A 72,089-nucleotide genomic window follows, 5' to 3' on the forward strand; every position below is an offset into this window, starting at 1 on the left:
CGGTTAAGTTGTGTGGCAAATTTTTTATGAAATAGTGGAATATATATAATTACAACCGGTACTATAATTTGATTTTAAAATATATTTACAGGAGTTTATAAATCCTAACTAATGTAACTAATTAAAAAAATGCGTGTACCATTTCTTTAGCAAGTTGCGCTCCAAGATGTAGTGATTGGTTTTAGCGCACTTAATAATATCCTATTGGTAGAAATAATCCAATAAAAAGTCATCAATGGCGATGTCATCCATGGGTTTATCTATTTGAATGAAAATAGACCTTCGTATTATCTACCAATTCAGATAAAAGAAAGCTTAATCGAAACATTTAATTTTATACGTTTCACCTTTGACTCCTCTTATCTGTAAGACGTTCAAACCATATAAATAAACCGTCGCGTATGATCATAATTCATGTATCAATTTTATCTAATTAGGAGGTCTATCTGAGAAAAAAAAATAAAAAAAATTGTTCGTTGGGTAAATTATCCAATAAATAAAGTAGACATTCTTTCATATAAAAACAACATAACCTTTACCTCATTCGTTTTCGTAATATACTTGGTTTTCGAAAATGAACATTGCATCGGTTAATCTATTTTTTTTATCCGATTATCCGTTACGAGGTAGGCTACGTAGTTTGGTAGAATTCACAGGTGACTCGTAAACTTAGTTCCCGGACAGACGGTTTTTCAAACGGAAGCGTGGCAGGCACCTCTAAACTGCGAAGTGACGTATATGAAGACATAAAAAAGTGTCGTTTGGACCGTCTGAAGACGGAAGTACAAAATACAAAGTGGTCAAATGCCTTTAATGCGCGGAGTATAAGCAAAAGCAGAATTATATATTTCTTATGAGAAAAGTATACATCGCTCTATATTGTGTCCATAGAGTAATTAAAGTGCTTCGTACACGCGAGCAGTTTCAGTGATACAGGGTGTCCACTAAAAAACGATCCAGGGCGAATAACTAAAAATTGGTTTTAGCTAGGATTTTGAATTTTTCAAACCGCATAGCACGCGTAGGGGGCATTGGACGATGAAAATTTCAAGGTCATTCAAAATCTATCTCGAGAACCATTGGGTTTAGAGATTTTGTTCCAATTAGAAAAGTGTGCGCTACCACATTCTACGTCTAATACGCTTTGATCCGATGTAAATCAAGCTAAAAATAACAAAGATTCCAACCAACCTGTTTTCGGCGTTCAATTTTTAAGCTCCCAATTGATGAAAGTAAGTCAGTTCAAATTTATTGAGACTTTCACTACTCTACTTTGTCCCGGCCCTAAATGGGTTAGAGTGTGCAATAACTGGTGGCTTTACCGGGGAGTCGGGGTCCGGCTCTTGTAACCCATAAGGCCGGTGGCGCACTGGGAGATGTTAGCTCTGATCAAATGGTCCTATCTCCACCTCCGACTTCGGTCAGGTTTGGGCTGGATACTGAACTTCGGTTCAGGCTAACGGAGAGGGTCCAGGCAAACTGGCCACCTCGGCGGATTGGGTAGCCTTCTGTGGGGCGGCGGGCCTCCATATGCGGGCACGGCGGTCCTGTTTCCCGGCCTTTTGGGGCCCACCGGGATCTCCGGTGCCAGCTGTGCCGGGTTACTTGGGCTGCTGTGTGCTCGTCGTTCCCCTTTAGGAGCTCTCTCCAAAGGGTTAGGCTACTTACCTACGTAGGTAGGGTGTCGGCTGAAGTTGCTATAGCATCCATTCTAAATCCCACTGCTGTGTGCGAAGTGGGGATTGGTCCACCCATTGCTGCACCTTCTGCTGGGTTGAGTGGCTTGCGTCTAAGGTGCGACCATCAGTAGTAGGATTCTGCTACCCATGCTGGATTTGTCACCTGTCCGGGCTAGGGGGACGCTGGCGTAGGGCACTATGATGATAGGCCTCCGGTGGTATGGTCTTTGTTACTAGGTACACCGGGCTATAAATTCTGACACACTCTACTTTGTCCCATCTTGCTAAGTGGGTTCTGAAACTTTTGTTACCCTAGCAAAAGTAGTCTTGAGTTTATTAACGAACCCGCGTGGAATCTTTGTTATTTTTAGCTTGATGATCACCCAGTTTTCTTTCTTCGTTTTCTCAGCTTCTTATTTGTCTATTTACATCGGGTCAAAGCTTATTAGACGTAGAATGTGGTAGCACACACTTTTCTAATTGCAACAAAATCTCTAAACCCAGTGGTTCTGAAGTGAGATTTTGAATGACCTTGAAGACATGGTTCAAGGACATTGAAATTTTCATCGTCCAATGGCCCCCTGGGCGTGGTATATGACATGAAAAATTCAAAATCCTAGTTAAAACCAATTTTGAATTATTCGCCCTGGATCGTTTTACAGTGGACACCACGTAGAACAATGGTCGATGCCCCGTAAGATGCTTGTTAAATAAAACTCCTTTCAAACAATTCCTTCAAGATTTCAATTTGGTTCAAAACGTCACAAAGAAAAACGTTGTTCACGGTTTTACCTTCGATATTACTTAAATCCACAGCCAGAACTTGTTCAATTTCACAGCGGGGGCACCACCCTAGCTACTTTTCTTCGGGCATATATTGGACAAAGTTGTTGTTCACTCGGGATTCGAAGGTTTTTACCGTAAATAATAGATTTTTTACCATATTGCCCTAGACATCTTGTTTTTGCCCTGCTTTCGTAAAAACGTTGGAACGCGCCTGCTAATTACCCACTAGTGGAGGTTTGTACGGTTCTAGCCCGCGCCTAAAGTAACCCACGGGCGTAGCACTGTATGCCAACATACGCTTGTTAGGGCTAGAAAAGTCAAAGAATGTACTGCATCAATAGCCTTTCATAAATTTTTGGAATCAGAGCCCAATAAATTGGATATTGCCAAATTTACTGTGTTCGGTGGTTTCGCTTTGTGTGGTAGATATTTTATTAAAATTAGGTCCGATAACGGAAAAAAGGGTTAGGTTAGGATTCAGCGAACCTATATTTTCCGTTATATCAGTTAATATTAATTAAGTATGGTTTTCGGGGTAATTTACGTGGTTTTATATTTTCGCCTAAAAGTCGAAATAACGTTCCTTAATTTATGTCCGATTTTCTTGAAAGGTATATTTTTGAAGAGCTGTGGTTTCTATATAACCTAGTTTTGCAATTACGTTGCTTAATTATAAATCTAATTTTTTGGAGCAGCCTATACAAACTCCCGCAACTTTCAACATTGTTAATCCGTGTGTTTACAGAGGTTTATACGCGAGTTTGCTTTTCGCATTTTTCAAAGCTGTTCTCACACTCGACCCGAGCGACTCGACCAGTTGCGTACCTAGACCCTTTGACGCTCGGGGTGCATCACGAATTTGCCACCCTCCCAATTTTCAAAAGTGTTATCGTTTAATCGTTAAAAACAGTAAAAACTACAATACAAGGCACTATAGGCACACCCTAACGAATAATTGTGTTCTAAAGGCTAATAACCTTGCTTTATTATCTACAAATTATTTGAAATGTTCATATGTCCCGCGTTACATCAAAAGTACAAAAACACTAAGAATACGCATTCATTCTTGCCAAATGAACAAAAATCTAGTCTCACTACGAAAGGATAAACTTTAACCATTACTAAAAACAGGCAATTTTCTTTACTTGAATGAAAAATGTCTCCCTATAGAAAATGCCGCCCGGGGCGGACAGCCCTCTCCGCCATCCCCTAGTTACGCCACTGCACTCGACGGAAAATTAACAACGTAAAGTTGAGCGTTAACGGTATATCGAATGTGAAACAAAATTCCGCACGGCGTTTATCGTAGACACTCCGTCGAGTGTGAAACCAGCTTAATTCGAATGCCTCGGTTTCAACGTATGACCAGAATTAAAAAATAAGTGTATCAGTTTTCGGAGCAGTACACGTTGCTTTCAACGTATGATCCAACGTAACAAATATAAGTGTGACACTTATCGGAGCAGTACGCACGTCGTTCTCATCGTGTGACGAAAAGTAAGAAAGAAGTGTGACACTGAATTTCATCGGGTTTTCGACAGGATTGTGTGTATTCTGACTGTCGTACGTCTTGTTTCAAAACGAAGGGCTTTGTAAATATCAGCCTGCATAAGCAAGGGGTCAGCCTTATTCGGCCCGCGGGCTTTGACGGATTTCGGCAGGCCAACCCCACTCATCTCTAAAAAATCGGAAGAAAAGTACTTCGGCACTATTATGTTGAAATACGCTTACGTGATATATTTAAATATATAGCAAAGAACAAAAACCGTAAGTGATGGTACCATGGACACATTAGGACAACACTAACTTTCAGGACAAATAGTGGTTTTCCTTAGAGATTTAGACTGGCGTTGTTTAATTTATTTTAGTTGCTATTTCTTCCATTGTCGGATTTTTTTGCTTTTCGTTGAACAAAGAATTGACATGAACTTGGTTCCCGATTCTATATCATTAGTCCTAAACAATTTCGTCTATATTTCCTCAAATAATAAAACTAGCTTTCTAGAGCATTGTGGGAGTGCCTAATAAGGCTCCCTACACCGACAAAAAAATGAAAACAGAGCCACGCAAGTCCGTCCGTGTAAAGGTTTGATATACGTTTACGTTAAATTTAACATATGGCAACATTTTTATAAGGGGGTATGAGTCTACCAGGGGTCAAGGGATACACAACATTGGAAAAGTGGGGGTTGAGTCCAAAGAATGGCTAGATCAGGCGTAAAACATCTCATGCTCGTATTGGGTTCCCTCTGGCTACAGGCCTGGTGCCTACAACTTCCGTAGCCCCTTTATTTAGGCGGCACTCGCGATAGCCGTTGCCCAACCCACAACGTACTGTGATTTATTCTTGAAGTGACGACATGGATATTGGTCAAGCTGATTATTATTTATTAATTTATTTAATAATAATAATAAATATAAATATAAATTATTTATAATAAAATATTTTTTTAAAACTAATATATATTTGTTAATGTAATATATAATTTAATCTTTATTATTACATTTTATATGGATTGGGTTAATTCCATCTTTGCAGTTGACCTGCGCAAATGTATTATAATTTTTCAAATGTTTTGTTTTTTGTTAGGCAGTTAGTGTGTTGTTACGCACTTTAAAAATTATGTCCGTGGACCATGGGCAACTTTATTTTTTTGTGTACATTACATTTTTGTTTCCAGAAATTTTTACCTCTCCGAGGGGACAAAGTCCCCTAGGAGGGGTTATACAACGACCGTGTCTGTCTGTGGGTGGGTCTGTGGGTGGGTCTGTGGGTGGGTCTGTGGGTTCGTCTGTGGGTGGGTCTGTCTGTCTGTCAGGACTGCGAACGCGTTCGCATTTTCGGTGCAAAGTGTAATCACTGCGTACGCAGTTTCTCAAAGGGTTGGCAAAACCACCGTGTGACGGTGAGCGTTAACGAATGCATTTGCGGTTTGGTTTGGATGGTGTTTTTTCGCTCACCGTCGTGACGGTTTGGTGTATTACGTTTTTGTAATGTTTATGCGTAGGTTGTGAGTGTTGAATTTGTTGTGTTTGTGTTCTGATGGTTGTGCATGTTGAGTCTGTTGTGTTATATGGGCGTTTTCTCTCCAACTTCTTCTTAATGACTTTGGGACGGACCGAGTGCTGAGTGTAATGCTACCTCTCAACGTCCAATGGCAGGGTTTCCACCAGTTGTACACGGTATTCGTCTTAGTATCAATTTGCGATAGCATCGGGCGGGATTTGAACCCGAGACCTCCTGATTGACAGGCGGACGTTCTACCACAGAACCACCGACACTTGATACGCCTTATTGAAAATTAGACCTTCAGCTTTATCGGAAGCGTATTTAATAGAGTACGAAATTTTGGTTTAATTGAAATAGAATTGAAATTGAAATTATTGCATCGAAGAAATTCTAATTTAGCGATTTCTCATTTGATTAAAAACAAATGCGTCACCCAGGTTTCGAACCCGGGCCGTTCAGTTAGGCAGTCGAGCGCTCTACCACAGAACCAACGATAACTTCAATCTACACTGCAAATAAGACACTCATTGTAAGCATTATAGTTAACAAAGTCCTGAATTTTTTTACGAATGAAATTGTGAAGGCCTAATGTGGTTTTTTTACGAAAAAATTATAAAGACTTAATCTTGTTTAATATAATAAGTTACTTTATTTCAATTTGGTACTTTTGTTTAGTGTTTTTTTAATGAATGGAGTTTAAGATTGTTTCTTCTATTATTTGACGTTTTATTTTTGCGGTTGTATATTTGTTTTATCTTTTATTCTTTTAAAATTATTTACTTCTTCCGCAAAATGGTTCATTTTTTGGAGGAACCTTTTTACTTATTTTTTGTGTATTAATGTTTTGAGAACCTTTACGTTTGGGAAAGGATAATTTTTGACGGAACCTTCAAAGTGTATACGTCGCATTTTCAAAAAATTTAATGGTCAAATCTTGTTTTAGCGCAGTCAGCAGATAAGATAAAGGGTAGAACCCGTTAGTTTTTTGTAATTTATTTAGTTTTTTTCAGTCGTATATTCTTATCTATTAGGTTTAGCGTATTGGTTTTCAAGCTTAATAATTCATTTATTAACAACATATCGAGTTGGTCTGGTTTTCAACTCGGTCGTAATTTATTTTAAACGTTTTCTCGGCTGATTAAGATGTTTAATGCAGTTCATCAATTGGGTTCGTTTGTGTTTATTTATAAAGAACCCTAACTATTCCCTCTACGGTCATTTATTGATATACGTTTAGTCAAGTGGCTTTCTGTGCTTTGTGAATGGTAAGTTTTTCGCTTCTTGTTAATAAGTTTTTTGTTGGTGTGGATATTTGGATATCTACGATTCCTAATGCAGTCATTGATATCCTGGGTGTGCGAGTCATTATATGATATGGGAAATTGGACGGTTTTGGTCTTTTTCATGCGGTATGTGTCACAACGTCAACAGGTTCCGACAGTCTACGAGTCGTCCACTACCAGATATCTACGGTATCTTGATCGGGCGATAGTTGAAATAAAATGAGCGTTAACTATGCGGCAAGTATTTCGTAAGCGACAAAAATACAAATACCCTCTGTAAATATTTCTTTCATTAAAATTGGCTTCGTATTATTTTTAACTGCTAAACTTGTACCGTAAATAGGGTTAAAGTCAATTGTGCATTGTTTTAGTACGTCTAACTCACTGTTGTAACTACTTAATTTATAATATTCTGAATAAATTAATCTCGGTTGTTTCGTCTCAATTATTTTAATTCAAATTAAAATTTTATACCGGGCGGGATTGAACCGGGATTACGTTATTAGTAAATAACTCTGAATTGGGGAGATATAACTTTGAGGGTCAGCTCGAGAAATTATTACCACTAGGGACAATGCTTCCGAGGAGAGGTATATTTTGGCTTGCCAACTTGTTAATCAGATATTTTGCATTGTTAAAGCTTGGTTCCGGTGAGCGCTAACGGATTAATTTGCGGTTGGGTTTGGTTCGGATGGTTTTTTATGACGGTTGTGAGTGTTAAGTCTGTTGTGTTTGTGTTGGTGTTTGTTGTGTTTGTACGGGCTTTTTTTCTTCAACTTCTTCTTATTGACTTTTGGGACGGACCGAGTGCTGAGTGTTATGGCAACCTCTCAACGTCCAATGTCAGGGTTTCCACTAATTGTTCACGGTATTCGTATTAGTATTAATTTGCGGTAATCGAACCCGGGTCTTCACAGCTCGCGTAGGAATATCACTCTTAGCGGAAGAGTATATTAATGGTTTTTAAAGTCTACATTTTTTACGTATGAAACTTTAAAGGTCAAATCTTGTTTTAGCGCAGTCAGAGATAAGAGGGTTAAAGGGTAGAACCTGTGGGTTATCGACTTTGTTAGTTTTTTGTTATTTATTTACGGGTTTTATTATCGTCTTAAACATAGTTGTAATATACGAGCTGTCGTTTAGTCAAGTAGCTCTATGTGCTTTGTTGATGGTAAGATTTTTGTTTCTTGTTAATACATTTGTTGTGGATATTTGGATATCTACGATTCCTAATGCAGTCATTGATTTCCTGGGTGTGCGAGTCATTATATGATATTGGAAATTGGACGGCATTGGTCTTTTTCATGCGGTATGTGTCACAACGTCAACTGGAAGTCTACGAGTCGTACACTACCAGATGTCAAAAATAGCTTTTCTCCGGTATCTTCATCAAGGGCGAGTGTTGAAATAAAATGAGCGTTAAAGATGCTGTAACTCTTTCGTAAGCGAGAAAAATACAAATACCCTCTGAGGATATTTCTTTCATTAAAATTTGCTTCGTATTATATTCAACCATAAGCCTATCAACCCTTAGTTTGAATTGAAAGGCAGTGTTGGTTCAAGCTAACGACTGTCGAAAGTACAGCGCTAAATCTACCCGGTGGCGGAAAAGAGAAACGTAATTCGTTCCGTAATGCCAGCTGCTTTAGTAAGAGAGAGGTGCGTAGAGAGAGAAAGGGGGAAGGAAGAAACTTCAATTTATCTCTACCAGGTGCCGATACTATCGCCTGATTTCTTCTTTTTCGCCCGTCCAGTGGTGGTACAAAGGGCACTATGTGCGTTTCAAACTTAGGGCTGATAGGCTTATGATTCAACTGATAAACTAGGGTTAAATTCAATTGTGCATTGTTTTAGTACGTCTAACGCACTGTTGTAACTACTTTATTTATAATATTCTGAATAAATTATAATCGTTGTTTCATCTCAATTATTTTAATTATAATTAAAATTTTATACCGGGTTGGATGGAACCGGGATTACGGTTTTAGTAAATAACTCTGAATTGCGGAGATCTATCTTTAAGGGTCATCTCGAAAAATTAATACCACTAGGAACAATTCTTCCGAGGAGAGGTATATTTTGGCTTGCCAACTTGTTCTGTTCACACTATACAATTATCAGGCTTACAAATAGTTGGATACAATTAAGTGGCCAAATTAATTGTACAGTGTGAACTAGGCTTAATAATTAAAAAGTGTGGAATATTTAAAGTATAACAGTAATGTTTCTATTAGCGCCTAGATATTTCAAATTATAGAATAGACAAATCGTTGTGTAAACAATTATTCGAACGGCCACTAATAAAAAAAATAATAGACAAATCGATGAAAAACCAAATATTTTCAATGAACGTTCGCCTCCCGGTAAACGATATTCGAGGAAAAAACCACGCCATTGCTCAACGTGATCAAGATTCGCCCTCTACTAGTTTTCAAAATTGAACATCCAATTCCGTCAATCGGGAAGATATTTTTCGACGCCCCGCTAAACGCTTTCAACTGAACAAGTAGGCCCAGCTGGAATATTAGTTTAACATAAGACCCAAAAGTGTGTCAGAACGGTATAGTAGTTAATGAGAGTTTGTCGCAAAGTAAACAAGTTGCCGAAAGGCAAAATACAAGTCCAGCGCTAGTTATTTGTGGAATGTCAGTGCAATTTTTAGGCGGGAAAATGTTTGATGCAGTGTTGCCAATGTGCGGGAAATTTTCCTTTTTGCGGGAATTTTCGTCGTTAAATTATCGGGGAGGGGAAAAGGGAATTTTTCTCTAAATACTCATATTTTGCGGGAATTTTGAGGGGAATAGAGACGAGATAGAAAACGTGAAGGCACCATGCGATAGTCTCGTCATGCGCAGTAGATTCCGGTTTTTGTATCCCCTCAAGGTCAAATCTGAAAGTCCCTGCTCCGGCATTGCGGCTCTCAAAGCACAATTATATAGCTTAAGCCTCCTTTTTATCGTCTTTTATTTAATAAGTTTAGTCACATATATGTAATTTTTTTAAATATTTTTATAATTTCATTAAAAAAGTTAAATATTTGGTCGCTCCCGAAATATTGTGCCGGTTTTCCGAGGAGTTTTCACGAATGTAAGGGGGTTGTGGTTATTGAGGGAATTTTTGACCCAAAAAGGGAAATTTTTACGTTCTGAGAGGTAAATCTTACTTTCAAAACTTGGCAACACTGGACTAATCTAGGTTGAGGGATGAAAAAATTCTGATTTTCACTACCAAATAGCTACCTTTCATTTCTAGTATCAAAATTATACAATATATCCTTTACGAGTGAAGTATTCATCTCTTTAAACTGCTAATGGTATTTACTCAAGTGAAACACGTACCCAAGCAGGCTCACGCGTTGATTTTTCAAAAGAATTTTCCAATGAAAAATTAGTGGGCGGTAAAATACACCATAACTATTACATCGATAAAATATTATTTATAAATTACGTAAATATTGCTACGCAATGTTATGATTTATATTGCCTTGGTCAAACAGACTATCATTAATAAAATTATAATTTGTAGAATAGTGTCATACCTATGTTTATTATGTTACTTATGATGATTCAACAATTATCAAACCCTACTCTTAAATGAAATCATGAACTCATAAGAATAGTTTTGATAGTATTCACAACATAAATTTCATATTTTAAACCTGAAAAACATTTTGCATATCACCTAGATTTCCATGTTAAATATACAACCTTAGATAGATGTAGATGTACGTGAAAACTGTAAAAACTTGGAAATTTTTTTGGCTTTAGACAATGAAAATTGAAATTCAATAAATAAAACATTAAATAACATTTCTGTAAAATACACATGCTGTATAATGCATTATATTTACACGGTTATACAATGTAAAATGTACAAATACATATATGGCTGTTCAATGAGTAGGTACACTGCTGCCAAATGTTACGGCTGCAAATGATGTTACATATACTGCTGCAAATATGTTACGTAAACTGCTACAAAATATGTTGCGTATGCTGAAAAACAATTTTAGTTACATACGTATGCTGTTGTATAATGTATCTCAATTTTCTAAAATTAAGATTCCCATTAGATACCGTACATACATACGCTGTTGTACAATGTATCTCAATACTAAATTTCAGATTTCCATTAGGTACCGTAAAAATATACAGTTACATTTTACTACAGCATACGTTTGTATCTCAATACTAAATTTTAGATTTCCATTAGATACTGTACAAACTTAGTTACATACGTACGCTATTGTACCATGTATCTTAATACAAAATTTCAGATTCCTATTTGATACGTGTACAAACGTACAGTTACATACATATGCTGTTGTACAATGTATCACAATACTATATTTTAGATTTAGATTAGATGCATTGCATATACATACCTGGTAGGTCCAAACGGTCCAGTTCATTTAATACAAACTCATTAAGCACCACCATAGGCCTATGATTAGGTAAGCTTATGGCACCACCTACTACAATTAGATATTCTAATATTTTAAATTAGTTTTGAGGATTTGCAGATCTTACATAAATCCTGTAAAAAAATATTAATTTTATTAAAATTCTAACACTTCAAACCATCCAGTTCATTCAATAGTCATTAAGGACTACCTACTACAAATTATATATTCTAATTTATATCAGATATTCTAATATTTACCAAATTAGTTTTGAGGTTTAATGATCTAATATCCCTGTAAAAATAAATTATTAATTATAATTATTTATTATTAATATTATTGAAATTAACGTACCACAGAAAAAGGGACGGAACTGGAACTGCTGCCAATGTTACATATACTGCTGCAAAATATGTTACGTAAACTGCTACAAAATATGTTGCGTATGCTGAAAAACAATTTTAGTTACATACGTATGCTGTTGTATAATGTATCTCAATTTACTAAAATTCAGATTTCCATTAGATACCGTACATACGTACGCTGTTGTACAATGTATCTCAATACTAAATTTCAGATTTCCATTATGTACCCTAAAAATGTACATTTTACAACAGAATACGTATGTATCTCAAAACTAAATTTTATATTTCCATTAGATACCGTACAAACTTAGTTACATACGTACGCTATTGTACCATGTATCTTAATACAAAATTTCAGATTCCCATTTGATACGTGTACAAACGTACAGTTACATACATATGCTGTTGTACAATGTACAACAATACTATATTTTAGATTTAGATTAGATGCATTTCATATACATACCTGGTAGGTCAAAATGGTCCAGTTCATTTAATACAAACTCATTAAGCACCACCATAAGCCTATGATTAGATAGGCTTATGGCACCTTGGACAAATTAGTTATTCTAATTTATATCAGATATTCTAATATTTACCAAATTAGTTGAGGTTTGCAGATCTAATATACCTGTAAAAAGAATTATTAATTATAATTATTTATTATAAATATTATTGAAATTAACGTACCACAGAACAAGGACAGAACTCGAATGTAGTTTTCGAGACGAAAGGAATGTGCTTACTTCTTTCATAACCTCGTAGACATTCTCATATAGCTAACGGCCGCGTTGTACCTCTGACAATGGTTTCAGGTAATCCATTTTTCACCCCAAGCCGAATGGAATGTACCGGCTTCTCTTAATAACTTGGGAGAGATTCAAGGCTAGCTAAAGCCACTTTGTAGCTTTGACAATGGTTTCAGGTAATACGTTTTTTCTCCGTTTTTACTATCAAAGCATAAGTCCGGCACCGCCAATAGATGGCGCGCGCCGGACTAAAAAGGGAAACGAAGGGGGGTCGATAAATACGTCATCAAAATCGAGGTACTCCAGCGCCGCCGACTGAGGCGTTTTAGAACGTATGTCTACGGGTAAGTTATTCGAAGAGAAAATCGCGCCAGTCTATAGACTAAATATAATGTTGCTACTACTATTCCAACTAGTAGTTTATGTAGTCTATAGTGTGACTAGGTATCACTACAAATTTTAATAGGTGCGAAGGTACAGCTGACCCACTTTTGGGTCTTATGCTACTTTTGCATCAACGAAAAGTATCAACGGTTAAATAGTTAAGCTACCTTCGATGTATTACGAAGTGGAATCATAATCCAATATAATTAATTTACAACGTCGAAAAATTATCTAATTCAAACATCCCGCCAATTATTATCCTATTCTAGCTTATCGAAGGAAATTGTCTAATTCAAACTTCCCGCCACCTGCCAATTATAAGACTATTCTAGCATATCGAAAGAAATTGTCTAATTCAAACTTCCCGCTGAAGAAATTGTCTTATTCAAACACCCCGCCAATTATAATCCTATTCTAGCATATCAAAATAAATTGTCTAACTAAAACTTCCCGCCACCCGCCAATTATAACCCTATTCTAGCATATCGAAAGAAAATGTCTAATTCAAACTTCCCGCTGAAGAAATTGTCTTATTCAAACACCTCGCCAATTATAATCCTATTCTAGCATATCGAAAGAAATTGTCTAATTCAAACTTCCCGCCACCCGCCAATTATAATCCTATTCTAGCATATCGAGAGATATTGTCTAATTCAAACTTCCCACTGAAGAATTTGTCTTATTCAAACACCCCGACAATTATAATCCTATTCTAGCATATCGAAAGAAATTGTCCAATTCAAACTTACCGCCAAATATAATCCTATTCTAGAATATCGAAAGAAATTGTGTAATTCAAACTTCCTGCCACCCGCCAATTATAATCCTATTCTAGCTATTCTAGCATTTCGAAAGAAATTGTCTAATTCAAACTTCCCGCCACACGCCAATTATAATCCTATTCTAGCTATTCTAGCATATCGAAAGAAATTGTCTAATTCAAACTTCCCGCCACCCGCCAATTAAAATCCAATTCTAGCATATCGAAAGAAATTGTCTTCCCGCCAAACTAATCCTATTACATTTTTAATTATTTTTCTTTTAATTTTTTTATTAATTTCAAACTTCCCACCAGATCTCCAACACAGGCTATATAACGATTCGCGAAGCGTTATTTCAAACCTCCCACCGAAATTTCAAACATCCCACCAAAGCTCAGCGTGTAGCTTGTAGCTCCATCTACCGTGTCGTCGCTTTCCACGACAAACAAACACTTAACGACATTAAGTCCATAGCAATAGTGTCACTTCAAATATATATTCGATGCGATACTGAAAACTGCCGTGCCGCTAGAGGGAATATCGCTCGAAAGAGAAAAGACTAGCCCGTCGATCGGCCGATCTCGCTCAACGCGCCGTGAACTATCAGCCAGTGAAAAAAATATTCTGCGCTCACCCTGAGCTTGCTCAGTTGAAGGTAGATAAAATAAGATCGCCTGCCGTGAACACTCGCTCACTTGAAAAATCCAGGTAAACAATTATGAGCGTTCAGGTTGGACAGCTGCTCACAATTTTTGCCCACCTCTGCATGGTGGACGAGGAACTCATGACTGGGAGATGTAATGGAAGTTCAATCTTAGATTTTCCCCGCTAGTGGCGCCTAAGAGCTAGGAGTTACAGCAGCCGACTCCTCATTTCCCGTATAAAACCAAAATAGCGTCAAATGTCTTGATTACCAATATATAAAACTCTGTCACGAAGTGAAAAAATCACTTACTCTTACGCGCCATTAGCGGCGAAAATCTTGGCGGATATCCTTATTGATAAATTATCTGTGTGGAAATGCAACCTTTCATTCATTTTCAATGTGACTAATAAAAGTCGATCTATATATGTGCGCATGTCACTGTTGCCAAGGAGGATTATGCGAAGGGGAGTTGTATTGAGGCTCCTCTTATGGCTGCGTCCGTAGTCAGAGAGCATGAGACGACCAGTGGGTGGGAGCGGGAGGAAAATGTATGTAAAATACCGGCTCGCGTTCCTGTTTTGAGCGCCCTCTAGTTCAAAAAAAAACTCAATACAACTCCCCTTCCCTTAATCATCCTTGCTGTTGCAGTTACCTAGGTGACCTACATATCAGTAAATATTAATTGTGATACGGAATAGATGCTGTTCCGATTTTATAACTAAATAATCCAACATTTTTCTGTAGCTTGTTTTCGTAGTAAATGTTAATATTGAATTAAATAACAATGGGTAAATGAATTTAAATTTGTAAGTTGCAAACCATCCTATTTCAATTATGTTACATTTTGTGGCGCTCTAGATTTGTTCAATGTGTGCATGTTTCTGTTACAGTTACCTTGGTGATATATATATCACTATATAAAGAACAGAGAACCACTGTTGTACGATAAAACTTTTAAAAAGCTATGCTATATATATCAGTAGATAATAATTGTGATTCTGAATCATAATGGTCCGTATCAAACAGTTTATATTTCTTTCGGCTTCAGTGTAATTGAGCAAAAACCAAAAATATACAAAGGCGGTGATTTACACATGTTCACCTATAGCAAATCCGGCCAATTTTTTTCGGCATATAATTCGTCATGATGAACACATACCAGCCAAAATTAGATCCAGGTTTTCCGCCATTCAGAGCTAATTTATTATGGGAACTTTTTTGGCGTCACTATTAAAGAAGTCTTTCTTACAACGTGCCATTTTTATCACCTGTAACCGACGCGGCTACTTTGTTACCATAGAATAAACTATTGTTACTTTTATCTCTTTAGTTTGTTCAATTTATATCCTAACCCAGATTTTAGCAACAACTTTCTTTAAATACCATCTCAGAAATGCTATTTAAACGCTAAAGTGCAGGGTTTATTATAAAACGTTTCGTAATAAATGAATTTTTAAATGGTTTTCAGAACATAAATTTAATATTTATTTTCGCAGCCCCTGTTATTGAATTTAATCGACACGCTGCATCCAGACTGCTTTTGTCAAGTTGGACGCTGGCCGCCGGTTTGCTACTGAACCGAATGTACCTGGCCAATATGAAGGGAGAGCTAGTGACTACAAATTATAACTACATCAATTCAATTGAAGACGTACTAGCCAGGCCTGACATCGAGGAAGTTTACGAAGACTACACCAATGATTTCCCTCTAGTAAGTTAAAGATATATTTCACAGTAGCAGCCAATACGCTTTCAAACGGGAACTAAAATAAGGTTTATTTTCGTAGGTAGAAAATAATTTGGCAATAAAAAAGGTTTTCGACAAAGCCAAGAAGTTTACCAAAAACTACAAGACTGTCGTCCACATTAAATCGGTGCTCATTGTATCTGATTTCTACTTCCGAGAGTTGCGCAAGGAAAGTCGCGGCTCTTGCAAGAATCTTTACTTGGGCCCAACGGAATATTTCACGAAATGGACCTGCTTGGCTCTTCCGCCCCATGTGCCATTATTCGTCAAAAAAAGAGCCAGTTTTCTGTGAGTATGCGCATCGCCAATAATGTGTTAGTATATTTCTTTTATAATCATTTGTCTTCTTATTATCACCGCAAAGAATTTAGGTCGTAAGACCTTTGAACCTCTTATATATTCGTAAATGAACTAAAAAACCGGGTATTTATTGCCAAAGTAGACCAATAGTCAAAGCTTTGCTTCTGCCCAAGGTACGACTTTAGGCTTTAGTCACCGTGCCACGAGGGGCTAACAACTCTCTGAAAATCTGTACACCGATTACATAAATGTGAAAATGAGTACAGCGTTTGGTAGTGCTAAATCTGTACTCACTTACGTAATCATTTTAGTGCAGTCAAAGCTACAGGCTTGTACACCGATTACGGGGAGTGATCAGCCCCTCGCCGTGCCACTTTTAATGTTTTTAAATATATAAGATGCCTGGTTATAATGCGTAAAAGGGTGATGGCAAGTCCTTTATGGCAAGATCAACTCTGAGGACAGTGTGGTGATTTAGGTCTGCTATTAGGATAGCGCCTTCTGAGCAATTGGCCAACTCTAGTAGCATTTCGATAGCTTTCACCAAGAAATAACTCTAGCACAAACCCACACTTTTAAAAATAATAACGAAGCATACGTAATATAATGAATAACTTGTGAGAATAATTTTCATAACAGACGAAGTCACTTTAAATACTAAATGCAAAATATTTTTAACAAAGCATTAAAGTTCTCCAAAACATGTTTTGTTTTTCTAGTAGGGCTAAAATGTCTTATTATTTGTTTGAATAAAAATACAATTCTTTTGCAAAATAAATAGTGTTGTGATAATATCTTGATTGAGAAATGGCTTTTTTAAATCGTCAACCGGTTTTGGTTCACGAAATAATATCTAAGTGAAAATTTTAAATCTAATTTCTAGGGTCGACATTTCACCCTACAACTTTATTATTGTAACGTTTTGTCTATCAGTGAAAAACATTTTTAAGTCAACTATAAAATCGAAAATTTTAATTTTTAACCTTAAGCTCACCGTTTAACATATACTCCAAAAAAATAATTTTTGATTTTGAGAAAACTGCCCCGTAGAATGTGATTGCCTAACGACAAAAATTACTTATTTTATCAACTCTTCTGACGGTCTCAGAGCCACTCTGAGAGAGGGGGGTGTCCCGCTGGTGATTGAGAATTTCATTCTCAATCACCAGAAGGACACAAAGAGCTTGGCTCCCGCCGTTCACCCGCGCCTATCCCGTTCCTCCCCCACCCGAGCCCCCATCTCAATCACCAGAATTTCCAATCACCAGAATTTCTAATCACCAGAATTTCTAATCACCAGATTGCCGCAGCAGTTTTATCTCTCCGAAATAATTAATGTACCCAAAATTGGACAGCCAGTTTATTATTCTTTTTAGGGGAATCTCTATGGGAGTTTAACATTACAATAAAGCTAAAAGGTCCAGTTTGGGGTACATTTGGTCCGAAATGGGGTACATAGGGCCGAAAATGGTGACTTTGGTCGTTTTTGGGGTACATTTGGTCCATTTTGGTCCATTTTTGGGTACATCCCTGCTTTCCCCCATCCCCATTCACTGGATACTTTATCTCTCGTTCACCAGCTCCTTTTCCCCATTGCTATCCCCATTCACTGGATACTTTATCTCTCTCTCTCGTTCACCCGCTCCTTTCCCCCATTGCGTTCCTCCCTTAATCACCAGAATTTATAATCACTAGATTATCTCTCCCGTTCACCAGCTGCTTTCCCCCCATCCCCATTCTCCAAAATTAGTTTTTGCTCGTGCAGATATCTGGAGATTAGATTTTTACCCGTTTGCTTATCGCTTCCGAACTCCATAATTTCTAATCTCTAGGTAATAAAAACAAGTTATTTACATTTAATTTTTTATTTTAGAACTTTGTTTACATGTTAGTAGGTACTATCAGATATTCCATTAGATGGTTATCTTGTACATTACTCAATTAAAACAAATTAAAGTAGTTAAGTTTACAGGCATTTAAATGGGGTGAAACGATCTCCTGCAACTTAATTTAATTAAAAGTTCTAACTCACGTATTTGTAGTGTTTAGCAGCAGTATCGTCTGACATACAGTCACAAACGTCTTCTTCTTCTTCAGGTACAGGTGAGATGTATTTGTCAGTGACCGTAGTTGCTTTTGGCGTCGGGGGAATGTCCCATTCTAGCGAAAGGTACTTTTTTTCCGATGGTGAATTATCCCTCGACGGACAGTTTGGAAAGCATCTGGCGTGTTCAAGTTCTGGTACGTCTCCTGATTCCCATCCTTCTAATACGCCATGGCACTTGTAACATCGTACTTCATCGCCCCGCTGAATATAGTAGAATCCAGCCTTCGCTAGTTGCTCCTTAGTGACGTGCGGATTTTTCCAGTGACGAAACGTTTCAAGTCGATACACTTCAATATCCATAGCTGATCTAGACCAAATACGTTCTATAGTTTCAAATGATACATTCTCTAAGCCTACATTTACCCATAAGTCTACTAAACCTAATTTTATCAATATGGTTAAATTTCTACGCTAAAATTCTCAATATAAACGCTTTTTTCAATATGCAAATTGTTTTAAATATGTCTAAAAATATAGTCTATTACAAAGAAAAAAATAGTTACTTACTTTATGGGTAGAAATCCTTTGTCGAGCTGTAGAAAAGACAGCGATCCGTCAGCAGGTCTTTACTCGTCAATGCGCCGTAGAGAAATGACGCATGGAAGATTAATTTATTCCTATCTTGTTGAGAATAATTCATCACGTGATCTAAACTTCAAATAACCCTCAAATTCTATTGGCTGTCTCTCTCTGACAGTTTAAACTGCCTCTAATGATTGACGGCACATATTAACCCACTTGAGTATTTGGAAAAAACCCTTTGCTACTCAAAGGAGAGTTTTGGAAATACCACGTTGACGATATCAAAATCGAGCTCTCACTAGAAAATGTTTTGACGTCACCCAGATGAGATCCTATTGAACGAGATATTTCCGAACTAATAATTATCACGTGATCAAATCTGCAACTAATGATACTCATTGACGTCACATAATTTTACCCACTTGAAAAAAAACCCATTGTAGATTCCTCTCGGGAGCTTTTGATGGAATCATATCCTAGAAAACAATACAATTAATAGAAATTTACATTAAATTAGTATACTATTAATACCATTTTGCGAACTACAGTGAAAAAAGTTACAATTTTACGGTAGAAACGTTTTCAATAACTTAATTGTCTAAAATGTATACTCTACAACAAAAACAAAATAGTAAATTACTTTCTACGCTAATCTTGGCCTAAAAAAAAAAGCAAAATACTAAAATTCATTTTTAACTCTAATTCAGATTCCTACCTGGTAAGCCTAAATTTGATATACTAAGTATAATATGCCTTAAAGTTCAAATACTGTCTAATACAATAAATATTCATGAAAAATTCTTACTTTGTATGTACAATGAACGCTCCAAAAGGCTGAAAATGTAACATGGGACAAGACAGAATTTCTACCCAAACCTTTCCGATTGTATCGTCAAATAAAACAAAGTTCAGCTATCTTATCAATGGTACGCGCGCGCTCGCTCGGAAAAATGAACGAGTCACGTGAGAATCGGTACGTCACGAGCCCCTATGCATAAATGTTAGGGCGTCTTACTACCATTAGATCTAATCGCACTAGCACATTCTCGAAAAATAAACCAGTTCTTGGGAATAAGAGACGGTTTTTTTTATCAAAGATAAGCCAATTTATAGTTTATTGTATGAAAATATTAATTAATTCGGAAATATATTCGATGCTTACTGTTTTTTTTTTATAAGAATACGCTGAAATACATTTTCCAATACGTAAAAAATTAAAGCTAGACCTAAAAACCTGTAAAGTGTGAATAGTTAAGGCTAAATTTCTAACCCTAACCCATGAAAGTACATTTTCCATAAATCATATCCTAACATGAATGCATTTGTTAAGAATACATGGTTTTTTTTTAAAAAAAATACGCTAATTAATTTCGTAAAACAAGCATAGATTTTAGTTAGCCCTTCCTCCAAAATGTCCAATAGAGCTAGTACATTCTCGATAAATATACATGTTCTTGGGGAATAAGAGACGTTTTTTATCAAAGTAAGCCAAGTTTAAAGCTTATTGTCATTGGTTCCATAACAAAAACCACATTGTAACGGGATAATGGCTGCTCACTAATCCCAATTCCATGTGAAACTCTTCCAGTTTCTTTAAGTTCCTTTTGAGTTACAAAATAGGGTTTTAGAAATAGATTTTTCCTATTTCATTAAATATAAGTATTAAAATTAGAATTGCTTCATTAAATTATGCATTTGTACTGTACTGTACACAATACCTGCATTTGAAATTGTATAACATAAAAACACAGTTTTTAAAAAAAATATATCAAGGTTTTCAATTCAGTTAAAAATAATTAAATTAGTTGTATTGTGTTTATATTTTTAACTTAATTGCATTGATGTTTTAAAAGCAAACCTCGGGCCTAAGAAACAGGCAAAGTGTAAATTGCTAAGACTAAATTTCTAACTCTAATAATGTGTAAATCAATTATACAATTATCTATTCATAAGTGTTAGAGACTTTATTACAATGAAATAAAACCATGTAGAAATGTATATGTTATAAATTTAAGAAAACTCAAACATTCTGTTTTAAATCAACAATTTTATTATTCTTTCTTATCATTTTTTTATACAACCATTTGTTTTTATATAGATAACCTGAGGACGGCTATAATATGAACATATACCTAAAAAAAATCGGGAATTAAACAAAAACAACCTTAAGTTTACTATTTTTATATATTCACACGTCCTCAATTATGCAAATTTTATATAAACATTTCTACTATACATATTTCATAATTAATATTTACATAAATAATTATTTTTTATATAAAATCGTACAATTCTATCAGAACTTAAACCGGAAGATTCAGGCATATAATTTCCAAAAACACAAACTACATTTGGAGTACTAATATTTATACTCACACAATTATATTTCGTACTAACAATTTCACCATCTTTTAAACTATCAAATACTGCCAAGTGTTCGTCGCATATTTTTGTACTTCTCAAGGTGTTAAAGAAAAAGTGGTTCACACCAGAGCAAACTTTTTTCAATTGAAAAAGCATTTCACTCCCCGAAACTGTCACTTGCTGACAATGTACAAAATTGGGCTTACGGGATTTCAAGTAATTTAACATCCACGATTTTCCTTCATTTCCATCTTTTCCTATTACAAATATTATTTTTCTGTCTGAGAGAATTAAATGTTCCAATAAACTTTTTTGCCATGGTCTAAGTTCTATATCTTTGTTTATTCGTTTAGGGGTTTTCATTTGTTCCACCCAAGCACTTGTCAAATTTCCAAAGAGATGCGATGGTAGTCCAGATCGAGCAACGGCTTCTGCGCGGACTCGTTGTTTATCAATTTCCGCTTCTACTTTGCCTAAGTTTACTTTGTGTGGGCTTATACTGCAACGTCTAATATGTCGACTCAGTTGTGATTTAAACGATTTATTGCACGTTGTACACGATGTACGTTTACATTTATGGGTTCTTAATCTATAGCTACGTATTCGTTTCTCGCAACTTGGACACTGAATATATTTGTTTCGACCCATTTTGAATATATTCAAAGGAGACAAACACGTACGTTTTACTCGAACCGAGTTTATTCATAAACTGTTATCGATTTTTGTGGGATCTCCGTATATAAAGTATAAAGTATAAAATGTGGGTTCTGAGGGTAGAAATAATATCAGCCCTATTTTGATTTTCTTCCAAATTAAGTGTTTCAGATAACGTTTACTTATTCAACACCTTCATTCCATTTTTTTTTACATTAATTTGATATAACCTTGTATCTTCCAACAATTCAGTTTTATGCTATGTACAATTCCCTTATTCATTACATCATTCCAAATTTAGCCTAATTCATACACTGGCGTTGATCTTCTGAAATGGATATTCCAATAAAAACCTTTTCTTATATCATCGCTTCTAATTAATCTGAATGTTGTCAATATAAAAAACATCATATGCTTTATTTAAATATAAAGAATAAACACTGGTTAGGTTAAGGTTAGAGTGAAATGGAATAATTAAGTAAATAAGCATAAATTTTAGATCGCCTTTCCTCCAAAATATCTAATAGCTCTAGTACATTCTCGATAAATATACAAGTTCTTGTGAATAAGAGACGTTTTTTATCAAATAATCATAGACTAAAAACTTTGCTCAACGAAAAACTAAATAACGATAAATAATGTACAATTAATTTATTAAATAACGAGAAAATGTCTTATGGTAATAAAAAAAATAAAACAAGCGATTAATTAAAAGTAAATTATTATCAATTTGATGATTGTTTAAGGATATCGATTATGATCAATGTTTGTACTACAGTGTTCATATCCGAAATGAAGTTAAATGAAATAATTTCGTAAACAAGCATAAATGTTAGATCGCCCTTCCTCCAAAATGTCCAATAGAGCTAGTACATTCTCGATAAATATACATGTTCTTGGAGGAATAAGAGACGTTTTTTTTCAAAGTAAGCCAAGTTTAAAGCTTATTGTCATTGGTTCCATAACAAAAACCACATTATAACGTAATAATGGTTACCTCTATCTGTAAACTTATCAAGATAAGAAATGGCATATAACTAGATAATTATGTATTAATTTTTTAATTAGTTAAGAATCATTAATTTTAGTTGGTCTATATTTATTATGCAATAATAAAATATATTTATTTATTTTTCAAATTATTAAGGATATATTTAATCATAGACTAATGTTGACTTATAACCCTAACTTAATAATTTAAGCAATTCTTTCTCTCTCTCTCTCTCTCTTAAAGAAATCTTATTGTAATAAGCTTAAAAATTTAGGAATAAACTTATATTATAGGATGAAGAAAAGTCAATAGACATTTATTTGTAAATTATTCGCAATTTTATTTATTTATTTATTTATTTATTTATAAAACGAACTACAGTTTGGTCTCTGGGAGGCTTAGGGTAATGACAGCATCCCATGAAATCGAACTCCACGCACTCCTCCTGTCGTCGGCTGCTCTTTAACCCTCTTCTTCCACAGTACGTACAACGAAGATGGGGCGGGAAATCCGTTATCAGATGCCCGGGGATGTGTTTGGAATAGACATTACCATGACGAAAAATTACACTCCTTTGATAATGCTAGCACTCTCTGCCCCAGCAAAGGAAGAGTCCTCCGCCTCTTACAGTCAATTCTTCTGTACATTCGTCACAATGAAAGCAAATCATAGATTCAGTTGTCGTACCGACGTACTCTTCTCCGGATGCCAATTTTATGGAAATATGGTCCATTTACTATACAAATAGAAAAAATAAAATATAGAAAAAAGGCAAATTTTACATATATGGAAATATTGTCCATTTACTATACAAATAGAAAAAAGGCAAATTTTACATAAATTAATTCAAATTTAAATTCATGGTATTAATTTTTAATTCTACCATAAATTATACTGCCAAGAAAAAAGAGAGAGAGAAAAGTATATTTACCAAGTTTTGTTTCTACGTTTCTAGAGAGACTAGAAGAATGAATAAATTTGGAGAGCAGTATCGGTTTTTATACTAATTCATAAACACATTTCATAACTTGAGAAATATACTTTTCTTTCTCTCTCTTTTTTCTTGGCAGTATAATTTATGGTAGAATTAAAAATTAATACCATGAATTTAAATTTGAATTAATTTATGTAAAATTTGCCTTTTTTCTATTTGTATAGTAAATGGACAATATTTCCATATATGTAAAATTTGCCTTTTTTCTATATTTTATTTTTTCTATTTGTATAGTAAATGGACCATATTTCCATAAAATTGGCATCCGGAGAAGAGTACGTCGGTACGACAACTGAATCTATGATTTGCTTTCATTGTGACGAATGTACAGAAGAATTGACTGTAAGAGGCGGAGGACTCTTCCTTTGCTGGGGCAGAGAGTGCTAGCATTATCAAAGGAGTGTAATTTTTCGTCATGGTAATGTCTATTCCAAACACATCCCCGGGCATCTGATAACGGATTTCCCGCCCCATCTTCGTTGTACGTACTGTGGAAGAAGAGGGTTAAAGAGCAGCCGACGACAGGAGGAGTGCGTGGAGTTCGATTTCATGGGATGCTGTCATTACCCTAAGCCTCCCAGAGACCAAACTGTAGTTCGTTTTATAAATAAATAAATAAATAAATAAATAAAATTGCGAATAATTTACAAATAAATGTCTATTGACTTTTCTTCATCCTATAATATAAGTTTATTCCTAAATTTTTAAGCTTATTACAATAAGATTTCTTTAAGAGAGAGAGAGAGAGAGAAAGAATTGCTTAAATTATTAAGTTAGGGTTATAAGTCAACATTAGTCTATGATTAAATATATCCTTAATAATTTGAAAAATAAATAAATATATTTTATTATTGCATAATAAATATAGACCAACTAAAATTAATGATTCTTAACTAATTAAAAAATTAATACATAATTATCTAGTTATATGCCATTTCTTATCTTGATAAGTTTACAGATAGAGGTAACCATTATTACGTTATAATGTGGTTTTTGTTATGGAACCAATGACAATAAGCTTTAAACTTGGCTTACTTTGAAAAAAAACGTCTCTTATTCCTCCAAGAACATGTATATTTATCGAGAATGTACTAGCTCTATTGGACATTTTGGAGGAAGGGCGATCTAACATTTATGCTTGTTTACGAAATTATTTCATTTAACTTCATTTCGGATATGAACACTGTAGTACAAACATTGATCATAATCGATATCCTTAAACAATCATCAAATTGATAATAATTTACTTTTAATTAATCGCTTGTTTTATTTTTTTTATTACCATAAGACATTTTCTCGTTATTTAATAAATTAATTGTACATTATTTATCGTTATTTAGTTTTTCGTTGAGCAAAGTTTTTAGTCTATGATTATTTGATAAAAAACGTCTCTTATTCACAAGAACTTGTATATTTATCGAGAATGTACTAGAGCTATTAGATATTTTGGAGGAAAGGCGATCTAAAATTTATGCTTATTTACTTAATTATTCCATTTCACTCTAACCTTAACCTAACCAGTGTTTATTCTTTATATTTAAATAAAGCATATGATGTTTTTTATATTGACAACATTCAGATTAATTAGAAGCGATGATATAAGAAAAGGTTTTTATTGGAATATCCATTTCAGAAGATCAACGCCAGTGTATGAATTAGGCTAAATTTGGAATGATGTAATGAATAAGGGAATTGTACATAGCATAAAACTGAATTGTTGGAAGATACAAGGTTATATCAAATTAATGTAAAAAAAAATGGAATGAAGGTGTTGAATAAGTAAACGTTATCTGAAACACTTAATTTGGAAGAAAATCAAAATAGGGCTGATATTATTTCTACCCTCAGAACCCACATTTTATACTTTATACTTTATATACGGAGATCCCACAAAAATCGATAACAGTTTATGAATAAACTCGGTTCGAGTAAAACGTACGTGTTTGTCTCCTTTGAATATATTCAAAATGGGTCGAAACAAATATATTCAGTGTCCAAGTTGCGAGAAACGAATACGTAGCTATAGATTAAGAACCCATAAATGTAAACGTACATCGTGTACAACGTGCAATAAATCGTTTAAATCACAACTGAGTCGACATATTAGACGTTGCAGTATAAGCCCACACAAAGTAAACTTAGGCAAAGTAGAAGCGGAAATTGATAAACAACGAGTCCGCGCAGAAGCCGTTGCTCGATCTGGACTACCATCGCATCTCTTTGGAAATTTGACAAGTGCTTGGGTGGAACAAATGAAAACCCCTAAACGAATAAACAAAGATATAGAACTTAGACCATGGCAAAAAAGTTTATTGGAACATTTAATTCTCTCAGACAGAAAAATAATATTTGTAATAGGAAAAGATGGAAATGAAGGAAAATCGTGGATGTTAAATTACTTGAAATCCCGTAAGCCCAATTTTGTACATTGTCAGCAAGTGACAGTTTCGGGGAGTGAAATGCTTTTTCAATTGAAAAAAGTTTGCTCTGGTGTGAACCACTTTTTCTTTAACACCTTGAGAAGTACAAAAATATGCGACGAACACTTGGCAGTATTTGATAGTTTAAAAGATGGTGAAATTGTTAGTACGAAATATAATTGTGTGAGTATAAATATTAGTACTCCAAATGTAGTTTGTGTTTTTGGAAATTATATGCCTGAATCTTCCGGTTTAAGTTCTGATAGAATTGTACGATTTTATATAAAAAATAATTATTTATGTAAATATTAATTATGAAATATGTATAGTAGAAATGTTTATATAAAATTTGCATAATTGAGGACGTGTGAATATATAAAAATAGTAAACTTAAGGTTGTTTTTGTTTAATTCCCGATTTTTTTTAGGTATATGTTCATATTATAGCCGTCCTCAGGTTATCTATATAAAAACAAATGGTTGTATAAAAAAATGATAAGAAAGAATAATAAAATTGTTGATTTAAAACAGAATGTTTGAGTTTTCTTAAATTTATAACATATACATTTCTACATGGTTTTATTTCATTGTAATAAAGTCTCTAACACTTATGAATAGATAATTGTATAATTGATTTACACATTATTAGAGTTAGAAATTTAGTCTTAGCAATTTACACTTTGCCTGTTTCTTAGGCCCGAGGTTTGCTTTTAAAACATCAATGCAATTAAGTTAAAAATATAAACACAATACAACTAATTTAATTATTTTTAACTGAATTGAAAACCTTGATATATTTTTTTTAAAAACTGTGTTTTTATGTTATACAATTTCAAATGCAGGTATTGTGTACAGTACAGTACAAATGCATAATTTAATGAAGCAATTCTAATTTTAATACTTATATTTAATGAAATAGGAAAAATCTATTTCTAAAACCCTATTTTGTAACTCAAAAGGAACTTAAAGAAACTGGAAGAGTTTCACATGGAATTGGGATTAGTGAGCAGCCATTATCCCGTTACAATGTGGTTTTTGTTATGGAACCAATGACAATAAGCTTTAAACTTGGCTTACTTTGATAAAAAACGTCTCTTATTCCCCAAGAACATGTATATTTATCGAGAATGTACTAGCTCTATTGGACATTTTGGAGGAAGGGCTAACTAAAATCTATGCTTGTTTTACGAAATTAATTAGCGTATTTTTTTTAAAAAAAAACCATGTATTCTTAACAAATGCATTCATGTTAGGATATGATTTATGGAAAATGTACTTTCATGGGTTAGGGTTAGAAATTTAGCCTTAACTATTCACACTTTACAGGTTTTTAGGTCTAGCTTTAATTTTTTACGTATTGGAAAATGTATTTCAGCGTATTCTTATAAAAAAAAAACAGTAAGCATCGAATATATTTCCGAATTAATTAATATTTTCATACAATAAACTATAAATTGGCTTATCTTTGATAAAAAAAACCGTCTCTTATTCCCAAGAACTGGTTTATTTTTCGAGAATGTGCTAGTGCGATTAGATCTAATGGTAGTAAGACGCCCTAACATTTATGCATAGGGGCTCGTGACGTACCGATTCTCACGTGACTCGTTCATTTTTCCGAGCGAGCGCGCGCGTACCATTGATAAGATAGCTGAACTTTGTTTTATTTGACGATACAATCGGAAAGGTTTGGGTAGAAATTCTGTCTTGTCCCATGTTACATTTTCAGCCTTTTGGAGCGTTCATTGTACATACAAAGTAAGAATTTTTCATGAATATTTATTGTATTAGACAGTATTTGAACTTTAAGGCATATTATACTTAGTATATCAAATTTAGGCTTACCAGGTAGGAATCTGAATTAGAGTTAAAAATGAATTTTAGTATTTTGCTTTTTTTTTAGGCCAAGATTAGCGTAGAAAGTAATTTACTATTTTGTTTTTGTTGTAGAGTATACATTTTAGACAATTAAGTTATTGAAAACGTTTCTACCGTAAAATTGTAACTTTTTTCACTGTAGTTCGCAAAATGGTATTAATAGTATACTAATTTAATGTAAATTTCTATTAATTGTATTGTTTTCTAGGATATGATTCCATCAAAAGCTCCCGAGAGGAATCTACAATGGGTTTTTTTTCAAGTGGGTAAAATTATGTGACGTCAATGAGTATCATTAGTTGCAGATTTGATCACGTGATAATTATTAGTTCGGAAATATCTCGTTCAATAGGATCTCATCTGGGTGACGTCAAAACATTTTCTAGTGAGAGCTCGATTTTGATATCGTCAACGTGGTATTTCCAAAACTCTCCTTTGAGTAGCAAAGGGTTTTTTCCAAATACTCAAGTGGGTTAATATGTGCCGTCAATCATTAGAGGCAGTTTAAACTGTCAGAGAGAGACAGCCAATAGAATTTGAGGGTTATTTGAAGTTTAGATCACGTGATGAATTATTCTCAACAAGATAGGAATAAATTAATCTTCCATGCGTCATTTCTCTACGGCGCATTGACGAGTAAAGACCTGCTGACGGATCGCTGTCTTTTCTACAGCTCGACAAAGGATTTCTACCCATAAAGTAAGTAACTATTTTTTTCTTTGTAATAGACTATATTTTTAGACATATTTAAAACAATTTGCATATTGAAAAAAGCGTTTATATTGAGAATTTTAGCGTAGAAATTTAACCATATTGATAAAATTAGGTTTAGTAGACTTATGGGTAAATGTAGGCTTAGAGAATGTATCATTTGAAACTATAGAACGTATTTGGTCTAGATCAGCTATGGATATTGAAGTGTATCGACTTGAAACGTTTCGTCACTGGAAAAATCCGCACGTCACTAAGGAGCAACTAGCGAAGGCTGGATTCTACTATATTCAGCGGGGCGATGAAGTACGATGTTACAAGTGCCATGGCGTATTAGAAGGATGGGAATCAGGAGACGTACCAGAACTTGAACACGCCAGATGCTTTCCAAACTGTCCGTCGAGGGATAATTCACCATCGGAAAAAAAGTACCTTTCGCTAGAATGGGACATTCCCCCGACGCCAAAAGCAACTACGGTCACTGACAAATACATCTCACCTGTACCTGAAGAAGAAGAAGACGTTTGTGACTGTATGTCAGACGATACTGCTGCTAAACACTACAAATACGTGAGTTAGAACTTTTAATTAAATTAAGTTGCAGGAGATCGTTTCACCCCATTTAAATGCCTGTAAACTTAACTACTTTAATTTGTTTTAATTGAGTAATGTACAAGATAACCATCTAATGGAATATCTGATAGTACCTACTAACATGTAAACAAAGTTCTAAAATAAAAAATTAAATGTAAATAACTTGTTTTTATTACCTAGAGATTAGAAATTATGGAGTTCGGAAGCGATAAGCAAACGGGTAAAAATCTAATCTCCAGATATCTGCACGAGCAAAAACTAATTTTGGAGAATGGGGATGGGGGGAAAGCAGCTGGTGAACGGGAGAGATAATCTAGTGATTATAAATTCTGGTGATTAAGGGAGGAACGCAATGGGGGAAAGGAGCGGGTGAACGAGAGAGAGAGATAAAGTATCCAGTGAATGGGGATAGCAATGGGGAAAAGGAGCTGGTGAACGAGAGATAAAGTATCCAGTGAATGGGGATGGGGGAAAGCAGGGATGTACCCAAAAATGGACCAAAATGGACCAAATGTACCCCAAAAACGACCAAAGTCACCATTTTCGGCCCTATGTACCCCATTTCGGACCAAATGTACCCCAAACTGGACCTTTTAGCTTTATTGTAATGTTAAACTCCCATAGAGATTCCCCTAAAAAGAATAATAAACTGGCTGTCCAATTTTGGGTACATTAATTATTTCGGAGAGATAAAACTGCTGCGGCAATCTGGTGATTAGAAATTCTGGTGATTAGAAATTCTGGTGATTGGAAATTCTGGTGATTGAGATGGGGGCTCGGGTGGGGGAGGAACGGGATAGGCGCGGGTGAACGGCGGGAGCCAAGCTACAGCTTTGTGTCTATTTGGTGATTGAGAATGAAATTCTCAATCACCAGATAGACACCCTTCTCTCTACTCTGTAATGGGCAAGTAAATAGCAAATACCGATGTGGCCTCGTCTGATATCTGGGCACACAGAGAAACAGGCGTGTCAGAACTGCTATTCTCGCACACGTTATTTAATTGCCGTTACACAGTTATGACAATGGCGTTGAAGGTTTAAGCTAGATTTATTTTCATGGGTGTTTTACCGTGTTTATGAAATATTTCACGGATAAGCATACAAACCTAACTTTCTGTACTAGATCTAAAATTTACTCGAAACTGTGTCTTGCGCTCGGTGTCTTGTAAAGTGAAAATAGAGACAGAAGAAAGATCCCTTTGCTGTTCGTTCTCGTAGGCGATTTTGAAAAAAATAAGTTCAAGTTGTATTTCAGTGTACGCCGATATGTTGAAACTCGACAGGAACAACCAGTCGTCATCTTCAGAGAGTTCAATACCAGAGTGGACCCACTCGATTCTGGTGCCCGCCCAAAACCGACAAGCGTCCGTTTCCTGATGCCAGTTATTCCGCTCTATCTCTTTGGAATTGCCATCTCTACGTTTCTTGTCTGCCTAGAATTCCTTTATCACATTTCTGGACATAATTCGGGCACAAAACGAATTCGTATGTCCAGTCACCGAATAAATGAATAATTTAATTACGTATTATCAAAGGCAGATCGTCTCCTTGAGTTTGAGACAACATTGATTGATTAAATTTTAAATTGGCAGATAGTCGAAAAAGGTCCTGTCAAATAGGGTGTTTTTATAAATTCGGAACGGTGTAACACGAATTGAAAATACGCGAGTTTGAACAGGTTCATTTTAATGTTGACCAATAATTAGCGCTCTTTTTTGTTTTTTACATAATTCAGAATTTTAATTAATCGAATTATTTTTAAAGTCAGATAGTGGAATTATTTATTTTTTAGTAGAAATGGACTATAATTATTAAATCACTGAATCAGCGATACTTATAATTTTACCTTTTCAATGTTTAGGTATAAATAAATAGCAAGCTTCGATAAGAATCTTAAATCTGCTTTAATCAAATCTTTTAATCACAATATATAAGTCAATATACATGTATATAAAACTGAAATGATTCTGTGGCCCATAAGTTGTTTCACATCCCAAATTAAAAAGTTATGTAAGCCCTAATAAAATTAATAAAAATTTGTGTGAAAAATATTTTCATTTACGACTTAAGTGATAATTTTTACAAAGAAAAAAGTTAACATTAAGAATTTCAAAAACAGCTTAATTATGCTCATTATATTATATTTTTAAATACATTAATAAAAGTATTTCAGAAATTTTTATTTGGGTCTTTAATAGTGTGTCAGAAATAAGTAAAATATTTAATATTATCAACCCATATCTATGGCGTAATGAAAAAAATTATTTCCTCGGAAAATACCTGGTTGTATGGTAGTTCAGAAATATATTTTATCTTCGCTTCCGTGCTAGTAGTGATCATTTATAATCGATTTAAGAAATATATGGCCATTTGAGGTCATTTTTATCGGTTAGCATTTCTTTTTTTGCAACACTCTTGAATTAATGTTCTGTAACCGTGAATTGAAGAAACTAATAACGATTTCCATTGTAGAAATTTTGCTCCAGTGAAACAATAACCCGATTTATATGTTGAAAATAAATTGAACTTTTCTCACAACTGGTTCAAACTTCAATATTATGCACCGTTTGTTTCACATTTTCTTCAACAAGAACTATCTATTTTTACTTTTACGGTTTCTGGGTAAAAGCAAACTATATTTCTTACCTCTTACGGAATTAATTTGAGTTAACAAATCGTTATCCAGGTAATATCTGTTTGCTACTACATTTTACATCTATTAACCCGCCTCTTGGAAATCACTGACTGACTGTCAATGTCGAAGAAGCATTCTTGACTGTATAGTTGAGTTTGAAGAATTTCGGCGTGCACATAAGCATGACGTCAATTTTAAACCTTAGAACAACAATGAACTGCTTTACGCTTTGCCAAAAATCAACAATTGCACCAGTTATTCTATTTAAATTTAAAAAGAAGACCGGTCATTAAAAATGATAATCTATTTAAAAACTGGAAACATTTGTTCATTAGTATCGTAAATTATGTGTTTTTTTAATTAAGTATACAGAATAAAAATGGATTTTTTTAATTTTCTGGCACTGTGGTAAATAAACTTACATTTAATCCCTTGGGAATAAGGTTTAAGGGAATTTTTTACGTGATACTAACTATATTTCTAAATTATTAACCTTTGTATTGCTTAATATTGTATCCATTTGTGAAATTAATTAATTATTACTATAAAGAAGGGTAATAACGGACAGAAAAATTTTGACAGTTAAGAAATGGGTTTTAAAAATAAGGTTTTAGATCGATGAGGATTGGTTTATCAATGAGGGTTCACTACTGCACATGTTTTTGTTTTTGAAATACTGAATATCATAGCTTAAAATAAATGCATTTTCATACAGTTTTCACTATCTTTGAATAAGCATAGTATCGGCTTGTAGTGATTTTAAGTCTGGTCATTTTTTATTCCAAGGACCTAGTTGAAATTTGAGGCCTCCTTAATGTTAATGGTATCAGGGCGTGCCAACCACGGGGGAAGCGGGGTGACTAACCCCCAATACTTTTTCTCATTGAAAACTTTCGGCACAGTTGTATTTCACTAACAAAGGAGACTACCCGAGGTGGTTATCTCCGATTTGGTTCAAACTCGGGTGGTAAGTAGACCTTCATGTAACTTGAAAATCCCTAAAAGGGTGAACAAGAATGGGCTTTCGTTTTGCCATGGCAACCAAAAATGTTTTTGACAACTTAAAAACTGATTTCCTCTATGGAAATTAACATGGTAAAATCGAAGATTTTACAATATTAATTCATTAACCTAAATTTACCCAATTTAACAAATTGACATATAAATGCCAGAACTAACCCAATTTACGTTTATTTACCTCAATTTACCCAATTTACGTACAAATACTAGTATTTATCCAATTTAAGAATATTTACCCCAAATTGACCCATTTTACGTATATTAACTCGTGTTTACCCAATTTAACAATATTTACCCTAATTGACCCATTTTAACTCGTATTTAACCAATTTACGTGTATTTACCCCAATTTACCCAATTTACCTATATTTACCCAATTTAAGAATATTTACCCTAATTGACCCATTTTAACTCGTATTTAACCAATTTACGTGTATTTACCCCAATTTACCCAATTTACCTATATTTACCCAATTTAAGAATTTTAACCCAAATTTACTCAATTTACTTGTCGTTACTCGTTATAACCCAAAATCACCGAAATTTCGAAACTTTACCCAATTTAGGTATATTTACTCGTAATTACCCAATATATGTGTATTTACTCATATTTATCCAAATTGACGTATATTGGTTCAAATGTACCAGATTGAGTCATGATGTGAATTATGTCTCTAGTTGATGAAATTTTTAATATTTTTATTTTTTTATACATAATTATAGAGGTTAAGACCACCATAGGAAACGTCAGTGGCGTAGCCAGAAATTCGGTAAGGGGGGGGGGTCGAAGTATGCGAATGTTAAGAGAGGGATCGAGAAGGGGGTTGGAATTTAGTGCAGTCAAAGGTAGGCCCAAGGGGGGGGGGTTGGACACGGAACCCCCCCTTGTCTACGCCACTGGGAAACGACTTAACAGAGTAAGGAGTGTGGGGTTATTGAAGCATTACTAAATGTGACAGGTGGAAAGGGTTCACCTAAGTGTCAGTTTCGAGCATTTGTGACACAATTTAGGGTAGGGTCTGTCCATTTTTCACGAGATGTAATTTGCGAACAGCCTTAAAGGGAACTTTTAGAAATGTAGATTGCACACTTTAAAAGTACATCTACTGTCATACCACTGACCCCTGCACATTTTATGTGGCCTACTTAACCATACAATGTTTTTATATGTATTTTTTTCTTTAATTTAGGCGTTGTAGTGAGAATGCCTTTGGCGTTCTTGGAGCTAGGTGGAGAGTTTTTCAAAAACCAGTTCCTCTGATACAAAAAAATGTTGACAGATAATAAGAGCTGCAGTGGTTTTACACAATTACTTATTGACAAAGGAAAAAACCAATCGAAAAAGTGTATTTCCCTCCAGGTTTTGCTGATTTCACTGACAGCTTGAAGAACAAAATGCATTTCATCCCATACATACATCAATGGCATGAAATTTTACCGAAGAAGCTAAAGTGATAAGGAACGAATTCGATGATTATTTTTGGAGTGAAGAAGGGGATGTTCCGTGGCAGTGGGAATTGCAGTGGGTGTTGAGCGTGTGTCCCCAAACCAGAAACAATGTGACCTTTTTTCCTGAAGTTTAAAGGAAAAGTCCAGGATGGGTAAAACTTGGGTCTATTTGAAAAATCATGTTTAAATATACTAAAAAATATCATTCGTAAAAATGTATCTTTCTTTAATGACGAGAAATGCATTTTTAAACGTACGAAATCTACCCTCCAATCGATCTGGTATTTTCTTTCGTGGTGACTTTTTTTGACTTTTATCACGCGCCTCTTGATTTAAAGTCAAAAAACGTCACTTGCTTGGCGGGTAGATTTCGCTCGTTTAAAAATTAATTTCTCGTCATTAAAGAAAGATAACATTTTACGACTGACATTTTTAAGTAGATTTAAACATGATCTTTCAAATAGACCCAACTTTGACCCATCCTGGACTTTTCCTTTAAAGATACGTGAGAAAATCAGCAAAGTAATAACAACTAAAATTAAATTTTAAAAAGTACTAGCGAGCAACCGCTTACTCTCCAACTGTGACTTGCCAACGTTTTCCCTTTTATTTGCTTATCGCCTCCGTAATTGTCTGTGGAGCCATCTACCTTAAACACTTATTAACCGCCCCTCCCTCTTACAACATCACTTGTATTATGTAAACTATTTTATACATGCACATTTGAATATATTGTGAGAAATGGTTTTAAAATTGTTTATTTACAATTATTCAGATTACTCTGTAGATTCATCAATATACCTATTAGCAATTGCAATGATTTCCATCTCAAATTTTCGTTTGGCCTTTTTTGGAATCTCCCTTAACAATTCTGCTAAATATTTAGAGATCTTCTCTTCTTTGTCTTCATTTTTCGATGTTTTTGCCACTGCTGAAGCAACTAATTCCAGAGCGCTTTAAGAATACATTTTATAGAGATTAGTATTATTTTAAAATCAGTTTTCAAACAAAGAGATAAAATATACAGGGTGTTACTAATAAGTTAAATTTAGGTTTTCAAGCGGTGATATTGTGAAAACCATTTGGTTCGAGGAAGAATAACGTTAGTGTTTTTCGAGGGGTCAGGTCAACCCTCAATTGATTAGATTTAGATAAGAATGATTAGATTGAAATTATAATGGTGAAATTGAGACCAAATAATTTAATCGAATACCAAATCAAATATTCGATTAATTTAAAGCAATTCGTCAAATCGAAAAACGCCAGAAAAAGTTTACGAATATTCCTTTATTCCTGATCAAGTAGTCTAATACTCGAAAAGATGGAAAAATATTGGTTATTTTCGAATAGCTTCAAAATGGTTGAATAAATGATGGTCTTTTTCTAATTCGAGTTTTAAGGCCGCCTCTATAGGCCAGACTAGCAAGGACAAAATACCTCGAATTATTTGATATTCGAAATACTTTTTGGTATTTGATCCCCACTGGTTAAAGGGGTTTTCCCCCGAGATCTTCGGCTTCCCCTTTCCATAAAAACTTGCTGAGTTTAACGGTAATAGTTAGTGTAGGGAGCTGTCGGCTAGCTCGCGTGGCATGAAGGGTTTGTGACCACCCTCCTATGCATTGTAACCCGGCCCCCAATAAATAAATCGTTAAAAATCGCAAGCTGACCTGGGCCTGTGGTGGTGCCTAGGGTGTTAGCCTAACTAATTATTATTATTACTGGCTTGGATTTTTGACCTAAAAATATTTGATCAAAAGTGCCTTGAAAAACATTTTTGATATTCGATCAACTTGACCCCCCCCCCAAATGGTATTTGCACACCTTATATGTACCGCTTTCTGTGGTGGTTTTCTGGAAGCCATAAATACTTCATTTAAACCATCTAAATTATAGCTAAAGCTTTTAAACACCCTATATTATAGCTATAGCTATTCGCAGGGCTTGTGGAGGCATAGAGACCATCTTCTTGTCTACACCACTGTTAAAAACAAACTACCCATCAATTCCTTGAATTTCTTCATCTATTGCCTCCAACTGGGCAAAATTTCTTTTTTTTTATGTTTTTGAAATATGACTTGGTGATTTGGTATTTAATTTGGGTTGCACTGATGATGATGTTGATTGAATAGAATCTTTAAAGGGATTTAATTCATTTAGTGCTGATCTTAAGTGATTTAAATCAGGGACGTCATTTCAAGATCTTTCAGGAGGGGGCAGAACTTGAATGTTAATGACTCTTTTGGCAACAGCCCCTAGGGTTCGAGAAAACATGTTTTTTAAAGGGCAAAAAGGCGTCAAAATGTTTATTTTTAATTTTTAGATGAAATAATTAATTCTTAAATACACGAAATTACTAAAGACGTTTCTAATGCAAGTTAAATCCAACTTTATTCCTGAATTGCATTAGGGTATGGAAATTCAGGAGGGGTGCCAGTCGTTCCCGTTTCCTGTGTAGGTAGGGTGCCGGATAGAGTTGCTAGAGCATTGACTCTTAATCCCACTGCTGTGTGCGAAGTGAGGGGTTGGTCGTCCCATTGTTGCACCTTCTGCTGGGTTGAGTGGCTTGCGTCTAAGGTGAGACCATCAGTAGTAGGTTTCTACTACCCGTGCTGACTTTTGTCACCTGCCCGGGCTTGCGGACGCTGGCGTAGGGCATTCTGATGATAGACCTCCGGTGGTGTGGTTTAAATCTTACCGGTACACCGGGCTTTAATTCTGACACATGATGTAGGACATCAATGGCGCGGCAACTGTCCCAAATTCAGTTCATACTTTACGACGCACGGTTGAGTTGACAGCCCCGTTAACATTGTACACCAAAAACAACGTATATATCGCGCTCAAGTCGACATTAATCATCTTTGTTGTTTAAAAGTCTATATTTGATCTTCAACAGCGAAAATCCGGCTTAAGACAGTGCTTTCCAAAAGGCGGATTAATAAAAGTGAAATGTAATAGCCATCAGAAATTACCTTGATAATAATTATATTAATAAATGTTTTATTCGTCTTTCTTTATTACCTTAGCATTTTGTTACATGTCCAAGGCCAAGTCACATATGACTTTTAGGCCATATACCACTTAGGTGTACTTCAAAAATTAAGATATAAGAAAAGATGCATGTGAAGAAAGATTCGTTAAACAGATCTATTTAACAATATTGGTTGTGGAGTGTGGTAAAATTTGCTATTTACAAGATCTATTGTTAGTTTTTAAATTGAGTTATTGTTTTTATATCTACAGTTATACACTCAAAGTAAATTTTTACAAATTTATAATAAATTGATTTAAGTTATTAAGCAGTTTTCACTTAACAAATTATTTCGTCAAGTATAAGTTTGATTATCATTATTTAAGGGGGAAATTATTACATTTGTAGATGGTTTTATATTTAAATATGTATCATACACAACAGTGCTCGTAAATTTTGGTAAACATTTAAAACTTTTAGGTGATTAAACAATGGCTTTGAAACGCCTGTAATTCTTTTTTGTTACAAGAAAATGCGTTTTTGTAAACATTATTTATAGCCAGTTCAACGTTAATGTTTGCTCTTAAGCCAATTGTTTTTCTGTTAGAATTTTGTATTTAATGCAGAAATTAATTAAACGAATATAGAAGAAATTGCTTTCAATTATTATTATTTGATTAGTTTTATCTTTTATTTTTTTACGATTTTAAGTCAACCCCAGTCATGAATGTTCGAATGATTAAATAAAGTAAAGGTTGTTTGAAATATTGAAAAGATAGTTTAACAACTTTTGGTAAAATATCATCTAGACCAGGAGAGGAATCTTCTTTTAAACTTTTCGAGTTATTTGTGATTGATAAAGCGAACTTTTATTATATTTACATTAGAATAAGTTCCATCGTTATTTATTATACTTTGATAACTTGGTGTCCGGGAATTCAAAAAAGTGTTGAGTTTTTCCGGGCTGACGGCTATATTTTATGGAATTTTTTGTTTTACCAATTAAATTATTAACAGTTTTCTTGATGGTTTTTAGATTATTTTTCTTACAGTTTAATTTATTTCTATAGTAATTATTTATAGCATTTCTAAAACAGTTAGTACAGCTGTTTTTAGTTATTTTGTATTCATTCAAATTGTTTTCGTAAGGATAGAGGCTATAATATTTAGTCCTTATTCAGTTTATTAGTTCAGGGGTAATCCAATGGCAGGAGCCATTTAAGATTACAACTTTACAATATGGGAAATACCTATTGTATACTTTTAAAAATTATCAAGATAAAGGTCAAATTAAATTTTCCAATTTAATTTCTTCTCAAAAATTATTCAAATTATTTTGGTTAAAATCTCTGCAATTTTTCATAGATTTTTCTATTATCGTATTGTTAAATTTAATAGTACTAGGGTAATTATCAGCGATACCCATTCTTCTTGAATGGTAATAATTATGTTAAAGTTCGTATAGCAATAATCTATTAAAATTTGGGTATCTTAAGTTACTCGCGTTGGGCTTTGAACGACTTGAGATAATCCTTAACTATAATCAGAATTAGATTAGGTAACTCTAAAAGAGGAGTTTTTTATTTAAAAGGTTAATGTTATAATATTATTTTCGTTTACGTGCCCTAGATTATGTAGGATATTGCTACATTCGTCAAAGAATGGACTTAAACTGGGACCAGTTCTTATGGAAATAATTCAATTTTTTATACCATAAGATTCCATATGTTCAATATTCCTGCTAGCGTTTTCGAAGATATTAAAATTAAAATTTCGTTTAATGTCAAAGCCACGTCTACTATATCGCCCCCTACCGATAAAAACGTAATTGTCAAGATAATCACCGTATTCAAGTTTCATTTAGAAGAAAAAACATCTGTTTCTTCTGAGATGTAGGCTCAGCTGTTACCAATAAATTTAAAAATAGCATATACACAACGATTTGTTAACTGAAAACAAGTCCATAAAAGGCGAGCAATATAAATTGCTTTTACCCAGAAACCGTAAAAGTAAAATTAGATAGTGCTAGTAATAGAATATGTGACATTTAATTAAAAGGTACGTCAACTGTGAAGAAACTGTGTATAAGTTTAGACCAGTTATGTGAAAATAGTTATCAAGATTTTAAATATATAAATCGGGTAACTGTTTCGCCGGATCGAAATTTATCATAATTAGTTTCATCAATTCCCGGTTACAGAACATTGATTGGAATGGCCATATGTTTCTTAAATCTATTATTAATGATCACTACTAGCACGGAAGCGAGGATAAGATGCATTTCTGCAGGGTTTAAAAGCGTAGCAAATCGTAGTCATAGCAATGCTAGTTTTGACTTCATAGCATTTCAAAGCATAGTAAACGCTTTTTTGAAATTAATTTTGCTATACTTTGCTATAGCAAGTTCAGTTCTTAAATGGTATTCGCTATGCTTTGCTATAGCGTTTTTCGTTTGGAACCTGAGCCCACTATACTATGCTATAGCAAATGACGATAAACATATCTGTTTGCAATAGCATTTGGTTTTCAAAAATTAGTTTACTATGCTGTGCAGTAGCATTATATGTATAAAACTTCGTTTACTATGCTATGCTATAGCATTTTGTATTCAAAAACTACGTTTGCTATAGTATTTTGGGTTCAAAAACCCAGTTTGCTATACTGTGCTTTAGCATTTCACGCACGAAAATCCGTTTTCCATGCTTTGCTATAACATTTTACTTCGATATAACTGATTTTATGCTAAACTATAGAATTCATTCCTTGTTTGCTAATATACTATGTACAATTTTAGACGACATTCCTATATTTATATACCATTATCAAACTACTCCAAATAAATGATCTGTAAACGCAATGAAGCCATTCTAGGGGTCTCTTCTATATAAAATTGTCAGTGGTGGATTAAGAACTACCTGGGCTCCTAAGCTTAGGCTTTATTAGGCGCCCAAAATAATTTTTCGAGTTCAGCTTCGTCTTTGGTTCACCTTTTTTTTAAGATTCGGGTCCCAAAGTCTATTCAGCCTATTGCTTATTCCGCCACTGAAATCTGATGTTTAATGTGATTCAATTTTGAAAAACAAAACTTTTATATTATAAGTAATACAGATGATATAAAAATGTATCACATTGGTAATACCGCTGAACCGATAAATATGAACGGTATATGAGTGGAAAGTCATTAAACACTCTGGTTGGTGATACGCTGTCCTTGATTTCATAGCAACTGCTGATAAAATAAATATACACGTCAATAATTAGGATATTTAAATGTTACTGGGTCGCGATACCCGCTCGTTACACTTTTCTTATTATTTGGAACTTTGGCTATTTCTCTAAGCTTTTACAACACAGAAATGTTTGAGTTGCGCAACCGATACAAAAATATAATAATTGTAATTTTTGTTAGTTTCTACTATGATTGAAGGGGTCTAATGTGTAATGGTAATATCGATATTTAGTAAAATGTTATACACATATAATACAATAATATTATTTCAAGATTAAACGCAACGAGAAAGTCCTAGAGTATTTCCACTTCGTTAATACGAGCGCTGTCCACAACCACGTTTGGAATTTAGTTTCCCGCATTTAGCTGCGGAAATTGGGCTTCAGCAACGAAGTTAGCAAAATAACTTATCGCGTTTAAATTTCACTATCAATTTGAAAGAAAACTGCAGTATTATACTCGGCGAATGCAGTAATTTTTCGCGTTACATTTCTATAACTTTACCTAATAGGTGAACGTATATTTAAATTTCACATTCCCTGAAAGTAGGAAAATTTGAAAAACAAGGAGAAAATATGAGCGAATTGACATCAAGACACGCATCCCCTCAATGTAGTAGACGAACAGTAGAATCTCTACTCGAAATCAATGTAACATTCATCTGCGTCCGGGAATTTTTTTCACTTATCAATAGATGGAGGTAGTGTTCTGTCGTTACTTTAACATCGATACTTCAAAATGTTAATACCAGAAGTCAACACCCTGGGGGGGGGGGGGGGGGGGTATGGGAGCTGCGTAAAAGCGGAGTTACACCGTGGAACTAAATACCTGTGGCGGACGAAGACAGTTTTTTTACGCATTGTAACCTTGCGTGCGACGTTGTAGTCGTTGCGTACACTTTTCGCGAGCAACGTCTTGTTTTCGAGGCGTGAAATTAACAAGTTGGCCTAAAGTTAATCTGGATAGAACGTACGTTTATACTCTAAAAAATGTAAAAACCACACTATCGCTCTTCGAACTATATTCACGCCTCGAAAACAAGCTGGCCTGTTAGCATTAATGTTTCATGCGCTTCCATAGGGACTTCCATTCTATGTGAGGGTGTTCCTCTATGTTTCTGTCGATCAAAAGATCGCGGGTTTAAATCCCGCCCCGGACCAGGTAGAATTTTTTCAAAGTGTGTTTTTGTGATAAAAACATTATCATGATTATAATTTTATATGTTTTATTATGTTTAAAAGTTTTATTTTTCCAGAAATACACATTTTCTTTTATGTATTCAAAACACGCAACGAGAGATGTCGCCACCTGCCGAAGGCATTGCTTTTAGGCTTCGTTATTTTTGCAATCCTATCTTGAAAGCTGATTTTATCTTTTATGACGAAACTCTGTTGTTCGCGATTTTTTACATGGCGGGTATTGCAAGTTTCATACTTCCCCCCAAAAGTGGTTATTATAGACTTCTGGTAATACCCTTACATAAATCCAGGATTGCGTTTGTTTTTTTGGTAATTATTAGACATTTTAGATAATCAAATAAATTTATATATTCGCTGGATTACAAAAACAAACATTTTAAGTTGATTACGTAATCTAGTATTTCTGTGTTTGTACAATACACGCGTTCTAACACAGCTAGTCAGCCGTTTAGGCTAGTTAGTTGCAGGTTTTTGAGGTTTCAATTGGAAAAATGGCATCGAAACGGGGGCCAGATAATCCAGTGTGGGCTCATTACGTCATCGATTCTAAAACTAATAAGGTACATGTAACGTGTAACTTATGCGAGTCAAAGTACGACTCGAAACGGTCCAATAACTTGAAACAACATCTTCAGAAAGCTCACAACATCTCAAACTCCAGTCTCGCCACGAACAGCCCACCAATAATTTCCTTAGTAAGTAAAAATAATTCCAAACAAAAACGATCAAAGAAGAAATTAAAAGTGGAAATGGACAAAGCTACATTGATAAGAGCATGTATTGGATTGGTCACTGAAAATCATTTCCCTATAAGTTTGATGAACGAACCAAATTTTCGAGCGCTTACAGATCCCTATTGTGACTCTTTATCGGATAATGATTCAAGTACTAAATTTCGAATTAATTCTCAAAATATTGCTTCGGCCATTAAAGAGACTGCGGCAAAAATTCGGAAAAGTATTTCAAGTGAAGTAAAACGTCGTTTAATATCCTTGAAAATAGACTCGGCGTCTCGATTATCCCGTAGTGTCTTCGGTGTTAGCGTTCAGTTCATGGATAATGGTAAAGTGTCATCGCGCATGCTATCTATGGTCGAGCTAAAGGGTGAGGGATCCAGTACTTCCGTTAAATTAGCTGATCAGATTATTGACTCTAAATATCTACGAAATTAACTTGGATCAAGTAATATCTATCACCTCGGATAATGGAGCAAACATGTTAAAGACGTCAAAATTATTATCTATGGGACTTGTGAGCGCTAACGACTTTCAGGGAGAGGAAAATAACGACGAGTACTTGCGAAATATTCAAGAATTCGTCGAGAGTTGTCCTGGAACGAATTTGAAATTAGGACTGCTTCAACCTTGTCGCTGTGCCACCCACACAGCCCAGTTGTGCGCGTGTGATGTAACTAAAGTAAAAGAAGTTAAATCATTATTATTTCAAAGTCGCAATATTGTGAAGTTTTTGCGTTCTAACTCTAGATGGGGTTCAACTTATTTGATGATGTCAGATTTATGTCAAGCCAAAATAATTTTGAGTGGCTTACACTCTATTACCACAAAATCAAGCGCTGAAGATTTCGATATCACAAATGACTTTTGGTCCTTCATCGAGAGTTACTGTTCTGTTTTTAAGCCCCTGCAAGACATAATTTTGAAATTTCAAGAAGAACAGTTAAATTATGGAGACTTCTACGCTGCGTGGTTAAAATGCAAGTTGCTAGTGAAAAGAATTGTGGATGATCGACTACAATGTACCAGTGTTAATCAAGATTTTGACTGGGTTTTTCTAATCGGTTCGTCCCTCCTCGATTCGTTTGATAAACGTGAACCAACTCTCTTGAGCAACGATGGTTTTTACGCGTGCCTATATTTGGATCCCAGATTTCAGTCTTCTCTAAAGCCAACTCAAAGACAAATCGCGAAGGAATACTTAAAACAGTTATGGAAACAAATTCGGAAAATGAACCCAGACGAAATCGAACCGCACTCAGCAACACCTAGTATTTCAGATCCACGAAACAATGAAACTACGGACGACAACATTTTAGACATTTACTTGTCTAAATTTCGATCAACGAACAAAAGGAGAAAATTTGATGTTATGTTTCAAATCGATAACTTAAAACTAGAAAGTGTAAGTAGTAAAAGCGATGTTATCAAATACTGGCAAGATCGTAAAGAAAGTCACCCGGAAATATTCACACTATTTGAAATTGTTTTTGCAATACCCCCTACGCGAGTCACTGTAGAAAGGGCTTTTTCCGCTCTCAAGCTAGTGTTGTCAGACTTAAAGGCACTATATCACCGAAAAAAATCGGTATTGACCTCACTTGTTTTCTAAAAAGTGATTCCATATTTACGTTCTGCATAGTGGCGACCTCGTATTTTTGCGGGAGTTTTCAAAATTACTTTCAAGGTTAGGCAGGGGGGGGGGAGATCGGCCGGTTTTGAAAAGGGGACAGCATGTCTTGAAGATACAGGAACCGAGATATCGAGAAGTGTTCCATCCAAAGGGGGATGAACTGCTGGAGGGTAGAAACGAAAATTCGGCTATGAAAGTTTTCGACGGTCGCGCAGACCCGAGCGAAGAAGGACCCCTAGAGAGATAATCCTTTTTTTAGTTCCTGGACCGAACAAAGAGCAACTAAAGTCTCTTCCCTCGTCTAAATTCATTTCGAGGAATTTTTAAAACTAGCTTATCACCTATAGAGTAAGAACAGAAATACATGAACTGGTAAGAATGCTTCCGCAAATGCGAGATTGATAAATACATTTCGTTTACTGTATATAAAACATAGGTGAAATCCAAGGTTCTTACAAGCGGCAAATCCTCCGTGTTGATTTTATTTTATAAAAATTTAAAAAATAGAATTGCGTTTTCAATGGAGTAAATAAGGCTTACATTGGTAAAATAATAATTAATTTTATTGAAAAATAACACTTAACACTTGTTTACAAAGCGAAAGGGGAAGCCACTGGAAGAAAGGCGTTCAATACAAATAACTTTTATAGACACTCGCTACATGACCCCGAAACTGGTCCTGGTAAGTGAATAAAATGGTACTCCAATCAAGAAATAAAAATTTAATTTAAAAAAATTAGAAAATATACCTCAAAACAACAATTATCAATAATAAAATATTTCATTGAAAAACCAATTCAAAAATATTCCCTAGGAAACCTCAATATCCTAAGAAAGCTCATCAGAAATATAAATTGAATTTCATAAAAATACAAATTAAAAATCAAAATGTTATAGAAATACGAATAAAAAATTAAGACAAATCCAAAAACAATATTACAACGTAAATGACTTATTTAATCAATCTACTAAAACTATAAAAACAAAACTACCCGTTTCAAGTGAAGTAAGCTATAACCGTACTTCCACGGATAACAACCAAAAACAATATTACACAGCCTCAAGCGCATACTCCACCAAGCTCGCGCCTTTATGAACACATCGAGGTAATCCAACACCCGTTTCAGAGGGAAATTATAATTCCGTTTCCCCCTCTTAGGGGCAACGAAATAAAGACAGGAAGTAGTGAGGGGTGCGAACCTTTCACTACGGAGGGCCTGTAAAAAGGGAATTGCCTGGGATTGGGAAATTCCAAATGTTTCCACTTGAGTTCATACCAAAGACTATATATACGCTTCGCTTACTAGACAGGCGTGTTCTATGGCTCAACTTGCATACCGATTGTGGCTCCATCTCGACGCTGGTCAGAATTTTCCCCTAGCTTGAGCTGTGTTACTAGTGGCGCCGCGGGTTCAAATATTAACCCAGCTTTTACAGTGCTACAGAGGTGTTAACAGGTTTTTCCTAGGAACACGCCTGCCTAGTAAACGAAGCGTATATATAGTCTTTGGTTTATTCGATGTTTTTCGAAAGGGTCATATCGGTAACGTGGTATTTTTGAGTAAAACCCTTGGCAGTCGCGTGACGGGTTTTCTAGAAATATTATCAGATCTGTCCCACGTTTCAGTGGCGTAGCCAGGATTTGGTTTCGGGGGGGGGGGGGGCACGTCATTGAAAAAAAATATATATTTGTACGTACGACCATACGTTTCTATGTGCTCCCCCCTGACTACGCCACTGCCACGTTTTGATATTTTTAGGCAAGTCTATAACCATGGATAAAATGGAAATTATGCCTTTGGATATGGTCAATATATTAGATGAAGAATTAATCCCGTGCAAATGTAGGAATACGTGTAGCAGAGCCGCTACTCGAGACATAAAAAACAATGTTGCCATACATACGTCCCCCTCCGAAATCCAATCCTGGCTACTACGCTGGCTTAAGTTGTTTAGTGTTAGCGTAAATTTCAAATGCAAATACCTAATCTTTGCTATCTATACTATATTCCTAAGTGTCTTCTGTCTGTCTTGCGTCTGTTTCTCTATAGACGTCCGAGCCGTTCAACCTAGGACCTCCAATTTCCTCACAGCTATTCCTATGGCGCAAACGCAGCGAGTCGCGCAATTTTCATCGATTTCCAATTAAGTTAATTAATTAAATCATGCATTTTTTCCCCTGGAACGGTGCCGTGAATCCTGCAACCTACATATCACACCTATACAACCAATATTTTTCTGCCTAAGTCAATTTAGCGGCTGCGCTGGGACGGGGGAAGGGTTTGGTTTATGACTCAGTCTTCACGGGATTTTAGTTCTAGCTGGGGCCCGGCCGAAACAGTCAATAATATTGTTAAAACAATCGTCACGCCTGTAAAATACTTTAATCATTGTACTTTACAACTTCATGCCTCAAATTAAAATCTAGATTTATGTTTGGCTAAAACGGGATTTGTTCTTGTAAACTTATATGTTTACAAATATAACGATCGGTCTCATCCATTAGTTTTTAATCAGAAATATTACCCTGAAATGAAAAAAAGTACATAGCATTTAACTTTAATATAAAAAAGCGTTATAATATTAGGTGTTTAGTAACCATATAATTCTTTTTGGCGTCAAACACCATCTCCGTCAATGAATCAATATAACAATAGGTTTTTGCTTCATACAATTTTTCCAATATTGTATGATTTCGATTTTTTGCTCCAAAACATTCTGTATTGAAGTTCGCCAGATTTCGAACGGGCTTGCGGTCTATTTGAATGTTCGTTATAATCAATGGCCGCTAGCAATATTCTTGATTCTTGATTGGTAACTATCCCACCTAAGCAAAATCATTGAAATTGTATTATTTTTGAAAAATACATATTTTGACAGAACGACGGGCCAATACTGCTACCATCTGTACGGAAAATCAATACGAAATTTAGGGCCCGGGGCAAAAGTTACTCGACGGCCCTGTAGCTCTCGGTTATGGTCACCTTTCTGACTGCAGTTTTTTTATAGTTACGCCAAGTTACGTAACACCGATATTACTCTATTATATCTTGGATTAATAATAGAAGCTAAGCGTTAGCTTCTATTATTAATCCAAGATTATATTAATAAATTAGTAAGGGCGAGAAAACCGCCTCTTCCTCTTTCCCTACGGGCCACCCGTAATATTTATAACTCTGATCACATATTAAAACGTAAATATTGTGAACAAATTAAAACTTGAATATCATGAGCAAATTAAATCTTTAATATTGTGAACAAATTAAAACTTTAATATTGTGAACAAATTAAAACTTTAATATTGTGAACAAATTAAAACTTTAATATTGTGAACAAATTAAAACTTTAATATTGTGAACAAATTAAAACTTTAATATTGTGAACGAACTATAACATTAATATTGAAAACATATTAAAGTTTAATATTGTGAACAAATTTAAACTTTAATATAGTTATAGTAGGGATTGAATTGAAATTTAAGAAATCAACGAACTGATTTGCCTCGTAAATAAAAGTTTTGGACTTACCATTTATCAAAGAAATATTTTATAAACTGCATATTTGTGAAAGATAATTAGTTTCTGTCCGTTGACCAACGCTAAAACTCTTTTTTTCGCTTTTCTCCATTTTTCGGCGGACAGTATTTATAAGCTTCTTACACTGTTCTACTCAATCAAGCAAACTTTCAAAAACTCTGTCAAAATTCATGGTATGACCCTACCCTTTCAATTTTCGCCACGACCCCCCCCCCCCCCCCTCCGTATCTCGCCCATTAATTCTCGACCTGACAAATAGGATTGAAATATACAGCCTACAGCTATCGGCACAAGTAGAGACTAGCCACCCGCCGGGGTTCGAAATAGAAAAGCCCATTTGCGGGTTCCATATTGAACATCCTTTTTTCGATGTTCTACCCGGAAAACCAAAATGGACTCTTCTATCTTCGCCACATAGCAAACATTACCCGTCAAATACGAACAAAACTTCAGGAGGTCCATTTCTACCCTGGCGCCATCTATTTCAAAAAATGGAACTTCAAGAAAGTTTTTTTTTTAAATAGGTCGTGATATAGTGCCTTTAAGAGGACGACTTAAAGCGGATTTACTAGAAGACATACTTCTAGTAAAATTAAACAGCGGTTTTATAGACGAAGCTATTGCAGTACTATTTCAAGAGAGGTCTGAAGATTCAGATGAAATATAAACAAATTAAGTGTTTAAAATATATCATTTTATTAATTTTTTTTTGATTTTGGTGAAGAAAATAAATTTCCAAATGTGATATATAACATTGTTTTTGTTATTTCTGTTATTCAACCATGGACACTGTATCTTTAACCGGACGGGAAAAGCTGTAGCTTCCACCATACAAAATCACCTGCCGCCGCCACCGTCTCTCTGTAAAGGGGGGGGGGGGGGTTCAAGTTTCGGGGCTGTCAAGGCCATATAATTCGTCACGTGGTCGAAAAAACGTTCTTTATCGTTTGAATACGACACCTGGTGAAATAAATTCAAATTATTCTGAGAATTATGGGAAATAGAATTTTCCCAAGAGTTCTTTGAAATTTTTTCAGAAAGATCGTCTGCTTAGGAATAGTTTTTTTTTAAATCGTTCCTGCATTATCTTCGTAATTTAAAGGGTTATTTAATGATAATGAAAAAGTTGAATACTTTAACCAGGTAAGCAATATATTCCTAAACTATTCTTTATAGTTTTCGTACATAAAATTATACAAAATATTAAATTTTTATAGTTAAAGTTGAAATTTAAGCCAAGGTGGTAATGTGAGGAATAGAAATCTCTTATACATATTTCAAACATGGAAAACCAAAACAAGTAAGTTGCTTTTACAGTGTAAACAGAGTCTATAGTGGATAGACTGTGGTGTAAATATAGTTACCGTTGCTATTTCTATGTAGTTTTTAATATGACAATGTTTTTATTTGTAGATTAGTGGTTACGCTGAATGAATTATTAGTGGCGTTGGAAACCTTAAATTGCATCTCAAGATTTATGAATTGTTTACATTTATTCGTTAATTCATTTAAGGTGTCTTCGTTATTTTTTTCTAGGGTTGAAGACTTCTCTTTAAGCTCCTTATTTTCAAATATCAACTGGTTAATCAGAGCATCCTTTTCATTAATAATTGATGAGTAATGGTATTTTATTATACACGAATGTTCACAGTGGCTGATGGTAAACTCATTATTCATGCTCATTTGTGGTACTGGTAACGTACTTTCCTCGTTGTTAAAAACAACATCTGCTCTTAGCGACAACGTTTCATCCGGAGGAAGAACCAGATAGTTATAACCTAACCGTACTGTGAATAAAAACAAGGTAAAAATGTTATAATTTATTATAAATAAATAAATAATTATAAGTTAATTTCCAACCTTTGAAAGGCTTTAAAACAATATGTTCAAAAGATTTCCAAGGAAAGTAACAAGGGAGAAAATCATTGTAATGTTTGACTCCAGCTGGGTTGAAATGGTATCTGCAGATTTTGCTAGTTGCTGAAGGAATCCAGTTTCAAAATTTGCTTTTGAACTTGTGCATGGTTTAGAAATCATGAGGAGCTGATTGAATCCTACTAATCCATTCCTCTTTCAAAGTCTTGTCCCTTGGAAACAAATGAAAGCTAGCTTTACTCTTGTTCCTCCCCTTTTGGGAGTTTCTGAAGAACTGTAAATAATAAACTATCATTAAAAATTGAACATTCAATAAAATAGGCGAAATTATTTATTATAAATTACCTGTTTTGTCTCTCGATCCCGTTTGAAAATCGTATTTTACACCTAAACTTATTAAGCCTTACCGATAACTTAAGTAGCAGACGATTTATACAGTCCTAGCTAAGCAGACAGAAATCGCGAAAATGTTGATACCAATAATACCTAGCGAATCCCCAGTAGATGGCGCATTTCAAACGATAAAGAAATAAGGTTTACATTCTTTCGAATGACCTTGACGGCCCTGCGAAACGAGTACGGCCGACTATTTCAGCTAATACGAAGTAGGCCGCAAACGGACAGTGAGGGGGTACCTCTTTTAGGCTGCTTTTCCCGTCCGGTTAGAGATACAGTGTCCATGGATGGATTGTCGTTAAGTGTTGTTGTTTGTGCGTTTGTGTGTTTGTTGTGGAAAAGCGTTGACACGGCAGATGGCGCTGCGAAAATAATTTGCAGTTTTGGCGAAACCGGGATTCGAACTTACAGTCAAAAACTCCAATTAATGACGCCTTTACGCTCTCGGCCACTGGAAACTTACCAAAATATGTTTGGAACTTCTACTGTATTCTCGTCTGTTTTAGCGACGCGGGGGGTGTTGGCTAGTTGAGTTGTCGAAATTATCGTCCCTTTTTACGCCTTATTTTACGTATATTTTCGGAGTTTAAGGTCAAGTGAAGCTCAAACTTCGCGTCGGGGTGTGGGTGGTGGGTGATGGGTGGTGGGCACACTCGCTTAAGATGCCTCGCTTGAAAGTGAGTACTCGAATAAACGAGCTCGAAAATTTTAAATGTTCGGGTGGTGAGCAGTGGTAGGTGGGCACACTCACTTAAGATGCCCCGCTCGAAAGTGAGTAGTCGAATAAACGAGCTCGAAAATTTTAAATGTTCGGGTGGTGAGCAGTGGGTGGTGGGCACACTCGCTTAAGATGCTCGCTCGAAAGTGAGTAGTCGAATAAACGAGCTCGAAAATTTTAAATGTTCGGGTGGTGAGCAGTGGTAGGTGGGCATACTCGCTTAAGATGCCTCGCTCGAAAGTGAGTAGTCGAATAAACGAGCTCGAAAATTTTAAATGTTCGGGTGGTGAGCAGTGGGTGGTGGGCACACTCGCTTAAGATGCTCGCTCGAAAGTGAGTAGTCGAATAAACGAGCTCGAAAATTTTAAATGTTCGGGTGGTGAGCAGTGGGTGGTGGGCATACTCGCTTAAGATGCCTCGCTCGAAAGTGAGTAGTCGAATAAACGAGCTCGAAAATTTTAAATGTTCGGGTGGTGAGCAGTGGGTGGTGGGCACACTCGCTTAAGATGCTCGCTCGAAAGTGAGTAGTCGAATAAACGAGCTCGAAAATTTTAAATGTTTGGGTGGTGAGCAGTGGTAGGTGGGCACACTCGCTTAAGATGCCTCGCTCGAAAGTGAGTACTCGAATAAACGAGCTCGAAAATTTTAAATGTTCGGGTGGTGAGCAGTGGTAGGTGGGCACACTCGCTTAAGATGCCTCGCTCGAAAGTGAGTACTCGAATAAACGAGCTCGAAAATTTTAAATGTTCGGGTGGTGAGCAGTGGTAGGTGGGCACACTCGCTTAAGATGCCTCGCTCGAAAGTGAGTACTGGAATAAACGAGCTCGAAAATTTTAAATGTTCGGGTGGTGAGCAGTGGTAGGTGGGCACACTCGCTTAAGATGCTCGCTCGAAAGTGAGTACTGGAATAAACGAGCTCGAAAATTTTAAATGTTCGGGTGGTGAGCAGTGGTAGGTGGGCACACTCGCTTAAGATGCTCGCTCGAAAGTGAGTAGTCAAATAAACGAGCTCGAAAATTTTAAATGCCCTCTTCCCCATATGTACTTATAAATGCTCTAAAAGCTCCACAATGAGATACTTATTTTCTTATTTAAATAAATCAACAGGAGACATTAAAAACTTCATCACTCGTTACACCAAACAAAAGGTTCAAGACAAACTACGAGTTCAATCTACACTGACGAACTTCTTTTTCGGTAATAAAAGCAATAGAACCATAAAGAAACAATTATAAATTGAAGTCACTATCGAGAGAAGGTATTATATTATTAAGAACACGCGTACGCTTAAAAGGTTAAAGCATTGAAGACTCTATTTCCCTTCACACACTTACGCACCGCCATTATTAACTATTGGACTCCCATACTCATCCAAAAACTAGGGGCATTCGGGCATATGTAGTTTTAATTCTATGAAGGTAAATTTTTATTACGATAATCTTTGCCGTACACCATTCGCAAAACTTAGGTATATTAACTTACAAGTTCACGTAAAGACTACCCGTTTATAGCTCTGCCACAAATAGATCGAAATTTAAAATAAAACTTTTTGTCAAATTACCTTGCAAGTTAAGTCAAAACCAATATGCATTAATCAAGAATGTATTAATGAACTAAGAATATGGGAGACCAAAAAATCCAAAGCAGTCGGACTTAAGCATAATTACATTCAAGGGTCTCTTTTTGAATTTGTGCAATAATGATAATTTTGGTGTTTGAACCATACCCAAATGTTTGATATAAATTTCCTAAAATAAACACATTTAAATCCCACTTTAAGAATTTCTTTAAATCATTTTTCCACTAATTTCAATAATTTAAAAAAATTATGTTTGTAGTGTTTTGCTTACCTATTTCACCTTGGATACATTACTTTCCGTCTATCTAACAATAGTAAATCAAATGGCCTCAGCAGCTTTTGTATTGGTTTCCCCACCCGAGTATCCTGAGGGTGGGCGGTGCCCACTCTTTAACATAGGATGGTGAATTATATATAAAACAATAGGAATACACCGATGTGGAACTAATATTACGGCCTGGACCAACTTGTTTTCCCTCCTGTGGAAAGTGGATCACATTCCCACTAGCATTGGCTGAAACTACAAATGCCTACTCCCCTATTCACTCCTGCATATATTAAGTTAAAAATACGTTTTCTTAGATGATGGAATCTCCATCACATCAAAATTTGATATTTGGTTGATAAATTTGATAACAAATTATATATGGTTAAAATTTTCAAACCTTGTGGTATTTGGTTATTTTGACCCTTGGTATTCAAAATCCGAATTATTTAAAATTTGACAAATACCCAGAAAGGGCAATTCGACCAGCCCTAGGACTGACTTTAAAATAGCGGGAACGTTTTGTTCAGAAAAATGTTTAACATCCACATACGATAAATTATTCACTGTAGTTTTCCTTTGAATAAAATGACATGAAAATACCCTATAATATCCGTTAAAATTTCCAACTATTAGTTAGTAGACCAATTACAAAAAACATTTCATTGCGCAAACAGTACGCAAGAGTAGCGAAAATAATTACTCTTTTAATGACTTCGGAAACAGTGCCTACATCCGAAGGTAATGGGGTTATTCTTTTAAAGTAATAAAGACCCATAAATATGGAGATTAAAATGCTCTTGGGTAAACAAGTAAAATTGAACTTAATATGAAAAGGCCTATTTCTTAATAGCGTGCTTCCTTCACCCAAATTTGGCTTTTCGTTTCCATTTGACAGTACTCCAACAATATTATACGGAAGAAATCCATACAAGTGCTTTACCGTACAAACGCAACTCCGTTTATTATATTTTTGAGCGAATCGAACGTGGAAAGAGGAAATCATATCTACCACAGGCACTGAATAGGCCTGTATGCAAACCGCTGTTAGATGAGGTGGGAAATTATAGCTTTGTAACGTTAACCGGAGTATAAAGTAAGACGCTCTTTAGTACAATTAAGAATTTATTTTTTTCCCGCTAAGGACGCACTGGAGTGCTTGATGACGCAGTACCAGGCTTAGCCAAAAAACAACGAAACATTTAAATGATAGATCTCGGAAGTAGAGGTCGGAAAACCGTTAAAATTTCCGTTAAAATAATCGGTTAACACTAATTAACCGCAAAAAAGGGTTATTTTCGTCGTTTGTTCTATTGATATAAAAAAGACAATGTTTTAAGTGATAATTTATTATAAAATATATTTAAAGACCAATAATTTTTAAATAAAAAATGCTTTTATCAAAGCAGTTGAAAGGTTGAAATAAGGGGGAGTAGTCGAGATCGATGAAGGTGCAGATATTGAAAATGTTTTAGGTTTTAAGAGTTTTGTTTATGGAATTTTCAAAAGCGAATTAAGTAGAGGGAAAGTAAGGTCGCCACGCCGATCCCGGGATCGGGATCGTCGGGATCCGGGATTTAAGGGGTGAAATGGAGGTAAAATCGTCAAAAAGTCAATGTATTTATGATATTTCTCGCGACGATTTGTTTTTTCTTATATCAACATATTGTGTTCAGGCAAGCTTGTTCATATAACTCTGCTTATCGCGAGTGACACTTGAACGTATATCTTATCAACTTTTATCGTACGGAATAAATTACTAATTTTTAACAGAATTTCCTAAATTATTCTAATTTTTGCCATAAGCCAACTTAATTTTAAAACTAGTGTCTATTTACGAAAATTGAGTTTTGTAGATATTTTGAATCATTTCATTTTTATCCCTAGTTAAAAGTTATTATAATTGGGGATATTTGGTTAAAAGTTAGTATAATTTGGGAGATTCTTTTAAAAAAGAAGTTTTGGTTATTTTCAAACAAAACTAGAAAATTAAAGCCTGCTTTTTGATTTTCGATACCTCAGAGCTTAATAACAACACTAATCACTTGCATCTTGTAAAAAACAGTAACCTGAGATTAGAATTAAAATTTGCAAAACCGTTACCGGAGCCAATTTCCATTCTAATTTACGCTGAGTTTCTTTAAGTATTTTTTCAATCCTTATACCGATATTTACATATTGGAATTGTTACAAAAGGTTCTTTTAAACGTAACTTAGTACATTAATTTATTTTGGAAGTTTAAAACGTATTAAGAGCCCTTCAAAGTACTATTAAAGGATTTCATTTACAAACTAAATTAATATTTTCTTCAAACTTTCAATTCGTTATAATTTGAATTTAAGTGAAAACATAATGGATTATAGGTGCGTAATCTACTATTAGACCGAACGGATTAAAAAATACTTAAAGTAAGTGGTTTAACTGATAAACTCAAAAGGAATTTAAATGTAAAGGGTATCTTAGATTATTGTTTTTAATTTTATTCAAGTTCAAAACGTATAAAGAGTCCTTCAAAGTACTATAAAAGGATTTCATTTACAAACTAAATTAATATTTTCTTCAAAATTTCAATTCGTTATAATTTGAATTTAAATGAAAACATCATGGATTATAGGTGCGTAATCTACTATTAGACCGAACGGATTAAAAAATACTTAAAGTAAGTGGTTTTACTGATAAACTCTAAAGGAATTTAACTTTAAAGGGTATCTTACTTAGATTATTGTTTTTAATTTTATTCAAGTTCAAAATGTATAAAGAGTCCTTCAAAGTACTTTAAAAGGATTTTATTTACGTACTAAATACATATTTTATTTTCAAACTTAGAAGTTAGTTTGTATGAAATACTTACTAATACCTGAAAAATGGACTTTAGAGTGGATAAAATTTGTAAATATCATTTGAAACTAATAATTTTCACGCTTTATTTAAGTCAAGCAATTACATTTTTAAAAATGAAAGAAGTTAAACAATATATCAAGGTATTACACTCAGGAAAAAAAATTAGTTGCATTATGTTTTTATATTTCTTTCTTAATTACAGTGATGCTTAAAAGCAAACCTCAAATCTAGAAAACCAAGTTTTTTTTAACAAGGGATAAATTTATTTAAATAGATACTTTGGTGACATCTAACGGCGGCAATGGAAAATAATAAACAAAATACTAAAAGTATCATGTGTTATTAAAATTTTAATTGCTATATTATATTTACGGTATGTACTTGGACCCATTATGGTATTTGAAATAGCTTAATATATGAAGAAAGTAAACATATTTCTTAACGCATAGAAAGCGTTATTATTTTTATAATTTATTAATTTACTATTAATATGGTTATATTATTTACATAGGGTTCTTAGTTAAAAAGATCCAAGTACCTTTAAAGCTCACCAATACATAAATGTAATATTTAGTAGCATAATATTATCGGTATTTATATTATCAATAAACATAAAAATACAAAACCTGATACATTAAATTATGCATTTTTACTTTAAACAATACCTGCATTTGAAATTATATAGCATAAAAAACCACAGCTTATAAATAAAATTACATCAAGGTTTTCAAATCAGTATTATCAGTTAAAAGAATTAAATTATTTGCATTGTGTTTTATATTCTTCAATTGTGTTGAAATCCATACGGTAATAAGGATCAAAACGCGATAATATAAAAAGTTCTGCAAAACGTATCCTTTATCGAAAAGTCATCTTAGTATTGTTGCTATTACAGTATAAACAAAACGATAACCAAAACTAAATCCTATTCCACATTTTTCTTTCTTATGGTGAAGGACGAGGTTTTTCTTGTAGCATTTACGGATGGAGGTTCAAAAGCAATCTGGAAAATTCGTTCGCTATCTCATTTTCTGTTCAGCTGTAGAACGAATAATCGTAATCTTATCATTTCAGGGTAATTAAAGCAAATTTAAGCTGTACCACACGATCTTCGCTCCGATACACGAAGGTATGCTCTATCCAAATGCATACAGATGGAAATTAAATTTAAAAAAAATAGATACGCAGACAGAATAATATAGGTACGCTGCTTAAATTGTTTATAATATTTGATAAAAAGTACACTGGTTGTTTGCGAAAACATCTGTCACCTTTAATTACTATAAATATTATTTATTAAACAGATATTAAAAACATTATTATTTATTTTAATTTTCTATTCAGAACTGTTTTATATACAACTTACTTATCTCTTAATCATAGTTTCGTACCTTTGGAAAAATTATAAATATTGTAAATTTGTGCAGAAATTATCTCCAAATGGCTATGGACAGAATATTGTACACTAACTCATATACAAATTACGACGTTAAACCGAATCAAAATTTGTAAAATATTGTAAATATTTTAAGTCAATAAAGAAATTAAGAAATGTTTTAAAAAATAAGATATCTTCTATTTTCTACCTTTTATTTTCTACCCTTTATTTCTATAAATATATCAATATTGATATTTATATATATTATTTTTATTTTAATATTAAATCGCACAATTTTTACAGGACTTAAGCAAGTCAATGGTATACAACTTTACAAAAAGTTCTAATGGTACTGATTCACGATGTCAATTATTCTAGATTTAGTTTCGAACTGAGAGACTGTTTAAACTAGTTCGCGTGTTTCACTTTATCTTTCAAGTTCTATGCTCTCTTCCAACTATCTTGCAATATTTGATTAGCTTCTTCTAACTTTAATTTGCACTCTTCTATATGATTTTCCATTTCTTCCAAATGTTTTATTATTTCTTGCACATCTAACCACGTCTCATTGTACTTTTCCACTATTTCACTCGCTTCTTCAAATGTATTGAAATGCATACGGTTATAAGTAACAAAACATAAATAAAAAGGTCAGAAATGCTAATATTTTAGTCGTCCGAAGACTTTTCTCTTATTATGGCTGCTTTTTCAGTAAAAACGACACTATGACGCGTAAACATTCGGTTTCTACATTTATATGGTTTATAGTAATATGACGGTTCAATTGTGATTTAAACAATGGACACGATTAAAGTTTACATATATATAGATTTTTGAAAGTAGAATTTTCTTATCAGGGAGATAAACACATTGACACAATCAAAGATAATAAAAACTTTCAGGGTAGCCCACCGCGCTCCGCTCAGACCAACCGTGGTGGGGAAAATATGTTGGGCTTTAGGCATCTTGAATATAGCTGCCGCGCTACGCTCAGACCCACTCCGCGCCGCACCCTAGGGTAATCCGCGGTTGGGTCCACTCTAAAGTCCATTTTTCAGGTATTAGTAAGTATTTCATACAAACTAACTTCTAAGTTTGAAAATAAAATATGGATTTAGTACGTAAATAAAATCCTTTTAAAGTACTTTGAAGGACTCTTTATACGTTTTGAACTTGAATAAAATTAAAAACAATAATCTAAGATACCCTTTAAAGTTATATTCCTTAAGAGTTTATCAGTAAAACCACTTACTTTAAGTATTTTTTAATCCGTTCGGTCTAATAGTAGATTACGCACCTATAATCCATGATGTTTTCATTTAAATTCAAATTATAACGAATTGAAATTTTGAAGAAAATATTAATTTAGTTTGTAAATGAAATCCTTTTATAGTACTTTGAAGGACTCTTTATACGTTTTGAACTTGAATAAAATTAAAAACAATAATCTAAGATACCCTTTAAAGTTAAATTCCTTTTGAGTTTATCAGTAAAACCACTTACTTTAAGTATTTTTTAATCCGTTCGGTCTAATAGTAGATTACGCACCTATAATCCATGATGTTTTCATTTAAATTCAAATTATAACGAATTGAAAGTTTGAAGAAAATATTAATTTAGTTTGTAAATGAAATCCTTTTATAGTACTTTGAAAAGCTCTTAATACGTTTTAAACTTCCAAAATAAATTAATGTACTAAGTTACGTTTAAAAGAACCTTTTGTAACAATTCCAATATGTAAATATCGGTATAAGGATTGAAAAAATACTTAAAGAAACTCAGCGTAAATTAGAATGGAAATTGGCTCCGGTAACGGTTTTGCAAATTTTAATTCTAAACTCAGGTTACTGTTTTTTACAAGATGCAAGTTATTAGCGTTGTTATTAAGCTCTGAGATATCCAAAATCAAAAAGCAGGCTTTAATTTTCTAGTTTTGTTTGAAAATAACCAAAACCTTTTTTTTAAAAGAATCTCCCAAATTATACCAACTTTTAACAAAATATCCCCAATTATATTAACTTTTAACCAGGGATAAAAATGAAACGATTCAAAATATCTACAAAACTCAATTTTCGTAAATGGACAATAGTTTTAAAATTAAGTTGGCTTATGGTAAAAATTAGAATAATTTAGGAAATTCTGTTAAAAATTAGTAATTTTAATATTTTAATATTTTTATATTTTTTATTTTATTTCATTTTATTTTACATTTTATTTTATTTCATATTTTATTTTATATTTTATTTTATTTCATATTTTATTTTATTTCATATTTTATTTTATATTTTATTTTATTTCATATTTTATTTTATTTCATATTTTATTTTATATATTAATTAACAGGTCTTAAGCCAATCAATGACATACAATATTATCCCTTTACTTCTCTGCTCCCTTCCAACTATCTTGCAATATTTTCAATCCAATTGTATTTGGTTTTATATCTTTAACTTTATTTCTCAGTACAATTTCCCTTTGACAAGCTTCTTCTAACTTCAATTCCCACTTTTTTAAATGCTTTTCCATTTCGTCTAAATTCTCTTTTATTTCTTGCATATCTAACCACGTCCTATTATACTCTTCCACTATTTCACTAACTTCCTCGAATGAATGGAAATCCATATGACTATAAGTAACAGAACACAATAAATATAAAACGTCCAGCAATGTTAAAAGTTAGGTCACCAGAAAGACCCTTTCCTCTTGTTTCTATTTCAGTGGAAACGAAACTACTACGTTTATATGGATTATTCATGACTGTTCAATTTTGATTTTATAAATGGACACGTATAGTAGGGAGCTGGATCGAGAGTGTGGGGGGATAAAAAAATAATCTAGGTGAAAAAATTATTATAAATAAATACCGATTCAATATACGAACGAAACTTAATTATTAATTTAATTAAACTCATTTATAAAATTATTGCAAATCTCTTTTATTTATGACTTTTTTCTAGTTCAGTTTCTGTTATATATATATTCATACAGTGATTTCAGTGTCACGTGATACGACGTCACCCATGCTTTTTGAGTGAAACTACTCTATATGTGTATATAGAAGTTAAATGCTGTCATTTTACACGTAATCCTTTACAATTTAAAATTTTCTCAGTTTACTGTTACAGTTTCAAGGCTCAAATTTAAGGGAAGGGTTTTAAAATATATAAAAGGTGAGGAAAACCGATGGAAATTATTTTAGAAATATATTTTGCTTTTGAAAATTCCAAAAACAAAACCATTTAAACCTAAAACATTTTCAATATCTGCGCCTTCATAGATCTCAACTACTCCACCTTAATTCAACCTTTCAACTGCTTTGATAAAAGCATTTTTTATTAAATAGCTGTCCCTTTGCTCTGTCTCACAGGGCAAATTTTGCCTAAAATTTATATTTGTAAAAGAAAGCCATAAAATGGAAAACAAAAAGTTTTTAATTTTAAGAATATTTTTAATAGAACATATCAATACCCAGCAAACACAAGATCGTCCTTTGGCCATCCGATTGAGGTCACACTCGGATCTTGCCTTCGTTCGTAGGACGCCCCGAAATCCGCGGTTGACGTCGGTCCGACGTTAACAGACCCCCAAATCAAGGATCCTATATATTCTTTTACGCGCGTATTTCATGGGAGTCGCCATTACCGTGCTACACGCGAGAGAACGGGTTTTGGGGGAAAGAACTTTCCACGGTAGAGCTACGTGCAGTACGTCTATGGCAGCTGCCTGTGGAGAAAATCGTGGGAGGGCCCTTGATGGGGGGAAAGACGCGCGTAAAAGAGTGTATATTTGTCCTTGAGGGAATAGAAACAAGACGTCCCACGTTTAGAGGCTCTCTTAATATCGACGGCGCTGCCGCCGCGGCGTTTTGAAAACATGGGCTGGCCGGAGGGCTACCTATCAGAGAGTGTATAGGCGCCTCTCTTTCAAAAATCCGTCGCATGATTTTTTCGCTAAAATGTCCACTAGTCTTAGACGTTTGAGGGCGCTACTATCACCATTCGCCCAAAGCGGTGCGCGATTTAGGCATTGAACGACGCAAAAAGTTTTCTTTTTGTTGGATAATTTAACATCAATAAATCTATTAATATGTATTTATCGGCGAGAAATTGTCCATCAACTAAGAAAATTAAGTCTCGTTTATCTTTTTTTTAAAGTTTCCAAGGGATACGAACGGTGAATGCGCTTTTTTATTAGCCTAGCTAATTATTATTATTTTATTATTATATTAACTTTCAAACTTTTAGTTCTAAATTGTGGCTGCAAAATGTCAACAATGACAAACTATTACATAAAATAAATGAGTATTTTTACACAAACCATACACTTTGTATATTATTTTATTGACGATTGTTTCATGAAAGTTAAAACCAGAAATAGACTAACAACTATTTTTCGCAATAATGAATATCAAATTTCAGTTTCCCCTACGCCTATTAAAAGTAGAAAAACATCTACCAGGAGAACTTTCTTCTTAATATTTATTAATAATTAATTATTCCAATAGGTAGTGCTCGGCTATTTGAATAATGAATAATTATCCGAAGTCTATCACCTTATTTGCTTCATTTATTTTATTCGGATAAACAATTAAGAATGGTTAACCGATAACTATTATTATCCGTATAGATAAATCTGTCAAAAAATTATTTTTTACATACCACAAATATTCTTTCGTAACAAATATATTTGAAAAATAAAAATCAGTGATTATATCATTTCATGAATAAAAAACATTCTTTATCCGTCTTATCAATTAACCACTTTCTCGCAAAAAAAATATTTTTAAAGAATATATTTTTATATTTTTTGGTACGATTAATTTAATGAGCAGCTAACCGCTGAAGATTGTTCTTTTTTTTATAATATAATATTTCCTGAAATATTATTGTTCGAAAAAAACGTATTAGAAAAATAATATGCCGTAAATCGTTTACGAAGAATAATTAAATTGCTTTGCTAATCTAAAAATATTAGTAATTTTTAAAATAAAATAAATAATTTATATTCGGTTAATGTTTTCTCTAAAATATATCATTAAACGACCAAAAATTATCCTGTTAGGTATTACCCCGGAGTATAAATTTTTAAACCTATCTAACATTTTCTCGGTTAATGGATGGATAATGCCGAACGCTAGAAACAATTAACATTGCATTGGAATATTGGAATTTTTTATTTTTTACATCATAAAATTATTATGAAACTTTCCAAATATATAAAAGGACGAGTAATCGAACATAGTACGATTTATTCTTTTCCTTTTTCATAACTGATGACAGACTACCTAATGCAGCTCTATACTTATGGTAGCAATTAGTATATCCATGATCACACTTCGACTTCGCTTCCTTTCACCAACTGCTGAAAATCTGCATTGGGCGTTTAACAAACACATTTAGGATGATAAATTAGCGAATAAGTAGATTAGTCCATTAAGAAAAGGGATAAAAAAGCTAAACCCTAAACAAATTTGAAGAAATTTAAAAACTTACAAATAGCTCGTACCGATAGGTCTTCAAGCAAACAAAAGGCACAAAACACATTTAAGACTCTGTAGAGTTTTATATTAAGATTATTCGGAACTGAGCGCCTTCGTTACTCGTTTCGGTATCCTAACCAAATTATAAAATATCCAAGTTTATATTAAAAATAGTTCGCTCGTGTTTCTTTTGAATTGGAAAATGAATTCTATTTCTACCGAATTCTGAATATTAAGGATAACAAGGCATTTTAATTACTGTGCCTTTAATGATTATCTTCATATTGAGACGTTAATACCAAAAATATTCGATAAAAACGATTAACTACATTAACAATTAGAGTGCATTGTTTCCTCATAAACGGTGACCTCAACTTTCCCACTATTGACTGGGCTACGCTCAAGAGTCCCTCAAGCTTTCTTCACACGCTGTTGGTCTCTCATCTTACTCAGCGAGTCACCGAGCCTACCAGGGTCAAGGACGTGGCCGCCAATATTCTGGACCTTGTGCTGGTCTCTGACGACAACCTACTTGAGGACATCTCCCATCTACCTGGAGTCAGCGATCACGACATTCTCCTTCTCAGAATCCGAGTGGTTCGCACCCCGCCTAGAACCCTCCCAAGTTCCGTCCCTGACTTCAACAAGGCCGATTTCGTGGCTATGGAGATGTCGCTGGCAAACTGTTAAACGGACGGCCACCACTTCTATTGCAGAGTCGTGGAGCGCACTCACCACAACCATCACCCAGGCGATCACTGCACATGTTCCGATGAAGAGGCTCTCCTCCCGATATTATCTCCCGTGGGTCAGTTCCTCTCTCCGCCGCCTGATGAGTATCACTAAGCGACGCTATAATCGTTCTCGGCTGCACCCTACGACTGCTAACATGCAAGCCTTCACTCTACTTCCTGCTATCGTCAAATACGCCCGCCATGCCGCGTACCCATCATGTTGACAATTGGCTTCCGACCTGACTACCCACGGGAAGCAGTTCTACCAGCTCATCTCTATGAAGGTTAAAGTGACTGGAGCCCCTGACCTCTGCTGCCCAGGGCAGTCATACACCACTGCAGCCACCAAAGTCACTCTCCTGGCTTCCACCTTCCGGCGTTCTTTTCCATCGTACCATGTGGACACCGTTCATCTCCTGGAACCACGTGCCCCACCAATGTTTGACATACTCGGTCAAAGGCGTTCACCAACTGCTCACAAAGGTCAAACCACTAAAAGCTCCGGGCCCTGACGGCATCCAGACTGTGGTCCTAAGCAGGTGTTCCGATGTCTTAGCCACTCCTCTGACTGTCATTTTCCAGCTCTCCTACGACACGGGAGAAATCCGGAATGACGGGCGTCGGGCCAACGTCACCGATCTCTAAAGGTGGAGACAAGTCTGACCCAACGGAATACCTTCCGATTGCACTCCTGTCACAGGTCCTCAAAGCCGACGAGCATGTACACCATCTCGGCTCACGTCATCCAGCACAACCTCATGTGTCCATCCCAGAATAGTTTCCGAAGTGGCTTCAGCACTGTAACCCAGCTCCTTTGCTGCAATGACGTCTGGACTTCTGGGCTGGAGCCAACCGACCGAGTGGATATCATTTTCCTTGACTTTCGCAAAGCCTTTGATTCGGTTCCGCATGAGCTCCTCAAGGCCAAACTTTACTCCTACGGGGTCAGGGGTATGACCCTTAACTGGCTATCAGCTTACCTCCAGAAAAGGGATTTTCGAGTGGCACTCCCCGGTGCCACCTCTGACTGGCTCCCTGCTTCCTCTGGCGTACCGCAAGGATCGGTCCTGGGACCTCTACTCTTCATCATCTACATCAACGACATCGGAGACAATGTCGTATCCCAACTTTATATCTTCGTGGATGACATAGCACTCTCCAGGCTGGTCTTCTCGACACAGGACTGCGTTGATCTTCAATCCGACAACGACATTATCGGCCAGTGGAGTGAGCAGTGGCTGCTACCGCAAAACACTGCAAAGTGATCAGTTCTCTCTCTTCGCAGAGTTGGTCAGCCAGTTCACTCAGCGAAATATGTCCTTCAAGGCGCTGACGCGTGCTCAGTCTTCTCTCAAAAATATCTCGGAGTGACCTTAACAGACACCCTGGAGTGGTCCACCGACATCAACCCAAGCCGCTAGGGCCTTGGGTTTCATCCGCCAACACTTGTCCCGCTGCTCCTTTGTGACGAAGTACTGGAGTACTGTCTGGCCGTCTGGTCCCCATCAACTGCAAGTGGCGTCCACGCGGTTGACAATATCCAACAGCGTGCCCTTCACTTCGCGTCCAGCATTGGATTCGCGTGGAGTACGTCGATGACAAACGTGCTCAAGAACAACAAATGGGATACCTTAGCTTTGCGCCGCCGTCTTAAGTGTCTCATTATCGTAAATAGCGTGGTTCATCGCTCCTGTGGTGCCCTCGCCCCTCTCTCAGCGGTCTTGTCCGACTGGTGTCGCCCCCAAGAGGGAATCGGGTCGCCTCTATGATCCTTGCGGGCTTCAGACTTGCCGTCCGCAAACATTCATTTATCCCCTTGCTACGTACTAAGACCTGTACGATTAGTGCTCCTCTTAGTCTCAACGTGATGGGTTTTTTAACCCTTTTTCGGGTTTAATCGAACTAAAGAACTGAAGAAGCTTCATGGCGTCAAGGGAGATCATAGATCGAATCACCACCAGAATTCGTAAGTTGCGAAAATTAAAATAATTTAATATTCCTAATGAAAATAATGCACGTAATAAATTTCAGATATATGACCAACATGTAGCGTTCAAAAAAAGTAACTAAAAATTGAATATTAAAAATTTTTACTATAATATTTTTAATTCGGCATATATTGAGAGATTCATTAATATTTTGTCTAGGTTATTTGAGGTTAGGGGTAAAGTTTGGTTAGGAGAGATATGCTGTGTTGGATAAGATTAAATTGGTTAAGGTGATCTTAAAATGGTTTAACTGGCTTTCCTTTAACGGTCAAACATCTTATACTTTGACTAAAGGATAATTTTTAAGAATTTTAAGTATAGACCCGTGCGTAGAGAAACTTTTAGGCAGAAGTGTCGCCACCTACTGGCCGAGTTTGAAAATAACTATGTGAATGCAATAGTAAGATATTATACGGAAAATTCAAAAGTCATCTGCCAAATTCATAATTAACACGACTGAATGTAGAAGGCGATTTCTTTCCTAAGCTCGGGGCCTATATCATTTTTTTAAAAAGTTGTTGAATTCTTCTTGTAAACCGTCTTATTTGCGGTTCTTATTCTGTTATATGGGAATTTGGTCGAATGATAGGTAAGACTCGTTACTGTCGAAATTGCTGAAATTATGAGCCAAAATATAAGTAGCCGATGAATATATTATTGAAAAAAAAAAGAACCGCATTGTAGACTAATAAGTGATAAACTTAAATTCTAATAAGTGTATTAGTTCACGTTAACGTAACTTACCTAAGTGAAGTTTCTTGTGACTATTGAATTTATCCTAGTTTGCCCGTTTTCAATACATTTGTGAAAAATAAATTGCAAAAACGAAAAAGAAAATACCCTTATTTTTGGCATTTATACATAATTTATCAGATCTAATTATTTTGGTACTTGCTATTCAATAGATTGTCTTTTCCAAGTGAAAACAATCTAACGGAAAAATAAAATTAACGAGTTTTTTAGTTATAGTTGCTATTTTATAAGATAAATTTATTTTTAAAAGTTTATCTCTCAAAAACTATCTTTCCATATTTCAAAAAATTAATAAAATGAAAAAAATAATTGATGGCTTTGCGTAACTAAGTTATTTTATTCAATCAATTCTTATTTGAGGAAAACTGATATAAATTATCAATTGTAAAAACTAACAGGTTAATAGCACTTAAAGATAATATTCTTTTCGTCGTTTTCCAATAATTTTTCTGATCCACTAATTTCTTAGCTTACTTGCAAATAAAATATATTTTCTAACTAAGTAAGCTTAAGTGATTTAACAATATATATCATTTTTTTGATATTTTAAGTTATTTTATCGGATTTCATTTGTTTTTGACTTTTCTGAATGAAATTATCTTTAAAAATAACTAAAAGTAGAAACACGGTTAAAAATAACTATTTTTGGTGGTTATTTGAAAAATAACCGAAATTTCCTCGGATAATGGATGGATAATGCCGACCACTACACACAGAGCCAGAGCTAACGGGACAATACAAATTCTCCAATTGCACAACTACGCTTGCCCTAATGAATCAAATTATAAAAATGGTAGTTTAAATTTTAAGTCAAGACCTTCTAGAAAATTACTTTTGGTTATATTCGTCAAAGAGGAAGCAATAGAGATCATCTGAATTCTCAACAATTTGGGGCAGCATTCAGAGCTGCATCCGTCAATAATCTCTTATAACTTGCAGATTCAAATTGCATCGATGATTTGGATAACTTCATTTTAAACAGATTCCTTTAAGAAATCAGCTCCAGGACCACAATAGGATTCATCTGATTTTGATAAATATGGAGTCTTACAAATTCATTGAAAGTCCTAACCTGCTCAAAGAAAATGTCCACTCCTTAGTTATATATTAAGATACCTAATCCATCGCTGCTTTTCAAATCACCAATGTTCTTCTTGCATCAGTAAACTAAGGCAGGACAATCCAATTCTTGATCCAACTAATTAGCTTACTTATTTTAAGGCATTCAAATGAAAAAAAACCTTCATTTGGTAGCATCATTGTACCAACGGCCAATTTCTTGGATTTAGAATCAAAGGTAAATGAGATATTTGACACCAGTTTCAAACTATTATCACACATGACAAATGTGAAAGGACGTTGAGAATTTATTTTTTATAATTACGCAGGAATTTTTTCGTGGCCTTGGTAGTCCAATGGTAGTGGCGTTAGGACGGTAACCCAAAGGTCGTAAGTTCGATTCCTACCCGAGGTGATATGATTTTTCTCAGTCACTCTGGTATGGAACAATACGCAGAGGTATTCCTTGATTTAAATGAAACTTCTAATTGAGAAAGGACGCTTACAAAGATTCATAGCAGGAAGAATTGACAAGAAATGGTTCCTGGCTCCTGAAGATTCAACATGCGTAACTGTGTTTCAAAACATGATATCTTTTTCTGTGGAGTTCTGCATAAACAGTACCCTTAATTAAAAATCAAGATCTTGATCACCAATATACAAAAGCACAGAAAAGATTTGACAGAAAATACAACACTGAACGTTATTTATTTATCCAAAGATATTCGTATTGAATTACTATTTAGTTCATATTTATAAAAATTAATTATTTTATTTTAAATTAAATTATTATTATAATTTATTCCACTCCACCCTAATTTATAAAATTACTTCTTAGAATTCTTCAGTTGCTGTTCATCTAAGACCTGGCCTCCATTACAATTTCTCGTGATTTTTTTAATTATTAAAAATATTAGAGTTTTTATTATTGAAATATTGTAATTAGTATTTTTTTTGTACTTGCATCTCACATTTATAATGATATCCACCATTGCTTTTTTTGAAGAATTCAAAATAACAATTGAAGACAATTTGGTTGCAGCTGTTTGGATTTTTTTTATAATTGATTTTTCATGTGGCGCCATCGAACGTTTAAAAAACGTACGACAAAATTTTAACATTACGGAAATAGGAAGAGGCGCCTCTCTATGCAATACACTCTCTGTACCTATCATCTCGCCTATTCTTCTAACATTATAGGATTCTTGCCCAAATGTCCTATGAACATCCATAGGACGATCCCAGGGATGTCAGTTGAATGTTTAATAGTTCATCTATAGGATATCCGTGTGAGGCAAAAGACATCCCTGGGGTTTTATTTTGGATTAATTTTGCGTCAGCAACGACGTCTCAGAGACGTTAATTACAATTAAATATTACATAAAAATACATTTTTCACAGTAAATTTCAAATTTTTAGTGAAACTTTATTTAATAATTTAAAATATGAAATACATACAATTGTGAACTACAAAAAAATATTGCAAACCATACATATTTTCTGCTATTTTAAGTTTGAAAAACAAAGCTTTATATTAATTTATTAATGCATTTCAATAAATTTGAGCTTTAAGTGAACCCTTGACTGAGAGTGAAAAATAATAAACCTTAAAAGAAAAATAATAAAATAGAATGGGCCAAAGTGAACTTTGAAAACAGTGATCGCTCCGCTACTTTTCAAAGAGACCACTCCAAAACTTACTTTTGGAGTTACAATTTGACTAAATAAACTTCTGCTTTATGAATAAGGGCTTTAAGTGAACCCTTGAATGAGAGTGAAAAAAAATACAACCTAAAAGCAAAAAAAAAAAAGTTATTGGCCAAAATGAACTTTGAAAACAGTGAACTCTCCGTTACATTCAAAGAGACCACCCCAAAACTTACTTTTTTGGTTACAATTTCACTAAATAAACTACTGCTTTATAAATTAGGGCTTTAAGTGAACCCTTGAATGAGAGTGAAAAATTATACACCCTAGAGGCAAAATAATAAGAAGTTATTGGCCAAAATGAACTTTGAAAACAGCGTATCATCCATTTTTTCAAAGAGAGAAAGTTGTATAATTTAGCTTTTACCGTATACGTACAGGGGTGCAAAGGCTTAAGCTTTGGAATGTTGATTAATGATTACAATTAATTTAAACAAGATTATGGTTATTTTATTTTTTTAAATAATTATTTATGCATAATTAAATGCACCGCAACCAAATTTATTTACAAATAATACGTTTATTAACGCTGAAAAGATTTAAAACTTTTAAGGCGGCACCGACTAAAACTTTTATTTTCAAACTTTGGAACAGGGTAGCTCATGAGCTTCCCAGCCGATAAGTAAAGCCGTCATGTCAAAAATGTTTCAATAAAGCAAAGCCATTGGTAGGCTTTTACCTACTGTCGAGTAAACCATGTAATGTATTGCCATTATGAAGTTTGTTATTTCTAAGTGGACAGTAATAACAAAGCCGTGTAGCTATCGCTAGCCTCCCTAATAGTGAATCTTGAGCATGAAAATCGCTTAAAATAAAGTCTCAAAATTTTTAGCGACCCGACTATTTATTCTCCTGCGCTTGGCTGTATTAATTTTAGCCATAGGAAATCACGCTGACCCCTTAAATAAGAATGGCCTACCGGCCATTCTTAATTTGAACCTTCCAACAAATGTAAATTATATGTTATAACCTGGAAATGTTAACTTGTGAGAAAAATGGAGAAAAGGTGCAAAAAAATAAGCGGATCCAAAGCTGAAGATGCTATTAGCTTTCTTAAGCAAACGCGTGTGAATCCTACCACTCCAGACCCTTGCATTCCGGCTATCATTTCAACCAGCTCTTTTTAGGAAAATTCTCGATCCGGGTTAATCTGACGCATCCAGCTTTGCCTACAATTTGCTTCTTCCGGGAACTCTTTTCTTTCTCCGCGTGAAAAGCAGCATACGAAAAAAAACAACTTACTTTAACCGGAAAGATGACATCATCAACGTCTTTCAACGGAATTTCTAACTTTATTTGGCTAACCACTGCTTTCTTAATCTTATCGACGCAGCTTGAAGACATGGTATAAACATTACATCCTTGTACTTTTTTTGACATCTAACAGAAAATAAATGATGATAAAATACGCGAAAAAGTAGATTAGTCCTTAATTAAAAGGGATAAAATAGCTAAACCCTAAACAAATTTGAAGAAATTAAAAAAACTTACAAATAACTCTAACTTAACAGAAAATAAACATTAGTGATATAGAACATTTAGTTTAATCCTTAAATGATCATAAACTCCAAAAAAATACCCTACCATACTTAATGTCTAAAAACACCAATCGCACAACTACCCCACTCGCCTCGTATGCTCTACAACTTTATAATCTTAACTTATTGTTCAATAACTAACTAACTCGTGATTGTTTAAATAAAATTATGAAACTAACAAAACGAAGCGTTCCCAATTTATTTTAAGAATTTGATCATAAATACTTTGAAAAATGTTGGTACAGAAAATTGGAGTACACTAAAGGAAAGCTCTCTCGCTATCACTGCAAAAGTGTCATATTTGAAATTTATGAGCTTTTTTGCGGTGATACAGGCCGGCACATGCGGACAACGAAAGACGCTGTGGGGATTTTAATTTTTAACCGTTAAGTGCATGCGGGGCATAACCTTACCATGCTCGATCCACCACACGCGATAACGTAATCGAAAGTGTTTTATAGACCCAAACCAAAGTTAAGTATACTCTTAAAGATTAAAGTGCTAATAAAAGTATCTTTACTTACGGGTGGAACATATCAACATCTAGTTTTCCTTGGTTATATACGAAATTGGAAATCTTAATAATATCCACGGTTTCTATGAAAATATATTTTTTATACAGTCATAATTGGTTACCAAGTTGCTGTTGATAATCTCAGCTAATTTACTTACCTAACACCCTAAATATTTCGCATATGTTTTCCTCCAAAGCCATATATTTTTCAACAACCGAGTGGTCGTCGTCCATTGGGGGAAGAGGAGTTAAAAGCGATATATTTGAAAATTTTATCGCTTGTAATATGTGAACAAGTTTAAAGAAGGATTATTTAATTTTGCCAAATTCGCAATTCTTTTCGTTGTACTAAAAATAATCTTCATTAGTAAATTGTAATATAAGGTGCCTATAGCCAAATGTACAGGGCTAATAAGTGATAAAATCTGTTGGTTCTACGAATTTGAAAATTTTGTAACATCTTTATCGTGACTGCTTAAGTTAAATAACGGAATTATGAACGTACTTAAACCACTTATTCAAGGTCATGAAAATATTAGACGGGTTAGTCCAGCTCTAGAAAAAAGGCACGGCTGTAGTACTGAGATGAGTCGGGCCGACTAGTTTTAAAGCGCGACCCAATTAAAAAGTACAACCCGCCCCTGCCCTGCCGTGCCCGCCAAAATTATTCATTTCGAAAACCCGACCCGATATTTTTTTTGTTTATAGTTTACGCTTGTACTTCCTTTCTGTGTACGCTCTTGCTGTTGAGAATAAAATAGAAACTTAAAGGCCCAATCACTAATATATAAAAGGCCCGACCCAACCTGGTCAGTGTAATGTAAAAAGCCCGACCCAACCTGGTCCGTTTATTGTAAAAAGCCCAACCCAACCTGGTCAGTTTAATGTAAAAAGCCCGAACCAACCTGTTCAGATTAATGTACAAAGCCGGACCCAACCTGGTCAGTTTAATGTAAAAAGCCCGACCCAACCTGCTCAGTTTAATGTATAAAGCCCGACCCAACCTGGTCAGTTTATTGTAAAAAGCCCGACCCAACCTGGTCCGTTTATTGTAAAAAGCCCGACCCAACCTGGTCAGTTTATTGTAAAAAGCCCGAACCAACCTGGTCAGTTTATTGTAAAAAGCCCGACCCAACCTGGTCCGTTTATTGTAAAAAGCCCGACCCAACCTGGTCAGTTTAATGTAAAAAGTCCGACCCAATCTGCTCAGTGTAATGTAAACAGCCCGACCCAACCTGGTCAGTTTAATGTAAAAAGCCTGACTCAACCTGGTCAGCTTAATGTAAAAAGCCCGACCCAACCTGGTCAGTTTATTGTAAAAAGCCCGACCCAACCTGGTCAGTTTATTGTAAAAAGCCCGACCCAACCTGGTCAGTTTATTATTAAGCTTAGTGCTAACTAGATATTCGACAAGCGCATTTCCACGCTGATTGCAGTCTGAGCTGCCCGAGATGTCGTGGTGAGCATAAGCCTCTTTCCCGTCCCCTTGCCGTGGTTGACCAGACTGGC

The 72,089-nt window shown here is 34.7% G+C and overlaps 2 protein-coding genes and 2 long non-coding RNA genes across 6 annotated transcripts; 2 read left to right on the forward strand and 2 right to left on the reverse strand.

The window, feature by feature from the left end:
• Positions 1-17,942: 17,942 nt before the first annotated feature.
• On the reverse strand, positions 17,943-19,162 carry LOC149944388 (death-associated inhibitor of apoptosis 2-like). Of its 2 annotated transcripts, none has more exons than XM_090175067.1 (2): positions 18,727-19,162; positions 17,943-18,521 (listed from the first exon to the last, which is right to left on the reverse strand). In XM_090175067.1, the coding sequence occupies exon 2, from the start codon at positions 18,517-18,519 to the stop codon at positions 18,136-18,138; it is 384 nt and encodes a 127-aa protein (XP_090031193.1). In that variant the 5' UTR covers positions 18,520-18,521; positions 18,727-19,162; the 3' UTR covers positions 17,943-18,135. The 2 variants fall into 2 exon arrangements, with proteins under 2 accessions (XP_090031193.1, XP_090031192.1); XM_090175066.1 differs by having other exon boundaries at positions 17,943-18,526.
• Positions 19,163-28,301: 9,139 nt separating this feature from the next.
• On the forward strand, positions 28,302-29,521 carry LOC149944389 (death-associated inhibitor of apoptosis 2-like). 2 transcript variants are annotated; one of them, XM_090175079.1, is made up of 2 exons: positions 28,302-28,737; positions 28,938-29,521. In XM_090175079.1, exon 2 carries the CDS (start codon positions 28,945-28,947, stop codon positions 29,326-29,328), a length of 384 nt encoding a protein of 127 aa, XP_090031205.1. In that variant the 5' UTR covers positions 28,302-28,737; positions 28,938-28,944; the 3' UTR covers positions 29,329-29,521. The 2 variants fall into 2 exon arrangements, with proteins under 2 accessions (XP_090031205.1, XP_090031206.1); XM_090175080.1 differs by having other exon boundaries at positions 28,943-29,521.
• Positions 29,522-46,164: 16,643 nt separating this feature from the next.
• Positions 46,165-47,904, reverse strand: LOC149944390 (uncharacterized). The gene is made up of 3 exons (XR_016480970.1): positions 47,747-47,904; positions 46,818-47,045; positions 46,165-46,745 (listed from the first exon to the last, which is right to left on the reverse strand). It is a non-coding gene; the product is annotated as an uncharacterized LOC149944390 (long non-coding RNA).
• A 1,366-nt stretch (positions 47,905-49,270) lies between these two features.
• On the forward strand, positions 49,271-49,794 carry LOC149944391 (uncharacterized). The gene is made up of 3 exons (XR_016481062.1): positions 49,271-49,415; positions 49,493-49,559; positions 49,625-49,794. It is a non-coding gene; the product is annotated as an uncharacterized LOC149944391 (long non-coding RNA).
• Positions 49,795-72,089: the final 22,295 nt, after the last annotated feature.

This window comes from Leiobunum rupestre, chromosome 5 (assembly GCF_980474605.1).
Source record: "Leiobunum rupestre chromosome 5, qqLeiRupe1.1.hap1, whole genome shotgun sequence".
Lineage (NCBI taxonomy): Eukaryota > Metazoa > Arthropoda > Arachnida > Opiliones > Sclerosomatidae > Leiobunum > Leiobunum rupestre.

What these genes read in the sequence shown, in the direction of transcription:
- LOC149944389 (XM_090175079.1), top strand. Translation starts at nt 28,945, where the DNA reads ATGGATATTGAAGTGTATCGACTTGAAACGTTTCGTCACTGGAAAAAT.
- LOC149944388 (XM_090175067.1), bottom strand. Translation starts at nt 18,519, where the DNA reads ATGGATATTGAAGTGTATCGACTTGAAACGTTTCGTCACTGGAAAAAT.